The sequence below is a fragment of the Phocoena phocoena genome, chromosome 6 (assembly GCF_963924675.1).
Source record: "Phocoena phocoena chromosome 6, mPhoPho1.1, whole genome shotgun sequence".
In the NCBI taxonomy this organism is placed as follows: Eukaryota; Metazoa; Chordata; class Mammalia; order Artiodactyla; family Phocoenidae; genus Phocoena; species Phocoena phocoena.
In genome coordinates this window covers 78,046,428-78,118,516 of record NC_089224.1, presented here as the reverse complement: position 1 = coordinate 78,118,516, position 72,089 = coordinate 78,046,428, and the positions used below count along the sequence as shown (strand labels likewise).

Below are 72,089 nucleotides of genomic sequence, written 5' to 3'. Positions count from 1 at the left end.
TGTGGCTTCAGTAGTTGTGGCTTCTGGCTCTAAAGCGCAAGCTCAGTAGTTGTGGCGCACGGGCTTAGTTGCTCCGTGGCATGTGGGATCTTCCTGGACCAGGGCTCGAACCTGTGTCCCCTGCATTGGCAGGCGGACTCTGAACCACTACATCACCAGGGAAGCCCCTTCTTTATATATTCTGATACAAGTCCCCCTCTTTTTTTTCATGTTTATTGGAGTATAATTGCTTTACAATGTCGTGTTAGTTTCTGCTGTATAACAAAGTGAATCAGCTATATGCATACGTTATCCCCACATCCCCTCCCTCTTGCGTCTCCCTCCCACCCTCCTTATCCCACCCCTCTAGATGGTCGCAAAGCACAGAGCTGATCTCCCGGTGCTATGCAGCTGCTTCCCACTATTCCCACTAGCTAGCTATTTTACATTTGATAGTGTATGTATGTACATGCCACTCTCTCACTTCGTCCCAGCTTACCCTTCCGCCTCCCTGTGTCCTCAAGTCCATTCCCTACGTCTGTGTCTTTATTCCTGTCCTGCCACTAGGTTCATCAGAACCATTTTTTTTTTTTTAGATTCCATATATATGTGTTAGCATACAGTATTTGTTTTTCTCTTTCTGACTTACTTCACTCTGTATGACAGACTCTAGGTCCATCCACCTCACTACAAATAACTCAATTTCGTTTCTTTCTATGGCTGAGTAATATTCCATTGTATATATGTGCCACATCTTCTTTATCCATTCATCTGTCGATGGACACTTCGGTCGCTTCCATGTCCTGGCTATTGTAAATAGAGCTGCAGTGAACATTGCGGTACATGACTCTTTTTGAATTATAGTTTTCTCAGGGTATATGCCCAGTAGTGGGATTGATGAGTCATATGGTAGTTCTATTTGTAGTTTTTTAAGGAACCTCCATACTGTTCTCCAAAGTGGCTGTATCAATTTATATACCCACCAACAGTACAAGAGGGTTCCCTTTTCTCCACACTCTCTCCAGTGTTTATTGTTTCTAGATTTTTTGATGATGGCCATTCTGACTGGTATGAGGTGATACCTCATTGTAGTTTTTTTTTTTTTTTTTGCAAAGAACTCAGCTTTTTATTTACTACGTTTGTTAGTGTGTATATGTCCATGACTCTCTCTCGCCCTGTCAAAACTCACCCTTCCCCCTCCCCATATCCTCAAGTCCATTCTCCAGTAGGTCTGCGTCTTTATTCCTGTCTTACCCCTAGGTTCTTCATGACATTTTTTTCCCTTAAATTCCATATATATGTGTTAGCATATGGTATTTGTCTTTTTCTTTCTGACTTACTTCACTCTGTATGACAGACTCTAGGTCTATCCATCTCATTACAAATAGCTCAATTTCATTTCTTTTTAAGGCTGAGTAATATTCCATTGTATATATGTGCCACATCTTCTTTATCCATTCATCCGATGATGGGCGCTTAGGTTGTTTCCATGTCCTGGCTATTGTAAATAGAGCTGCAATGAACATTTTGGTACATGACTCTTTTTGAATTTTGGTTTTCTCAGGGTATATGCCCAGTAGTGGGATTGCTGGGTCATATGGTAATTCTATTTGTAGTTTTTTAAGGAACCTCCATACTGTTCTCCCTAGTGGCTGAACCAGTTCACATTCCCACCAGCAGTGCAAGAGTGTCCCCTTTTCTCCACACCCTCTCCAGCATTTATTGTTTCTAGATTTTTTGATGATGGCCATTCTGACTGGTGTGAGATGATATCTCATTGTAGTTTTGATTTGCATTTCTCTAATGATTAATGATGTTGAGCATTCTTTCATGTGTTTGTTGGCATTCTGTATATCTTCTTTGGAGAAATGTCTATTTAGGTCTTCTGCCCATTTTTGGATGGGTTTTTTTGTTTTTTTGTTATTGAGCTGCAGGAGCTGCTTGTAAATTTTGGAGATTAATCCTTTGTCAGTTGCTTAAATTGCAAATGTTTTCTCCCATTCTGAGGGTTGTCTTTTGGTCTTGATTATGGTTTCCTTTGCTGTGCAAAAGCTTTGAAGTTTCATTAGGTCCCATTTGTTTATTTTGGTTTTTATTTCCATTACTCTAGGAGGTGGGTCAGAAAGGATCTTGCTGTGATTTATGTCATAGAGTGTTCTTCCTATGTTTCTCATTGTAGTTTTGATTTGCATTTCTCTATTGATTAGTGATGTTGAGCATCCTTTCATGTGTTTTGGCAATCTGTATATCTTCTTTGGAGAAATGTCTATTTAGGTCTTCTGCCCATTTTTGGATTGGGTTTTTTTTTTTTTTTTTATTGAGCTGCATGAGCTGCTTGTTAATTTTGGAAATTAATTCTTTGTCAGTTGCTTCATTTGCAAATATTTTCTCCCATTCTGAGGGTTGTCTTTTCGTCTTGTTTATGGTTTCCTTTGCTGTGCAAAAGCTTTGAAGTTTCATTAGGTCCCATTTGTTTATTTTTGTGTTTATTTCCATTTCTCTAGGAGGTGGGTCAAAAAGGTTCTTGCTGTGATTTATGTCATAGAATGTTCTGCCTATGTTTTCCTTTGAGTTTGATAGTTTCTGGCCTTACATTTAGGTCTTCAATCCATTTTGAGCTTATTTTTGTGTATGGTGTTAGGGAGTGACCTAATCTCATACTTTTACATGTAGCTGTCCAGTTTTCCCAGCACCACTTATTGAAGAGGCTGTCCTTTCTCCACTGTACATTCCTACCTCCTTTATCAAAGATAAGGTGACGATATATGTGTAGGTTTATCTCTGGGCTTTCTATCCTGTTCCATTGATCTATCTTTTTGTTTTTGTGCCAGTACCATACTGTCTTGATTACTGTGGCTTCTTAGTATAGTCTGAAGTCAGGGAGCCTGATTCCTCCAGCTCCGTTTTTCTTTCTCAAGATTGCATTGGCTTTTCAGGGTCTTTTGTGTTTCCATACAAATTGTGAACTTTTTGGTTCTAGATCGGTGAAAAATTCCATTGGTAATTTGATAGGAATTGCATTGAATCTGTAGATTGCTTTGGGTAGTATAGTCATTTTCACAATGTTGATTCTTCCAATCCAAGAACATGGTCTGTCTCTCCATCTGCTTGTATCATCTTTAATTTCTTTCATCAGTGTCTTATAGTTTTCTGCATACAGGTCTTTTGTCTCCTTCGGTAGGTTTATTCCTAGGTATTTTATTATTTTTGTTGCAATGGTAATTGGAGTGTTTCCTTAATTTCACTTTCAGATTTTTCATCATTAGTGTATAGGAATGCAAGAGATTTCTGTGCATTAATTTTGTATCCTGCTACTTTACCAAATTCATTGATTAGCTCTAGTGGTTTTCTGGTAGCATCTTTAGGATTATGTATAGTATCATGTCATCTGCAAACAGTGACAGTTTTACTTCTTCTTTTCTGATATGGATTCCTTTTCTTTTTCTTCTCTGATTGCTGTGGCTAAAACTTCCAAAACTGTATCAAATAACAGTGGTGAGAGTGGGCAACCTTGTCTTGTTCCTGATCTTAGAGGAAATGGTTTCAGTTTTTCACCCTTGAGAACGATGTTGGCTGTGGGTTTGTCATATATGGCCTTTATTATGTTGAGGTAGGTTCCCTCTATGCCTACATTCTAGAGAGTGTTTATCATAAATGGGTGTTGAATTTTGTCGAAACCTTTTTCTGCATCTATTGAAATGATCATATGTTTTTTCTCCTTCAATTAGTTAATATGGTTTATCACATTGATTGATTTGTGTATATTGAAGAATCCTTCTGTTCCTGGGATAAACCCCACTTGATCATAGTGTATGATCCTTTTAATGTGCTGTTGGATTCTGTTTGCTAGTATTTTGTTGAGGATTTTTGCATCTATGTTCATCAGTGATGTTGGCCTGTAGTTTTCTTTCTTTGTGACATCTTTGTCTGGTTTTCCTATCAGGGTGACAGTGGCCTCGTAGAATGAGTTTGGGAGTGTTCCTCTGCTATATTTTGGAAGAGTTTGAGAAGGATAGGTGTTACCTCTTCTCTAAATGTTTGGTAGACTTCACCTGCGAAGCCATCTGGTCCTGGACTTTTGTTTGTTGGAAGGTTTTTAATCACAGTTTCAATTTCAGTGCTTGTGATTGGTCTGTTTATATTTTCTATTTCTTCCTGGTTCAGTCTCAGAAGGTTGTGTTTTTCTAAGAATTTGTCCATTTCTTCCAGGTTGTCTCTTTTATTAGCATATAGTTGCTTGTAGTAATCTCTCATGATCCTTTGTATTTCTGCAGTGTCAGTTGTTACTTCTCCTTTTTCATTTCTAATTCTATTGATTTGAGTCTTCTCCCTTTTTTTCTTGATGAGTGTGGCTAATGGTTTATCAATTTTGTTTGTCTTCTCAAGGAACCAGATTTTAGTTTTATTGATCTTTGCTATTGTTTCCTTCATTTCTTTTTCATTTATTTCTGATCTGATATTTCTGATTTCTTTCCTTCTGCTAACTTTGGGTTTTTTTTCTTGTTCTTTCTCTCATTGCTTCAGGTGTAAGAGTAGGTTGTTTGAGATGTTTCTTGTTTCTTGGGGTGAGATTGTATTGCTATAAACTTCCCTCTTAGAAGTGCTTTGCTGCATCCCATAGGTTTTGGGTCATCGTGTTTTCATTGTCATTTGTTTCTAGGTATTTTTTGATTTCCTCTTTGATTTCTTATTTGATCTCTTGGTTATTTAGTAGCATATTGTTTAGCCTCCATGTGTTTGTATTTTTTGCAGTGTATTCCTGTAATTGATGTCTAGTCTCCTAGCGCTGTGCTCGGAAAAGATACTTGATACGATTTCAATTTTCTTTTTTTTTTTTACATCTTTATTGGAGTATAATTGCTTTACAATGGTGTGTTAGTTTCTGCTTTATAACAAAATGAATCAGTTATACATATATATATGTTCCCAATATCTCCTCGCTCTTGCATCTCCCTCCCTCCCACCCTCTCTATCCCACCCATCCAGGTGGTCACAAAGCACCGAGCTGATCTCCCTATGCTATGTGGCTGCTGCCCACTAGCTATCTATTTTACGTTTGGTAGTGTATATATGTCCATGCCACTCTCTCACTTTATCACAGCTTACCCTTCCCCCTCCCCATATCCTCAAGTCCATTCTCTAGTAGGTCTGTGTCTTTATTCCTGTCTTACCCCTAGGTTCTTCATGACATTTTTTTTCTTAGATTCCATATATACATGTTAGCATACGGTATTTGTCTTTCTCTTTCTGACTTACTTCGCTCTGTATGACAGACTCTAGGTCCATGCACCTCACTACAAATAACACGATTTCGTTTCCTTTTATGGCTGGGTAATATTCCATTGTATATATGTGCCACATCTTCTTTGTCCATTCATCTGATGATGGACACTTAGGTTGTTTCCATCTCCTGGCTATTGTAAATAGAGCTGCGATGAACATTTTGGTACATGACTCTTTTTGAATTATGGTTTTCTCAGGGTATATGCCCAGTAGTGGGATTGCTGGGTCATATGGTAGTTCTATTTGTAGTTTTTTAAGGAACCTCCATACTGTTCTCCATAGTGGCTGTACCAATTCACATTCCCACCAGCAGTGCAAGAGTGTTCCCTTTTCTCCACACCCTCTCCAGTATTTATTGTTTCTAGATTTTTTAATCATGGCCATTCTGACTGGTGTGAGATGATATCTTATTGTAGTTTTGATTTGCATTTCTCTAATGATTAATGATGTTGAGCATTCTTTCATGTGTTTGTTGGCATTCTGTATATCTTCTTTGGAGAAATGTCTATTTAGGTCTTCTGCCCATTTTTGGATGGGTTTTTTTGTTATTGAGCTGCAGGAGCTGCTTGTAAATTTTGGAGATTAATCCTTTGTCAGTTGCTTCATTTGCAAATGTTTTCTCCCATTCTGAGGGTTGTCTTTTGGTCTTGATTATGGTTTCCTTTGCTGTGCAAAAGCTTTGAAGTTTCATTAGGTCCCATTTGTTTATTTTTGTGTTTATTTCCATTTCTCTAGGAGGTGGGTCAAAACGGAGCTTGCTGTGATTTACGTCATAGAGTGTTCTGCCTATGTTTTCCTCTAAAAGTTTGATAGTTTCTGGCCTTACATTTAGGTCTTTAATCCATTTTGAGCTTATTTTTGTGTATGGTTTTAGGGAGTGTTCTAATCTCGTTCTATTACATGTAGCTGTCCAGTTTTCCCAGCACCACTTATTGAAGAGGCTGTCCTTTCTCCACTCTACATTCCTGCCTCCTTTATCAAAGATAAGGTGACCATATGTGCATGGGTTTATCTCTGGGCGTTCTATCCTGTTCCATTGATCTATCTTTCTGTTTTCGTGCCAGTACCGTACTGTCTTGATTACTGTAGCTCTGTAGTATAGTCTGAAGTCAGGGAGCCTGATTCCTCCAGCTCTGTTTTTTGTTCTCAAGATTGCTTTGGCTATTCAGGGTCTTTTGTGTTTCCATACAAATTGTGAAATTTTTTTTTCTAGTTCTGTGAAAAATGCCAGTGGTAGTTTGTTAGGGATTGCATTGAATCTGTAGATTGCTTTGGGTAGTACAGTCATTTTCACAATATTGATTCTTCCAATCCAAGAACATGGTATATCTCTCCATCTATTTGTTTCATCTTTAATTTCTTTCATCAGTGTCTTATAATTTTCTGCATACAGGTCTTTTGTCTCCTTAAGTTGGTTTATTCCTAGATATTTTATTCTTTTTGTTGCAGTGGTAAATGGGAGTGTTTTCTTGATTTCACTTTCAGATTTTTCATCATTAGTGTATAGGAATGCAAGAGATTTCTGTGCATTACTTTTGTATCCTGCTACTATACCAGATTCATTGATTAGCTCTAGTAGTTTTGTGGTAGCATCTTTAGGATCCTCTATGTATAGTATCATGTCATCTGCAAACAATGACACCTTTACTTCTTCTTTTCTGATTTGGATTCCTTTTATTTCCTTTTCTTCTCTGACTGCTGTGGCTAAAACTTCCAAAACTGTGTTGAATAAGAGTGGTGAGAGTGGGCAACCTTGTCTTGTTCCTGATCTTAGTGGAAATGGTTTCAGTTTTTCACCACTGAGAACGATGTTGGCTGTGGATTTGTCATATATGGCTTTTATATGCTGAGGTAGGTTCCCTCTATGCCTACTTTTTGGAGAGTTTTTATCATAAATGGGTGTTGAATTTTGTCGAAAGCTTTTTCTGCATCTGTTGAGACAATCATATGGTTTTTCTCCTTCAATTTGTTAACATGGTTTATCACATTGATTGATTTGCGTATATTGAAGAATCCTTGCATCCTGGGATAGACCGCACTTGATCATGGTGTATGATCCTTTTAATGTGCTGTTGGATTCTGTTTGCTAGTATTTTGTTGAGGGTTTTTGCATCTATGTTCATCAGTGATATTGGCCTGTAGTTTTCTTTCTTTGTGACATCTTTGTCTGGTTTTGGTATCAGGGTGATTGTGGTCTCGTAGAATGAGTTTGGGAGTGTTCCTCCCTCTGCTATATTTTGGAAGAGTTTGAGAAGGATGGGTGTTAGCTCTTCTCTAAATGTTTGATATTATTCACCTGTTAAGCCATCTGGTCCTGGACTTTTGTTTGTTGGAAGATTTTTAATCACAGTTTCAATTTCAGTGCTTGTGATTGGTCTGTTCATATTCTCTATTTCTTCCTGATTCAGTCTTGGCAAGCTGTGCATTTCTAAGAATTTGTCCATTTCTTCCAGATTGTCCATTTTATTGGCATAGAGTTGCTTGTAGTAATCTCTCATGATCTTTTGTATTTCTGCAGTGTCAGTTGTTACTTCTCCTTTTTCATTTCTAATTCTATTGATTTGAGTCTTCTCCCTTTTTTTCTTGATGAGTGTGGCTAATGGTTTATCAATTTTGTTTATCTTCTCAAGGAACCAGCTTTTAGTTTTATTGATCTTTGCTATCGTTTCCTTAATTTCTTTTTCATTTATTTCTGATTTGATCTTTATGATTTCTTTCCTTCTGCTAATGTTGGGGGTTCTTTGTTCTTCTTTCTCTGATTGCTTTAGCTGTAAGGTTAGGTTGTTTATTTGAGGTGTTTTCTGTTTCTTAAGGTAGGATTGTATTGCTATAAACTTCCCTCTTAGAACTGCTTTTGCTGCATCCCATTGGTTTTGGTTCGTCGTGTCTCCATTGTCATTTGTTTCTAGGTATTTTTTTATTTCCTCTTTGATTTCTTCAGTGATCACTTCATTATTAAGTAGTGTATTGTTTAGCCTCCATGTGTTTGTATCTTTTACAGATCTTTTCCTGTATTTCATATCTAGTCTCATAGCGTTGTGGTCAGAAAAGATACTTGATACAATTTCAGTTTTCTTAAATTTACCAAGGCTTGATTTGTGACCCAAGATATGATCTATCCTGAAGAATGTTCCATGAGCACTTGAGAAAAATTGTATTCTGTTGTTTTTGAGTGGAATGTCATAAATATCAATTAAGTCCAGCTTGTTTAATATATCATTTAAAGCTTGTGTTTCCTTATTTAATTTCATTTTGGATGATCTGTCCACTGGTGAAAGTGGGGTGTTAAAGTCCCCTACTATGAATGTGTTACTGTCGATTTCCCCTTTTATAGCTGTTAGTATTTGCCTTATGTATTGAGGTGCTCCTATGTTGGGTGCATAAATATTTACAATTGTTATACCTTCTTTTTGGATCGATCTCTTGATCATTATGTAGTGTCCTTCCTTGTCTCTTCTAATAGTCTTTATTTTAAAGTCTATTTTGTCTGATATGAGAATTGCTACTCCAGCTTTCTTTTGGTTTCCATTTGCATGGAATATCTTTTTCTATCCCCTTACTTTCAGTCCGTATGTGTCTGTGGGTCTGAAGTGGGTCTCTTGTAGACAGCATATATATGGGTCTTGTTTTTGTATCCATTCAGCCAGTCTGTGACTTTTAGTGGCATATTTAATCCATTTACATTTAAGGTAATTATCGACATGTATGTTCCCATTCCCATTTTCTTAATTGTTTTGGATTTATTATTGTAGGTCTTTTCCTTCTCTTGTGTTTCTTGCCTAGAGAAGTTCCTTTAGCATTTGTTGTAAAGCTGGTTTGGTGGTGCTGAACTCTTTCAGCTTTTGCTTGTCTGTGAAGGTTTTAATTTCTTCATCAAATCTGAATGAGATCGTTGCTGGGTAGAGTAATCTTGGTTGTAGGTTTTTCTCCTTCATCACTTTAAATATGTCCTGCCAGTCCCTTCTGGCTTGCAGAGTTTCTGCTGAAAGATCAGCTGTTAACCTTATGGGGATTCCCTTGTGTGTTATTTGTTGTTTTTCCCTTGCTGCTTTTAATATGTTTCTTTGTATTTAGTTTTTGACAGTTTGATTAATATGTGTCTTGGCGTGTTTCTCCTTGGATTTATCCTGTATGGGACTCTCTGTGCTTCCTGGACTTGATTAACTATTTCCTTTCCCATATTAGGGAAGTTTACAACTATAATCTCTTCAAATATTTTCTCAGTCCCTTTCTTTTTCTCTTCTTCTTCTGCAACCCCTATAATTCGAATGTTGGTGTTTTCAATTTTGTCCCAGAGGTCTCTGAGACTGTCTTCAGTTCTTTTCATTCTTTTTTCTTTATTCTGCTCTGCCGTAGTTATTTCCACTATTTTATCTTCCAGGTCACTTATCCGTTCTTCTGCCTCAGTTATTCTGCTATTGTTCCCATCTAGAGTACTTTTAATTTCATTTATTGTGTTGTTCATCATTGCTTGTTTCATCTTTAGCTCTTCTAGGTCCTTGTTAAATGTTTCTTGCATTTTCTCTGTTCTAGTTCCAAGATTTTGGATCATCTTTACTATCATTATTCTGAATTCTTTTTCAGGTAGACTGCCTATTTCCTCTTCATTTGTTAGGTCTGGTGGGTTTTTATCTTGCTCCTTCATCTGCTGTGTGTTTTTCTGTCTTCTCATTTTGCTTATCTTACTGTTTGGGGTCTCCTTTTTGCAGGCTGCAGGTTCGTAGTTCCCGTTGTTTTTGATGTCTGTCCCCAGTGGCTAAAGTTGGTTCAGTGGGTTGTGTAGGCTTCCTGGTGGAAGGGACTCTTGCCTGTGTTCTGGTGGATGAGACTGGATCTTGTCTTTCTGGTGGGGAGGTCAACATCTGGTGGTGTGTTTTGGGGTGTCTGTGGACTTATTATGATTTTAGGCAGCCTCTCTGCTAATGGGTGGGGTCGTGTTCCTGTCTTGCTAGTTGTTTGGCATAGGGTGTCCAGCACTGTTGATTTCTGGTCGTTGAGTGGAGCTGGGTCTTAGCGTTGAGATAGATATCTCTGGAAGAGCTTTCACCATTTGATATTATGTGGAGCTAGTAGGTCTCTGGTGGACCAATGTCCTGAACTCGGCTCTCCCATCTCAGAGGCACAGGCCTGACACCTGGGGAGCACCAAGACCCTGTTAGCCACACGGCTTAGAAGGAAATGGAGGAAGGAAGGGAGGGAGGGAGGGAGGGAGTAAGGAAATAAAAAGAAAGTTATTAGAATAAAGAATAAAAATAATTATTAATAATAAACAATTTAAAACGTAGTAAAAAAATAAGAAAGAAAGAAGAGAGCAACCAAACCAAAAAACAAATCTACAAGTGATAACAAGCGCTAAAAACTGTACTAAAACAAACAAAAAAAACGGACAGACAGAACCCTAGGACAAATGGTAACAACTATACAGACAAAATCACAGAAAGAAGCATACACATACACACTCACAAAAAGAGAAAAAGGGAAAAAATATATATCTCTATATAAAAAGAAAAAGGAAGAGAGCAACCAAATCAGTAAACAAATCTACCAATGAAAATAAATGCTAAATACTAAACTAAGATAAAAATTCAAACCAGAAACCTGTCAGTCACATACAGCAAACCCCAAGTCTACAGTTGCTCCCAAAGTCCACCTTCTCAATTTGGGATGATTCGTTGTCTATTCAGGTATTCCAGTGATGCAGGGTACATCAAGTTGATTGTGGAGCTTTAATCCTCTGCTCCTGAGGCTGCTGGGAGAGATTTCCCTTTCTCTTCTTTGTTTGCGCAGCTCCTGGGGTTCAGCTTTGGATTTGGCCTCGCCTCTGCGTGTAGGTCACCTGAGGGCGTCTGTTCTTTGCTCAGACAGAAGGGGGTTAAAGGAGCCGCTGATTTGGGGGCTCTGGCTCACTCAGGCCGGGGGAGGGAGGGGTACAGAAAGTAGGGTGAGCCTGCGGCCGCAGAGGCCAGTGTGATGTTGCACCAGCCTGAGACGCGCCGTGCGTTCTCCCGGGGTAGTTGTCCCTGGATCACGGGACCCTGGCAGTGGCGGGCTGCACAGGCTCCCCGGGGAGGTGTGGATAGTGACCTGTGCTTACACACAGGTTTCTTGGTGGCAGCAGCAGCAGCCTTAGTGTCTCATGCCCGTCTCTGGTGTCCGCTCTGATAGCCGCGGCTCGCGCCCGTCTCTGGAGCTCGTTTAGGTGGTGCTCTGAATCCCCTCTCCCACTCCCGAAACAGTGGTCTCTTGCGTGTTAGGCAGTTCCAGACTTTTTCCCGGACTCCCTCCTGGCTAGCTGTGGTGCACTAGCCCACACAGCTGTGTTCGCTCAGCCAACCTCAGTCCTCTCCCTGGGATCCCGAGCCTCAGCTCCCAGCCCCCACTCGCCCCGGCGGGTAAGCAGACAAGCCTCTCGGGCTGGTGAGTGCCGGTCGGCACCCATCCTCTGTGTGGGAATCTCTCCGCTTTGCCCTCTGCACCCCTGTTGCTGTGCTCTCCTCCGTGGCTCCGAAGCTTCCCCTCTGCCACCCTCGTCTCTGCCAGTGAAGGGGCTTCTAGTGTGTGGAAACTTTTTCTCCTTCACAGCTCCCTCCGCGAGGTGCAGGTCCTGTTCCTATTCTTTTGTCTGTTTTTTCTTTTGCCCTACCCAGGTACTTGAGGGAGTTTCTTGCCTTTTGGGAAGTCTGAGGTCTTCTGCCAGCGTTCAGTAGGAGTTGTTCCACATGTAGATGTATTTCTGATGTATTTGTGGGGAGGAAGGTGAACCCCACATCTTACTCCTCTGCCATCTTGGAGGTCCGAGCTATAAAGAACTCTTAAAACTAAATAGTAAAAAAAAAAAAAAAAAGAAAGAAAGTGATGCCCAATGTTGAGTGAAGTAGAAATGCTTGAGCTGTCTTGGCAGATAGTAGAAGGCTGAGGAAAGTGGCCAAGGACGAATGACTATATTATGTGAGGATACAAAACATATCCATTGATTGTATTCCATGAGAGAGCTCAGGAAACACACCATTCACCAAGGCCATCAGGAAAGCACTGGTGAGAGTAGCACTAGCATCACAGTGGTGGCTCTTCTCTACAGGTCAGGGCTCATTGTAGGAGAGGTGGTCGCAGAGCTGAGTTCATACATATCCATGGGGATGAGGCGCTTCATTGTAATAGAGACCATAATAATTGAAATGACCTTCAGGGTCTGAGGGAACAGCCAAGGGACTTGAGCTGCATGGAGTTGCGGAGATGGTAATAGAGCATGATGTCCCCAGGAGAAAAATAGGTAGCAAAGCATGGCAGGTATATACTATGATGATTTCCCTAGTTCTTTTCCCAAAGGGACCTGTGGATGTTTACTTGGATGATTGTATATTGGGAAAGGTAAAATACCCAGACATTTTTAGACCTACAGTCTGAGTTGACATTGATACCTGGAGACCCAAAGCATCAGCATAGTTCTAATAGAGTGGACCTCTAATAGGCCTACAGGGACCACGTAATAAATGAAGTCCTTGCTCACATCTGGCTCCAAGTGGGCCTGCTGGGTTTGTGGATACACTCAGTGGTCATTTCTCCTGTTCCTGATTGCACTGATATAGTTGCATGTTAGGGTAGCCCTCATGTTGGGTTCTTAGTCTGTGGGGTAAAAGATATAATGAGGAAGGCCAAGTGGGAAGTTTTGAAATTGTTCCTTCCTCTCCCAGCCACGATAATAAATCGGAAACAATATCACATCCCTGGAGCACGACTGAAGACTATTGCAGGCTTAAACAAGCAATAGCCTTCATCATAGCTACTGTGCCAGATATGATGTAATTGCTAGAGTAGATCAGTAGGACTTCAGGTACATGGTATATGGCCATTGATCTGACAAAAGCATTCTTTTCAGTTCCAATCAGAAAAGAGGGTCATAACAGTTTGTATTCATGAGGGATGGCCAACAATATTCTTTACATTTTGGCCTCAGGGCTATGTCAGCTTTCCTGCCCAGTCATAATATAGCTTGATGAGATCTGGACAGCTTGGGCATTCCACAGACCATCACACTGATCCATTTCATTGATGGCATGCTGATGTGCTCTAGAGGATGGGAGAAAAACCCTACAAAGATTCAGGAACCTGCCATTTCAGTGAAGTTTTTAGGATTCCAATGGTCAGGAGTATGTTGGGATAGCTCTCCAAAGTAAAAACCAAATCACTGCATCTTGTGTCCCCTACCACAAAGATGGAAGCACAGCACCAGTAGTCCTCTTTGGGTTTGGAAAGCAATATTTTCTACAGCTAGGTTTATTGCTCTGGCTCACATAGAGTGACCGAAGGCTGCCAGCTTTGAGTGAGACCTAGAAAAGCAAAGTCTCTGCCAATAGGATCTGGAGGATCCTATGGTGTTGGAAGTGTCAGTGGTAGGAAATGATGCGGTATGGGCATATGTTAAGCTCCAGTGGGACAATCACTTTGCGGGCCCTTGGAATTCTGGCTCCTGCTGCCTCTGAATATTCAACCTGTCAGCAATAGAGACCAATGCTGAGCCCTTGATAGGGCACTTTTCCTTGAGGAGACTAACCAGCTACTTGGTGGCAAGTCAACTGCTTTGGGCCTCTCCCACGATGGCTGGGCCAGTGGTTCATCCTCACAGGAATATATGACTTATTTGGGGTATGGGTTTGCATTTCCTACCTGTAATGGCTCAGCCAGCATCACTATTTAGGGGCTTATGGAATCCCTGATCTACAGGCAGGGATTCTCACACAGCTTAGCATCCAAACATGGGAGCCTCTTCATAGTGAAGGAAGTGTGGAGTGGGCCCATGATCATAGGTCCACCGGTCATATCACATACTATACCAGCCAGGGGCAGCTGGTCTCAGAAAATGTTGAATAGCCTTTTAAAGGCACAGCTAAAGTGCCAGTGTGTGTATGGGAAGAATACATGGCTCTGGGAAGCAAGGGGTACAAGCAGAAGTAACCCCACTTACCATTACTCACAATGACCCAGTGGGGGATTTTGTACTTTCTATCCCTGCACCTCTGAGCTTTGTAGAGTTGGAGGTTCTGATCTCTAAAGAAGGTGTACTCTTGCCAGGGGACACAGCAAGGATCCTATTGAACTATAAGCGATGGCTGCCACCAGGGCATTTTGGACTCCTGTGTCCAGGGACCAGCCTGAGAGAAGAGCCACCGTATTGGCAGAAGTAATTGACCCTGATCAGCAGGAGAAGGTAAGGGTGTTTTTACCCAATGGGGACAGGGAGGGAATATGTGTGGAATCTCTGTGATGCAGTTGGGCATTTCCTGGTATTTCCTTGCCCTCTTGAATGGACACATGCAGCAACTCTAGTCTGAGAAGGATGTGGTTACCCACAGCATGATTACCTACTTCAGGAATGAAGGCTCAGGTCACACTACCAGGTGAATCAACAAGGCCAGCCAAGGTGACAGATGACAGTGAGGGGAATTTAGAAAGGAGGAGGCAGAGTATGAGTACCAGTTGCAGGCCTGAGATCAGCAGCAGTGATGAGGGCTGTAGTTTTTTCCACTCAGTGGGCCCTTGCTTAGGAAGAGAGGCCCCATGGAACCATGGAGGAGCTGCTCCCCAGTCCCCTGTGGAGAAGGAGATGTGTGCGACCATGGGAATGTGTCTCTCAGATCTCCTACTGTGGGCAGCGTAGTTGATGCCCCGCCTGCTCTGATCTACATACACCACCACATTTGCTCCGAGGCCACATTTCCTGTGGTCTTTTTCCAGACAGTGGTGGTATGCAGCAGGCCCATTCCTGTGAGACAGAGGACGCCTCTGACAGATGATTTTGGCCTGAGCATTCTACATCAGCTTTCAGATACTCTCTGAAAGCTTCATGGCATACTAAGGTCCCTCCTACCTTCCTTCTTTGCCTCGCTCCTTCTCACAGGTTAGATGTGTGTCACTGTCTGGCAGATCTCAGCCTTCTCTAGCTTTCTCCCCATTTTTTTCCACAGGCATTTCCCCCCGTTTCTTGCAAGTCTAGTCTGATCTTGGTGTCTACTTCTTGGACTTGAACTGACACAGGTAGGTAGAAATTTACTCACTTTATAGATGAAGAAACTGTGCTTCAGGGAGGTTGAGTAACCTGCTCAAGGTTATATAACCAATAAGTGGCAGAGCCATGATTTAAATCCAGAATCATCTGGCTTCAGAGCCCATGTGCCTAGATTTCATATTTCTGTTTTCTTGCTTCTGCAGTTTCTGTTAGCTTCATTCTCCCCCAGTCTCCTGGAAAGGCTTTTGAATGTTCTAGTCTGTCTCTACCCTGCAAAGGCAGGAGGACTTTTGAGTACCACACTTGTAACAGAATGTGAAAGAAAGAACATTGTACTCTTGGGGTCAGTTACAGTTCTTGGGTTTAAAGAACCCACCTGGGAAGGAGAAATTAAGGGGACAGGGTTGCTGAACTTCCCCTCCCTTCCTGGAGAGTCTTTCTGGAGAGTTAAACCATGGAAGTTCAGAGTTTTGTTTTATAAGAGAAACTGTATGCCTTTATACCCATGATCTTACTAGTACTTGTCCCTCCTTTATGCCCCTCATCTTCTATGAATTTGTGAGTTTTCCTCTTAATTAAATACGACACAAAATTTTTAAGGAGTGAAAATCAAGGGCTGTGTGGACTTTGTGGCTAGGCATCACCTGTGGAATTCATTCACCCTTTCCTGATCACAGTTTCCCTCACTGCCCTGGCTGGCCTCGAGGAGATTGTGCTCTTTTATCATGCAGATTCTCACGTGAACATACGGTTTTTGTGAGATTCTCTATCTGAAAGCTGGAATATCTGAATGAGATGTTAGTAAAGGATAACAAAAGGAAAACCAACCTAGGGAGTGCTGTTTGCCTATTGCAGGCAACATGGCTTTCAAGTCAGGTTTGTTTTCAGAGTCTGCAGGATGCTTTCCATCCCTGGACAGCTCAGCCAAGGTCTTCCCTTCCTGGCCCTTTCCATTAGGTGAAAACCACTACCTTTTACAGGAGTGAGGCCAGCTAGCTGTCTGCCTCAGGGCCCACCTTAACTGTTCTGTTTCAAATAAATTGTTCCCTTTCTTTTTTGAGGACCCTTGCTTACCCTAGATGTTTGACACAGGGAGTCTCTTCACCCAACTGCTGAAACTCTATCCCTTTCCAGTAAGGATGCAGTTGCCACAGCGTATCATAATTTAACCTCTTCTCCTTGCCCATCTTCATCATCATTCTCATCTCTACTGGTTCATTCCCATGTTCTCATCAGCACACAAGCATGCTGTGATATACCATCTTAACAAAAAACAAACCACAGAACTGCAAATCACAGAACTACAAACCACAAACAGTACAGAAATGTACTCTATTCTACAATCATTTTCAATTTATGGCTCTTTTCTCTGTTTTCCTTTCTAGCATAACTCTTATCTGTTTCCAGTGCCTCTCTCCCCATTTTTTCCTGAACCTACCACATCAATTAGACTTTCATTCCTACCATTCCACTGAGAATGCTCTTGTGAAGGCCACCAGTGGCCTGCAGTTTATGAAACTCAGCATTTAATTCTAAGTTCCCATCTTGCTTATCCACTAGGCAATATTAACATAGTCGATCACTCCTTGGGACCTTCAAAACGATGTTCACTTGACTTTGGAGACACCACACTCCCCTGGTTTCCTGCCTATATCATGAACTGCTCCTCCTCATATTTTTTATCTCATATTTCTTATCATCGGAGCGCCCTAGGACTCCGGCCTCAGACCTTTTCTCTACATATATTCATACCCTATTAAAGATTGACAAACCACTTTTATAAAGGACCAGATAGTAAATATTTTTGGTTTTGTGGGCCATATGGTCTTTTACAACTACTCAAGAAGCCATAGACAGTACAAACATGAATGTTGAATTGATCAGTGTCATGATTGCTATAGGTATTCAGTGTTTTTTGTGAGCCTTACATTGCTAAATAAACAATTTATCAACCTGGTATTTTAGCATAGTTACCTGAGCATTACTGGAACTCAGAGGGAGGAAAAGTTCCCTACCTGTGTAGGAGAGGAGGGGGAGTTCTATTTTGAAATGTCTGTATATTTCTCCAGGACCTTGTGCCCAATTTTGTTTAAAATTCAAGGGTTTTAAAAGGCTCAAGGCTCAATCTGAACTCTTTTTTCTTATTAATGTCAGCATTCAGCCTTTGCTCATCATGTGGGAGAAGGATGTGTGTAGGGGGTGGAGGGTGGCTTGGGCATGTCTGTGGGGAGGAATGAGGGACAGCTTCTTAGTAGGGTCTGAGAAAGAGGGAGGTTACTTTATTTGTTGAGATGGGGTGATTAAACTCCCAAAGTGAATTCTGAGAGACAGCTGCACACAGAAAAGAGATGGTGATTAGAACTAATTATTGTTGTTGTAGATGTTTTGCATTTCTATAGCACTTTGTATTTACAAAGAATTTTGTAATCACTTATTAACTTTCCCCCACCAGAACCTTGTGACATAGGCAACAGTACCACAGATGTTTGTATTTTGTCTTCTGGGAAGAAATTTGAGCTGCTTTGGCCATATACTAGAATTAAGGAATCAAAATCCTTATTGCACCTCTTTTACTTCCTTTGTGACTTTGAGAATCTGAATAAGAACTTGAACACTGTTTTATTCTATAATTTTATTATGAAGAGTAACTCATGAAGATGGTTTAGTACTTTGCTAAATTAAAAAAGATATTATATGTAGGTACATAATAATACTCAAAATTTGTTTTCTTCAGATTTTTAAAAAATAAAATTAATAATAGTGTCTATATCATATTTTTACATATCAAGTGTTTAGCATAGTGCCTAGCGTATTTACCTAATGAGTGCTTAATAAATGTTATCCATTGTTAATACTGTAACAAGACCCAAGTAACATAGGCATTCTTATTGCCTCCACTTGATTTCTTTCTTTAGTGTTCCTGTCTTTGGGTAAAGATGCATGCAGATGTACATTCACTTATTCAGCCATATTTATCGAGTGACTACTGTTTATCAAGCATTGTTCTTGGAGCTAGGTATAGAGCGGTGAACAAAAAAGGAGTACCTGCTCGCATGAAGCTTATATTCTGGCAGGATGGGGAGGACTCACATCATTGTGGAGGAGGGACTTACCTTCTAGTGGGAGTTAGGCTGGGATAGAGAGGATAGAAGCATGATTAGGGTATATTTAGAATATGTGTGGAAAACTTTTTCCTGAAATTTTTATATAAAAATAGTATTTTGTTATAGCAATAGGTTAAGTGTTTATGTTTAACCTATTCATTTTTATAAAAGTATTTAAATATATACTTGTTTATTTTATTTTAGAAAAAATATACTTAGGAATTTATAAAATATTTAAAGAAAATATTATTTTATTTATTATAATATAAATAATAATACCACCATACTGAAATTTTTTAAGATAGGAAAAGTATCTATAATTTCATTACAATATTATTCCTTTTAAGTCGCCTGCTTCAACGTAGGAAAAATGGGCTCAGTTTCCTGACACTTGGGCATGGCTTGTAGCAGCAGACAGCTCAGTGGTATGGCAGCCGTGGGAAAGGATATCACATAAAGCCATCCTGAACTCCCTTAGCCCAGAGCCTGCTTTGAAGGGATGAGGTAAAGGGAGAGGAATATTGGCCATGCTGAAAAAGATCAGGTAAAGATGAGTAGACTGGATCAGGATTAAATCTCTGGGACATGCCAGGTGCCAGAAGACCAGAGAGAAGGTTCTGGAGGTCAAGAGGAGCCCCAGGTTCTCACTGTTGCCTTCTCAACCTCAGGTGATTTCTGGGGAAACAGTTGCCCCTACCCCCGCAACGTAAAGACTTAACACTTTTCTTTCTGTTAGGCTGTTAGGGCTGTGGATTGACATGCAAGCCAGAGTCCTTGCTAAGATGACCCTGAAACAAGTTAATTTGGAGTTCCACAATCTGTGATTTTGGCCTCTTGCCCTCTTTTCCAGCTTCAACCAATGTCTTCTCAGTCTGGGTTCTTGCCTGGATACATCTAAATTGTGATGCAGTTTCCCAATTTATTCCTCACTCTTCGGACACTGAAATGAGTTGATGAACAACTTGTAGATTTTTAAGGTCAGAATTAGAGTTATGGAATTGAAAAATATGCCCAAAAAGGTCATCTGGGAAGTTTCTCTCCATGTTCCTGACCCTGTCTGAAAAGTTTCTTTGTTCTTTATCCTGCTTAAAACTTTAGTTCTCTGACAGCAAGATTTCATAAAATGAGACCAGCAGTCACACAAACAGTCACCAACAGTCATACCAGAAATCTTCATGAATATCAGGAGTAAATGCCCCGATCTTGATGGAAATGTGTTGGGGGCTCTTCTGCTTCTTCTAGGCCCCTTCCTGAGACACTCCCTGGATTCTGCTCTGGGTGTGAGCACTAGCTGCAAAGCCCTTAAGCTTTCTTTATTCTGGACACTAGGCCCACTGGCTTCCTGGCACCTCCTTTAATGGTGCAGCCTCCATGCTTTGTCATTTTGTTGGAAAATCCTATAAGGGTTAGGAACAAGAGATGTTGTTTTAGGAGAAAACTCCCATTTGGTGTCTCTGATCTCGGGTTCCTTCTGTTTTACCAAAGGAAAACTCAGCCAGGTCATCCGCTGACATGAAGAGACCCAGGCGGGAGTCCACAGCAGCACTTCAGTGCACTGAGAAACCTGCATAAACAGATGCTTTGTCCCAGGTGCTGAGAATTTAAACTTCAGGCTTGGATGAAGCCCCTAGATACGTTAGGGAGACAACCAGCAGTTTTTCTATTTTACATGGAAATGCTAATCTCACTTGCAGAAGAGAAGTACCAAAATAGTATTATGATTATAACAGTAGAAATGTAGGAGTGTGGAATTTGTAATGTTATAGACAAATTAAGCATGAAATGCAGATACCACATCAGAGTGGGCTGTGTATCCAGATCTCAGCTGAAATTCTCGGAAAGGGTTACAATGGCTAACTAGTGCAGCTGAATAAAGGGCTGCGGTGTGAGGAGATGGAGGGGGTAAAAATAGGTGATGTAGAAAGAGGAGGAGGCAGTCTTAGGTTTGTGACATCTCCTCAGCTCTTCTGGGGAAGTTGTTCATAGATTTGAATATCTACAGTAATGAATTCTCCCACTGAAATACGTATAACTTGAGAATTAATTTAATAACTGTTATTTGGGAGGATAAGACAGACTGCTGCTTATGATGACGTGACAACTTGAAGACTTAGTACATTTGGGCTGCTATAACAATACCATAGACTGGATGGCTTATAAATAGCAGGAATTATTTCTTTTGGCTGTGGAGGCTGGGAAGTCCAAATCAAGGTGCCAGTCAGTAGATTCAGTGTTTGGTGAGGACCCAGTTCCTGGTTCCTAGATGGCCATCTTTTTGTTGAAATCTCAGATGGTGGAAAACAGAGGGGGAAGCAAGCTCTATCATGACCCTTATAAGGGTACAATCCCATTCATGAGGGCTCCACCTCCATGACCTCATCTAATCCTAATTACCTCCCAAAGGCCCCACTTCCTAATACCATCGCATTGGGGTTAGGGTTTCAACATGTGAATTTGTAAGGGGGTCATAAACATTTAGTCCATACAGAGACATTTGATAACCTGCAAATCTGATTGTTTCAATCCTCTGCTCAGAGTGCTCCAATGGATCCTAGTGCCAGTAGCACAAGTCACTCATTATTTATTGGTTTGCTCATATTATTTTTTTCATTCTTTCCATAAATATTTGTTGAGTAGCAGTCTGTGCTAGGTGCTGGAGATGTAGCAGTAAAGAAGACAGATAAGGGAGACCCACCCCTCTTGGAGCTTGTATCTTGTGGAGACAGACAATAAACAAATCATTTAAATGGAGGTGGTATTTTAATAATAAACTAATGTGGATTTGTTTCACAGACATCCTAACCCCAATCATGTTTCCCAAGTCCAATCGTATTCCCTTGTAGCCATCCCACCAGTATGTTCTCCACCATAAAGAAGAACCATATGATAGAGGGGAAACTCCCTCCAGAGAAAATGATGAAGTAAAAGAAAGCACTTTCATTGAGAGTAGGGGTATGGAGGTGGGAGGATGTTACAGAAATATTCAGATAGTGCGAAGGTGATCTGAGACCCTTTGAGCCTGATGGCAGGTACAAACCTTGGAGAAGCTCTGTGTTTGATGTGGAGGTGCGGAAGGGGAGAGTAGGCAACGAAGGAACGTCTGTGAAGGCAAGCGTCTGGGTAAAACTCCTCCCAAAATGCTGCTCGTTCTCAGTGGTCTGTATTTAGAATGCAGAGATTCAACAGTCCCTGTGTAGCCCTAGAGTACTGTGAGGACAGCAAGACCAAGGGACACCGGAGCCACTGAGATGATGGCCGTAATGGAGGTTGGTGGTGGTGCTTGTTGATCCCGAGTGGATTCCAGAAAGACAGAAACTAACAGTCAGGGGTGGATTAGAGATAAACAGGGTGAAACAGCTCAATTGAAGACCAGCAGAAAAAGAGTACGGAGGGCTTCCCTGCTGGCGCAGTGGTTGAGAGTCCACCTGCCGATGCAGGGGACACGGGTTCGTGCCCCGGTCCGGGAAGATCCCACATGCCGTGGAACGGCTGGGCCCGTGAGCCATGGCTGCTGAGCCTGCGCGTCCGGAGCATGTGCTCCGCAGCGGGAGAGGCCACAACAATCAGAGTCCTGCATACTGCAGGAAAACACACACACACAAAAAAAAACAAAGAAAAGAAACAAAAAAAGAGTACGGAGACCAGCTGTACTCCCATGTTTCCAGGGAAGAGTAGTAGACACTGTGTTTGAGAAGCGGGAGGGGGAAGGGAAGAACACTCCTATGAGGGCTGAACTTCGAATTGGCTTAATACTTACCAGAAAGTGACTATCACATGTGAAAAGATCAAGGGGCAAAGGAGAGAATGAAAAGAAGCCTGGACTGATAGGAAAAGTTTAGCTCATGAGAGTCTTTTTTTTTTTTCTTTTTGCCACAAAGCAGAAGCATAATATTTGTCAGTTGATTAATGTTTTAAAACACAAGGTTCATGATGCCACGCCCCTACTTAAAATCCTTCAATAATTTTCCATTACATTTAGAATGAATCCTAAATCTTTAATAGGGCCTAAAAACCTCTATGATATTGTGGCCCTCCAACATCTTGTAGTACCGCTTCATTTTAATCTCACCAGTCAGAATAATAATAAGCTAATATTTACTGAATAATTACAGACACCCTATGGGGTAGGTATAAATGAGGAAACCAAGGTCCAGAGAGGTTATGTAACTTTTCCAAGGTCACACAGCAAGTTGGGGGCATAGCTGGGATTCAAACCCAGGCCATTTGACTTTGGAACCTGGGCACTTCATCACTACACTGTACTGTCTGTTTCAGTTCCTCATAGTGCAAGTGCTTTCCCACTTCAACCCCCTTGTGTACATTATTCCCTGTCTAAAACGTTCTTCTTCAAATAAACTCACTCTTTCAGTTTCACCCTAAATGTCACTTCCTCTGCAAAGCTTTCCCTGATAGCCATATCCCAAAGGTTAGGTTACATGTCAGTCCTATATACAATCAGGATACCCTTCTTATTCCTAAGTAGCACTTTTTGTAATTTTATATTTATTTTGTGTGATAATATAGTGCTGGTGGGAGGTTGGGTCAAAAATTTTAAACTTGAACACATACACCAAAAAAAGTAGCTTTAAAAAAAAAACCTGACCTGAATTCCCTGGTGGTCCAGTGGTTAGGACTCTGCACTTTCATTGCTGAGGGCCCGGGTTCCATCCCTAGTCGGGGAACTAAGATTCCACAGGCTGCGGTGCTGCCAAAAAAAAAAAAAAAAGCTGATCTAATCTTACTTTTGAGCCCCAGCCCCCTTGTTTGTATTTCTGACTTGTTTTGAAGAGCATTAGGAAAGTCCTTATATGTATAGATAAGTGGTTGTAAAATGTAACAATTTATTTTTACGTACTGTCTTTCAGTCTCAGGATTTTCTTCAGTTAAACAGAGCCATTAGAGAAGTTTTATTCCAATTTTTGTAAGACTTCATAGTTTGGTATAGTTTCCAGTGTGTTAAAAATTAGTAGAGGGCTTCCCTGGTGGCGCAGTGGTTGAGAGTCCCCCTGCCAATGCAGGGGACACGGGTTTGTGCCCCAGTCCGGGAAGATCCCACATGCTGCAGAGCGGCTGGGCCTGTGAGCCATGGCCGCTGAGCCTGCGCGTCCGGAGCCTGTGCTCCACAATGGGATAGGCCACAACAGTGAGAGGCCTGCGTATCGAAAAATAAATAAAAAATTAGTAGAGGGCCCATTAGAGAGTGCATGCTATTGTGTATTTATTTTAAAAAAGTAAAATGTTTATGGATAAAACAGGGCAATGGGCTTGCATGACATCATGCTTATAATTGAAACTAGTAGTCCCAGGTAGAGTATTTGCTGGTGCTAGGGGTTAGGTTCCAGGGGCTGATGCTAAGATGTGTAACTTACTGAAGCAGCAAAGAACAGGATGATTAGGAAGAGTTATAAAGAAAGTTTGTAAGAAAAACTGAGAGTCAAGCTGAGAAGCCAAAAGCAGTTGAGACATCTGGTGGCAGGATCAAGGCTGAAAATGAGAGAAAAATGAGAAAAATGCACATACAGGTTTTTGTGTCATCAGAGGCTTTCATTTCACTTAGGTAAATACCTGGGACTGGGATAACTGGGCTGTATGGTAAGTCTGTTAAATTTATAAGAAACTGCTAAAATATTTTCCAAAGTAGCTATACCATTTTGCATTTCCACCAGCAATGTATGAGAATGAGAGTTCCAATTGTTCTACATCCTCATTGGCACTTGATAACATCAGTTTTTTGTTGTTGTTTTGGTTTGGATTTTAGGCATTCTATTAGGTTTATAATAGTATCTCATTGTGGCTTTAATTTGCATTTCCCTAATGACTAATAATATTGAACGTCTTTTTACGTGCTGATTTGTCATCTGTGTATCTTTCTTTGGTTAACTGTCTGTTCAAGGCTTTTGTCCATTACAAAACATTACAGATTATTTCCTGTTCCTCTACATCCTTGCTAGCATTTGGTGTTGTCAGTGTTCTGGATTTTGGCCATTTTAATAGGTGTTTAGTGGTATCTCATTGTTTTTTGTTTTTGTTTTTAAATTTAACATCTTTATTGGAGTATAATTGCTTTACAGTGTTGTGTTAGTTTCTGCTGTATAACAAAGTAAATCAGCTATATGTACACATATATCCCCATATCCCCTCCCTCTTGTGTCTCCCTCCCACCCTCCCTATCCCACCTCTCTAGGTGGACACAAAGCACCGAGCTGATCTCCCTGGGCTATGCAGCTGCTTCCCACTAGCTATCTATTTTACATTTGGTAGTGTATATATATCAACGCTATTCTCTCACTTCGTCTCAATTTACCCTTCCCCCTCCCCGTGTCCTCAAGTCCATTCTCTACATCTTCATCTTCATTCCTGTCCTGCCCCTAGGTTCATCAGAACCATTTTTTTTTTTTAGATTCCATATATATGTGTTAGCATATGGTATTTGTTTTTCTCTTTCTGACTTACTTCACCATGTATGACAGACTCTAGGTCCATCCTCATTGTTTTATTTCCTTGATGACATGTGATGTGGGGCATCTTTCATGTGCTTATTTGCCATCTGTATATCTTCTTTTGCCCATTTTAAAATTGGGTTGTTTGTTTTATTACTGTGGAGTTTTGAGAGTTTTTAATATATTTTGGATAAAGTCCTTTGTCAAATACCTGATTTGCAAATATTTTTTCCCAATTTGTGGCTTGTCTTTTCATTCTCTTAACAGTATCTTCCAAAGAGCAGAAGTTCAGAATTTTGATGAAGTACAATTTATCAGTGTGATCTTTTATGAATCTTGCTTGGATAGTATATTTAAAAACTCTGTTCCTAGCTCAAAATCACAAAGGTTCTCTTGTGTTTTCTTCTAAGAGTTTTAGTATTATACATTGCCTTTAGGTCTGTGATCAATCTTGAGTTAATTTGGAGTGTGTGAGGTATAAGTCGAGAATCAGTTGGTCTTTACTGTGAGGGGGGGTGCAAATGGATGCACAATTATTCTGGCACCATTTGTTGAAAAGACTTATCATTTCTCCATTGATTTGGCTTTTCACTTTGATCAAAAATCATTTGTCCATTTATGTGTTGGATCTATTTCTGGGCTCCCTGTTTTAGGAATTGACTATTATTTTTTCCCTAAAGGGCCAGATATTAAATAGTTTAGGCTTTGCAGGTCAGATGGTCTCTGTTGCAACTACTCAACTCAGTTATTGTAGCATGAAAGCAACTATAGACAACCTGTAAACGAATGAGCATGACTATGTTCCATAAAACTTTATTTTCAAAATAGGCTGTCGGTCACATTTGGCCCACAGGCCACAGTTTGCCAATCCCTGCTCTATTCTGTTCCATTGACTTTTGTGTCTCTTTTCTCTAGTACCACACTGTGTTGGTTACTGTAGTAAGCCTTGAAATCAGGTAATGGGAGTCCTCCACTTTACTTTTCTTTTCTTCAATTTTTTTGGGTATTCTTCTTTCTTTGCTTTTCCGTATAAATCTATAAGAAATCCTGCTGGGAATGTACAGATCAGTTTGGGGAAAGTTGAACCGTTAACTAAATTAAATTTTCCAGTCTTTAAACTTAATATGTCCCTTTGTTTATTTGGGTCTTCTCTGATTTTTTTCATCAGCAATTTTTTTCCATCAGCATTTTGTAATTTCCAAATATTTGGGGATTTTGCAGAAATCTTTCTAGTCATTAAATAATGATTTGCAGTTTAATTATTTTATGATCAGACAATATACTTTGTACAATTTTAGTTTTTAAAAAATTGTTAAGGTTTGTTTTACGGCCCAGAATATGGCTTATCTTGATGAATACTCCACGTGCGCTTGAAATGAATGTGTATTCTGCTCCTGTTGGGTGCCGCGCTCTATAAATGTCAATATGGTCAAGTTGGTTGATAGTATTGTTCAGGTCTTCTATATCCTTGCGAATTTTTGGTCAACCTGTTACAGAGAGAAGGGTATTTAAATGTCCAGGTATACTTGTGGATTTGTCTCTATCTCTTTTCTATCAGTTTTTGCTTCATGTATTCTGGAGCTCTGGGTTCTTAGGAGCATATACATTTAAAATTGTTCTCTTCTTGGGTAGTTGTCCAATTCTTCACTATAAAAGTTTCCTCTTTACTGCTGGTAATTTTCCTTGTTCTGAGGTCTGCTTTTTCTGACATTGAAAGAGCCAATCCAGCTTTCTTTTTGATTAGTGTTTGCATTATCTATCTATCTATCTATCTATCTATCTAGTAGGTTTCTTGAAAGCAGCATATTGTTATATAGTTTGGTCTTTTAAAAATTGAATGTGAGAATTTGTTTGTTTTAATTGGTATGTATAGACCATTTATAGTTACTGTGATAATTGAAATGGTTAGACTTAGTGGTACATTTTATTATTTTCCTGTTTGTCTTCTTTGTTTCTTGCTCCTCTTTCCTGGCTTCTATTGGAATTTTTTGCGTATTTACTAATATTCTATTTTAACTTATTTACTGGCTGTTGGCCATGTAGCTTTGCATCATTTTTAGTGGTCGCTCCAGTGATTATAATATATAATACATACCCAGCTCTCACAGTCTATTTAAATTGAATATCACTTCGAGTGAAACACAGGAGCCTTACAGCCACAAAGCTCCCTTTATCGTGTCCCTTTATCAGTGTCTTATGTATTACATCTATAAATACAATGTTGTAATTGTTGGTTTCAACATTCATACATATATTAAAGTACTTAAGAGTAGAAAAATAGTCTGTTTATCCTGATATTTACACTTTATTTTGTTCTTCCTTAATTCCTGAAGTTTCAACTTTCCTTCTGGGATCATGTCTCTTAGGCCTGAAGAACTTCCTTTAGAATATCTTTTAGAGCAGGTCTACTGGTGACAGATTCTGTTAGTTTTCTTTCTTATGAGAATGTTTCTAGTTCATCTTAATTTTAAAAAACTTCTAAAATTAAGACATAGTTGAGGTACAATATTATATAAGTTACAGGTGTACAACATAGTGATTTATAATTTTTTTTAGTGATTTACAGTTTTTTAAGGTTATACTCCATTTATAGTTATTGTAAAATATTAGCTATATTCCCTCTGTGTTTGTATAATATATCCTTGTAGCTTATTTATTTTATTTTATTTTAATTTTTTTTAAACTTTATTTATTTTTGGCTGCGTTGGGTCTTCGTTGCTGCGCGCGGGCTTTCTCTAGTTGTGGTGAGCGGGGGCTACTCTTCGTTACAGTGCACGGGCTTCTAATTGCGGTGGCTTCTCTTTGTTGTGGAGCACGGGCTCTAGGTGTGCGGCTTCAGAAGTTGTGGCACGTGGGCTTTAGAGTGCAGGCTCAGTAGTTGTGGTGCATGGGCTTAGTTGCTCCGTAACATGTGCGATCTTCCCGGACCAGGGCTCAAACCCATGTCGCCTGCATTGGCATGCAGATTCTTAACCACTGCATCACCAGGGAAGTCCCTGTTTTGATACATAATAGTTTGTACTTCTTAATCTGCTATCCCTATCTTGCCCCTCCCCACTTCCCTCTCCCCACTGGTAACCACTAGTTTGCTCTCTATATTGTGAGTCTCTTTCCTTTTTGTTATATTCACTGGTTTGTTTTATTTTTTAGATTCCACATATAAGTGATACCATACAGTATTTGCCTTTCTCTGTCTGACTTATTTCACTTAGCATAAGTACCCTCTAAGTCCATCCATGTTGCAAATGGCAAAATTTCATTCTTTTTTATGGCTGAGTAGTATTCCATTGTATATATATACCACATCTTTATCTAGTCATCTGTTGATTGACACGTTGCTTCCATATCTTGGCAGTTTGAACACTTGGGTGCATGTTAGTTCATCTTCATTTTTGAAGGACATTTTAGCTGGCTATAACATTGTGGAATTTCAGCACTTTAAAGAGGTTGTTACACTGTCTTCTGGCATATATATATATATATATATATATATATATATATATGTATTTTTTTTTTGTGGTACTTGGGCCTTTCACTGTTGTGGCCTCTCCCCTTGCGGAGCACAGGCTCCGGACGCGCAGGCTCAGTGGCCATGGCTCACGGGCCTAGCCGCTCTGCGGCATGTGGGATCTTCCCGGACTTGGGCATGAACCCGTGTCCCCTGCGTCAGCAGGTGGACTTTCAACCACTGCGCCACCAGGGAAGCCCCCTATATGGTTTTTGATGAGAAATTCAGTCATTCAAACTGTAACGTAGTATTTTTCTTTTTTTTTTTTTAGTTAATTTTTATTGGAGTATAGCTGTTTTGCAATGTTTTGTTAGCTTCTGTTGCACAGCAAAATGAATCAGCCATACATGTACATATATCCCCTCCCTTTTGGATTTCCCTCCCATTTAAGACACCACAGTGCATTAAGTAGAGTTCCCTGTGCTATACAGTATGTTCCCCTCAGTTGTCTATTTTATGCATAGTATCAATAGTGTATATGTGTCAATCCCAATCTCCCAATTCCTCCCACCCCACCCCTTTCCCCCTTGATATCCATACATTTGTCTGTATGTCTGTGTCTCTATTTCTGCATTGTAAATAAGGTCATCTGTACCATTTTTCTAGATTCCACATATACATGTGACTATATGATATTTGTTTTTCTCTTTCTGACTTACTTCACTCTGTATGACTCTGTAGGTCCATCCACGTCTCTACAAATGACAATTTTGTTCCTTTTTATGGCTGAGTAATATTCCATTGTATATATGTACCACATCTTCTTTATCCATTCATCTGTTGATGGACATTTAGGTTGCTTCCATTACCTGGCTATTGTAAATGGTGCTGCAATGAACACTGGGGTGCATGTGTCTTTTTGAATTATGGTTTTCTCAGGGTATATGCCCAGTAGTGGGATTGCTGGGTCATATGGTAGTTCTACTTTTCGTTTTATAAGGAACCTCCATACTGTTTTCCATAGTGGCTGTATCAGTTTACATTCCCACCAACAGTGTAAGAGGGTTCCCTTTTCTCCACACCCTCTCCAGCATTTATTGTTTCTAGATTTTTTGGTGATGGCCATTCTGACCAGGGTGAGGTGATATCTCATTGTAGTTTTGATTTGCATTTCTCTAATAATTAGTGATGTTGAGCATCCTTTCATATTTTTGTTGGCCATCTATATGTCTTCTTTGGAGAAATGTCTATTTAGGTCTTCTGCCCATTTTTGGATTGGGTTGTTTGTTTTTTTGATATTGAGCTGCATGAGCTGCTTGTATATTTTGGAGATTAATCCTTTGTCAGTTGCTTCATTTGCGAATACTTTCTCCCATTCTGAGGGTTGTCTTTTTGTCTTGTTTATGGTTTCCTTTGCTGTGCAAAAGCTCTTAAGTTTCATTAGGTCCCATTTGTTTATTTTTGTTTTAATTTTCATTATTCTAGGAGGTGGGTCAGAAAAGATCTTGCTGTGATTTATGTCAGAGTGTTCTATGTTTTCCTCTTAAGAGTTTTATAGTGTTTGGTCTTAAATTTAGGTCTTTAATCCATTTTGAGTTTATTTTTCTGTCTGGTATTAGGGAGTGTTCTAATTTCATTCTTTTACCTATAGGTGTCCAGTTTTCCCAGCACCCCTTATTGAAGAGGCTGTCTTTTCTCCATTGTATATTCTTTCCTCCTTTATCAAAACTAAGGTGACCATATGTGTGTGGGTTTATCTCTGGGCTTTCTATCCTGTTCCATTGGTCTATATTTCTGTTTTTATGCCAGTACCATACTGTTTTGATTACTGTGGCTTTGTAGTATAGTCTGAAGTCAGGGAGCCTGATTCCTCTAGTTCTGTTTTTCTTTCTCAAGATCGCTTTGGCTATTTGGGTTCTTTTGTATTTCCATATAAATTGTAAAAATTTCTGATCTAGTTCTGTGAAAAATGCCATTGGTAATTTGATAGGGATTGCACTGAATCTGTAGATTGCTTTGGGTAGTATAGTCATTTTCACAGTATTGATTCTTCCAATCCAAGAACATGGTATGTCTCTCCATCTGTTTGTGTCATCTTTGATTTCTTTCATAAGTATCTTATAGTTTTCTGTGTACAGGTCTTTTGCCTCCTTAGGTAGGTTTATTCCTAGGTATTTTATCTTTTTTTGTTGCAGTGGTAAATGGGATTGTTTCCTTAATTTCGCTTTCTAATCTTTCGTTGTTAGTGTATAGGAACACAAGAGATTTCTCTGTATTAATTTTGTATCCTGCAACTTTACTTAATTCATTGATTAGTTCTAGTAGTTTTCTGGTGGCATCTTCAGGATTTTCTTTTTTTTTTTTAACTTATTTTTTGGCTGCATTGGGTCTTCATTTCTGTGCGCAGGTTTTGTCTAGTTGCTGCGAGCAGGGGCTACTCTTTTTTTTTTTTTAAAGAAGATGTTGGGCGTAGGAGCTTATTAATTAATTAATTTATTTTTGCTGTGTTGGGTCTTCGTTTCTGTGCGAGGGCTTTCTCTAGTTGTGGCAAGCGGGGGCCACTCTTCATCGCAGTGCACGGGCCTCTCACTATCGCGGCCTCTCTTTTTGCGGAGCACAGGCTCCAGACGCACAGGCTGAGTAGTTGCGGCTCGTGGGCCTAGTTGCTCCGCGGCATGTGGGATCCTCCCAGACCATGGCTTGAACCCGTGTCCCCTGCATTAGCAGGCAGATTTTAAACCACTGCGCCACCAGGGAAGCCCAGGGGCTACTCTTCATTGCAATGAGCAGGCTTATCACCATGGTGGCTTCTCTTGTTGCGGAGCATAGGCTCTGGGTGCTCAGGCTTCAGTAGTTGCAGCATGCGGGCCCTAGAGCACACAGGCCTCAGTAGTTGTGGCATGTAGGCTTCAGTAGTTGTGACACGGGCACAGTAGTTGTGGCTTGTGGGCTCTAGAGCTCAGGCTCAGTAGTTGTGGCACACGGGCTTTGTTGCTCCGTGGCATGTGGGATCTTCCCGGACCAGGGTTCGAACCCATGTCCCCTGCATTGGCAGGTGGGTTCTTAACCACTGTGCTGCCAGGGAAGTCCCTTTAGGATTTTCTTTGTATAGTATCATGTCATCTGCAAACAGTGACAGTTTTACTTCTTTTTTTCCAATTTATATTCCTTTTATTTCATTTTCTTCTCTGATCGCCATGGCTAGGACTTCCAAAACTATGTTGCATAATAGTGGCGAGAGTGGACACCCTTGTCTTCTTCCTCATCTTAGAGGAAATACTTTCAGTTTTTCACCATTGAGAATAATGTTTCCCATGGGTTTGTCGTATATGGCCTTTATTATGTTGAGGTAGTTTTCCCTCTATGCCCACTTTCTGGAGAGTTTTTATCATAAACGGGTGTTGAATTTTGTCAAAAGCTTTTTCTGCATCTATTGAGATGATCATATGGTTTTTATTCTTCAGTTTGTTCATATGGTGTATCACACTGATTGATTTGCATATACTGAAGAATACTTGCATCCCTGGGATAAATCCCACTTGATCATAGTGCATGATCCTTTTAATGTACTGTTGGATTCGGTTTGCTAGTATTTTGTTGAGGATTTTTGCGTCTATGTTCATCAGTGGTATTGGCCTGTAATTTTCTTTCTTTGTGATATCTTTGTCTGGTTTTGGTATCGGGGTGATGGTGGCCTCCTAGAATCAGTTTGGGAGTATTCAATCCTCTGATTTTTTGGAAGAGTTTGAGAAGGATAGGTGTTAGCTCCTCCCTAATCTTTGATACAATTCACCTGTGAAGACATCTGGTCCTGGATTTTTGTTTGTTGGAAGATTTTTAATCACAGTTTCAATTTCATTACTTGTGATTTGTCTGTTCATATTTTCTGTTTCTTCCTGGTTCAGTCTTGGAAGGTTGTACTTTTCTAAGAATTTGTCCATTTCTTTCAGGTTGTCCATTTTATTGGCATATTGGCTTGTAGTACTCTCTTATGATCCTTTGTATTTCTGTGATGTCAGTTGTAACTTCTCCTTTTTTATTTCTAATTTTATTGATTTGAGTCCTCTGTGTAATGTAGTATTTTTCTCTTGTTGTTTTCAAGATTTCTTTATCTTTGGTTTTAAGAAACTTGATTATGATGTGTCTGGGCATGGTTTTCTTTTAATTTGCCCTGTTTGGAGCTCACTGAACATTTTGAATTTGTAAATTTATGACTTTTATTAAGTTTGAGCAATTTTCAAGTCATTTTTCTGAAATTATTATGAAATCCTTACAATTCTAGAACTCATAAGGATATATTAGCTAAAATTATATTTCCAGATCTTTAACCTTAAGAGCTTAATCATTAAACAAATGATTAAGTTAGTTAAAAAACCATCTTTGGATGCCTGAACTATTTCTAAGAAACAGATGCAAAAATACTGCTCACTAAATATAATTTTGATTTACTCTCATTTCTTGGAATGGCAGTATATTAACAAATATGTAAAAATATGCAAATTCACTGGATGATTATTTGCTACCTCAGTTTTCTTAAGATGATATGTAGTAGATGCCCATGGAAATACTAGCTAAATCACTCTTGCTTTTCTGTCTTCTAGTTTTCTTCTATGTCTGGAGAAAAGAAAAGCTTGTTACTTTAGTTAAAGATGATCATTAATATAATTGGTTGACTATTATAGGCATTTTTCTCTGTTTCTTCAGTAACTAGAACAATGCCTTTAACATACACCAAAGCACCCAATTAAAATCTGTTGAATCTACCATGGCAGTGAAGATAAACGCCTAAGATTGAGCCTAAAATATCTTTACAACAAGAAGTACCCCTTTCGCAATTTAAAAACATTTGTTTTCTGGGGTATGGGTGGGGTATGGTATTAGCTCCATAAGTGAGAAGGGAAAGGAAAAACTTACAGAAAGACAAAATTCCAATAAAGAAATTAATAGGTCTGGGAGGATAAGAAAATAAGACACCAAACGAAAAAAAAAAATCCAAAAAGAGGACTAAATTGGGTGAAAGGAAGGACAAATGAAAAGACATAGAATGTGATGGATAAAACATAGCAGTTTGAAACACTAGCCTTTTACCAATGAATGTTTTATTATTAGAAAAAGAACTTCCAAGGTCAATAGGACAATCAGTTATCAACTACTTAAAATACTAATGATATGTAGGAGTTTCACTTTTGGGCTTTGGACAGAGGTCAGCTCAACAGCTTCTCACTCCCTTTCCTCTCTTTCTTCTCCTTCTCACCTCTACTCCTTCCTCTCTCTTTCCTTCCCATTCCCTCAGGACTGCATGTGCACACACCCACAAAGATCAAAAAGTCTGTAGAGAAATGCACCCATGCAGAATTTATACCTAGAAACACATATGGTCAGATTCAGGAGACCCATCTACACAGTTCATGTCCACATGATGCAGAAAAACACATCCACAAGGAGATATCTACTACCTCAGTTTTCACACAAAGACCAAAAGAAATCTAAACCTCACTTCATTGAGATCGAATATATACAAAATAAAATGTACCCATAGTAAAATAAATATTTCAGGAATCCTTCTGTTATTTCCACATATCATTACACAGAGGCACCAGCCGCTTTATCCATGCTGACTCCTGCATGTGGATCACTCTCTTCCAATTCCACGTATTAAAATCCTCTGTCTGCTTCAAGCACCAGTTTAAATGCCATTTTCTACAACATGGAGCTTTCCCAGATCACTTCAGCCAAAAATAACCTCTCTCCTCTTTAGAGGAGATTTATGTAGTAGTTTACTGTACCAGGCACATTCTGAGATATTTTGAATGTTTCTGTATAACTAACTGTTATTTCCTACTTTTAAGTTATCGGGATTCACTTATGGATAACATTTATTACTCTCCCCCCCCACCCAAATGCTTTATTCAATAAATAGCCTTTGATAGATACTACTCTGTACTAATGGGAAAAAACTGAGGCACACAGAGGAAGGTAGCTCAGACTGAGAAGTAGTGGTGCTGCTCTCCTCTGCGGGAGGCCGGGGATTGTGGGCTTTGCAGCAGCCTCGTGTTTAGAATTGCCCTCCCTGCCTCTGCAACTGGTCAGGAGAGTGGAGACTAACTAGGAGGAACGGAAAGGAGGGAGAACTAGGAGTCAGTGTTCCTCAGCTGTGCAAGTAGAAAGACTACATGTTGTCAAGGTTCTCTGAGCCAGTTGGTTTCCTGAAGAACCAACTGTATTTAAACTGAATTACCAACTGAAATTAAACTGAAAGGAGGCTGAGTCATAAAATCATCATGCTAATTTACGAATTTATATTGAGAAATACAATCCCGAGGGACCTGGAATACTCCTACATGCTAGTCAGGTCATTCTCTTCGTATAGGTCAGGTTCATTTACACTGTAAGTTACATTCTAGTCAGAAGGCACTTGATGAGCCTGTAATCAAGCCAGGCGTGTGAATGGGATAGTCTCAGATGCTAATGTCACTGGGCTGTTGCCCCTGGGGGACATACCTGATGAGAAAGTAGGTATGACCTGGACGACATTGGACACCTTTGGACCCAGCCTTGCTCTTTCGCTCCTGTTTTAGAGTCCTTTTATTACTGTGGCCCTTCTTTTCAAAAACAACTGGACATGTGAGTAGTCTGCAGTTTCAAACATCTTATAATCATATGTTATGTCCATTTCCTCTCAACTTGATTGAATTGAAGGTTGCAAGGCTTAGTGGAGTTTAGAAACAAACTTTTTATCCATCACTAAGTTGCTACGTGACCTCAGACTAGTGTTACTTTACTTACAGGTGATTCAGTTTCCTCCTGTATAACATGGGATAACAGTACCTGGGTCTGGTTGAGGGTAAGGACTGAATGAGGTGATGTGTGTAAAGGGCCTGGCACATAGTACTTTTTCTCAGTCAGGGTCAATTCTCCTTTCTTCCGTGTGTTCCTGAATTCTTAACTTGCATTTACAGATCACTGTCTAAGTTAGGTCATTGCCAGAGATGGCCAAGCTTACCTATTATAGGAGAATTTTTTTTTTATAACATCACCCACAGATAGTTGTTTCAAATTTCATCCAGCAATCCCACTTCTGGTTATATATCTGAAGGAAGTGATATCACTATCTCCAAGAGATAGCTGTACACTCATGCTCATTGCAGCATTATTTATAATAGGTAAGACATGGAAACAACCTAAGCGTCCATTGACAGATGAATGGATAAAGAAGATGATATCATGGAATATTTTTCAGCCATAAAAAAGAAGGAAATCCTGCCATTTGCAACAACACGGATGGCCCTTGACAGCATATGCTAAGTGAAGTAAGTCAGACAGAGAAAGACAAATGTTATGTGATCTCACTTATATATGGAATCTAAAAAAAACACCAAACTCATTCAGACAGAGAACAGATTGGTGGTTGCCAGTGTCAGGGAGTGGGGATGGGAGAAATGGATGAAGGTGATCAAAAGGGACAAAATGCCAGTTATAAGATTAATAAGTTCTGGGGGTCTAATGTATAGCCTGGTGACTGTAGTTAATATATTTGAAAGTTGCTGAAAGAGTAGATCTTAAAAGTTCTTATTATAAGAAAAAAATTATAACTCTAAGGTGATGGATGTTAACTAAACTTATTGTGGTAACCATTTCACAATACCTACATACATCAAATTATTATGTTGTTTCCCTTAAACTAATACAATGTTATGTGCCAGTTATATCTCAGTAAAACTTGGGTGGGAGGAAGAATTGTTGCTCTTTGGAGGCCATTTGCTCCCCAATACACACCCCAAAGCCCAGTGCTCTATTGCTTGAGGATTATTTTTGACACTTATTTAATACATAGATTGAAAGACTGTGCCCCTAGAGATTCTGATTCATTAAGTCTGGGGTGAGGCCAGGAAATGTATATTTTCACAAGCTTCCCAGTGATTCTGATGTAAGGCCAGGATTGAGAGCCACTGGAACAGATGGCCTTTTAAAGTTCCTGAAACGGAGTCCTCGGGACTCATTGGGTGGGCAAGTGCTGCCCTCTAGTGCCTCTAGATGCTTGCTACACTTCTGTGTAGCGTAGTAACCTGCTGTGAAGCGCTGGTGGTCTTGCAGATACTACTCTGGGGTGTGTCCAACTCTTCCTGTCCAACTCTTGGGCATTAATAAAAATGCTAGCATATAAAAAATGTTGCTTCTGAATGGAAGCAGCTATACCTCTGTCCCCTCTGTCCCTGAGACATCTAAGGTATTCACTAGTGTTTTCTGAGAATGAGACACAGCAAAACTCCTAAGTAAGGCTTGTGTGGAGGGACAAAATCACATCAGTGTCCTGTCAGGATTTTTCTTTATCGGGCTGTGATATGACCCATGGTGCATATGAATCAGTAATCATGAACAGTTTCCTGAAGAAATTCTACTATTACAGTAATTGTGGCACTGTAGCATTATCATGCAAGCAGGGTCCAGCTTTAGCAAGTTTTCTAGAAACAGACGAATCTGAATCCTTTACAGTTGTGTAGCCCTCCAGAGTCCACAGAGACCTTTGATGTACTTCATCTCCCTTGTTTGCCGTTCACGATAAACCATGAGGCAGGAAGGGCAAAGCTGAAGGTCCATGCCCACATCATTAAAAGCAACAGTGGCCATCATCAAAAAATCTACAAACAGTTGATGCTGGAGAGGGTGTGGAGAAAAGGGAACCCTCTTGCACTGTTGGTGGGAATGTAAATTGATACAGCCACTATGGAGAACAGTATGGAGGTTCCTTAAAAAACTAAAAATAGAACTACCATATGACCCAGCAATCCCACTACTGGGCATATACCCTGAGAAAACCATAATTCAAAAAGAGTCATGTACCACAATGTTTACTGCAGCTCTGTTTACAATAGCCAGGACATGGAAGCAACCTAAAGTGTCTATCAACAGATGAATGGATAAAGAAGATGTGGCACATATATACAATGGAATATTACTCATCCATAAAAAGAAACTAAATTGAGTTATTTGTAGTGAGGTGGATGGACCTAGAGTCTGTCATACAGAGTGAAGTAAGTCAGAAAGAGAAAAACAAATACCGTGTGCTAACACATATATATGGAATCTAAAAAAAAAAAACAAAACAAAACTGGTTCTGAAGAACCTAGGGGCAGGACAGGAATAAAGATGCAGACATAGAGAATGGACTTGAGGACACGGGGAGAGGGAAGGGTAAGCTGGGACGAAGTGAGAGAGCGGCATGGACATATATATACACTACCAAATGTAAAATAGCTAGTGGGAAGCAGCCGCATAGCACAGGGAGATCAGCTCGGTGCTTTGTGTCCACCTAGAGGGGAGGGATAAGGAGGGTGGGAGGGAGATGCAAGAGGGAGGGGATATGGGGATATATGTATACGTATAGCTGATTCACTTTGTTATACAGCAGAAACTAACACACCATTGTAAAGCAATTATACTCCAATAAAGATGTTTAAAAAAAAAAAAAAAGTGTGTGGACTTCCCTGGTGGTGTAGTGGTTAAGAATCCACCTGCCAATGCAGGGGACACAGGTTCGATCCCTGGTCCGGGAAGATCCCACATGCCACAGAGCAACTAAGCCCGTGTGCAACAGCTACTGAGACTGTGCTCTAGAGCCCACGAGCCACAACTACTGAGCCCGTGTGCCACAACTACTGAAGCCCGTGCGTCTAGAGCCCGTGCTCCGCAACAAGAGAAGCCACCGCAATGAGGGGCCTGCTCACCGCAACGAAGACCCAACGCAGCCAAAAATAAATAGATTAAATAAATAAAGAAAAAAGAAATGATCCATTAAAAAAAGAAAAACGATAGTGTGTTCATTACATGAATGTGCCCTTGTTTAGGAAGACGCTGATCCCACTGTTGTATCCACACAAGCACCCTCCGTCAGTGGGTACCAAGTCAATAAGTAAACCAGTACTAAAAGTCTGCTCTGCAGAAAGGCATAAGATTGTCATTTGACTCTACCTCGGCTCTGAGACAGAGGAGCAAGGGTGGGTAAGTTGCTATAGAGCATTTTGCAGCATATGGTTTTAACAGTTTAGTGGGATGACAGTGGCTGTGGATTATCTGTTAAGTAAATAGTATACTCGTTGGAGCTGGTGCCAATGTTGCCAAATTTGGTGATTTTGTCTGGGGCAAAGAGGTCAGGCAAATGGGAGACTAAGCAGTGTTGCAGCAGTAGCTGCAGGAAGCAGGAGCTGGTTGTGTAGGACATATAGAGTCCTATGCACCTCCTCTTCATCCCATTGGTAACCCTGGGGTTCTGGGGATGGCCGAACGAGCACTGGACCTATAAGACTGAATGAAGTTTATTAATTACCTACATTCATAGTCCAGGGAAGGAGGACCCCAAGTACCACGCAGTGCCATACCGGGTCAGATTAACGGGAGACTGAGAACCTTTGCAGCAGCATAGAGGCCGGCAGCAGCTGCAGGAAGCCAGAGCTTGGTTTGGTAGGAATAACACCAGTAATAAAAGATTCAAGCCACTTTGTATGTATCTTGATCTACTGCTAAAAAGCTGATGCAAGATGCTTTTTCACTGATTATTGTTAACCTGTCATTCAGTGCTCTTTAGTTGGAAAAGTCTTCTCATTCCTGTATTATGGAATTTACAAGTTCAGGAAAGATGTTGAAATGGCTCAAATTCATCCCGTCTTCACGGTGAGACTCTTCTTAAATTATCTTAAATGTAAGAATCTATTTTGTATTTATTTTGTTCTGTAAAAAAGGACATTTAAGAAAAACATTCACTAATCCATTATTTTGCCAAATTATTTTCAGAATATTCTTCCTTATAGGTAGCAAAAAACCCCCTCATGCTAACAATTGGGTTTTCTTGGCCTTTTGTTTTTTAAATTGTGGTAAAATATACTCAATATAAACTACTATTTTAACCACTTTTAAGTGTACTTGTCACTGACATTAAGGACATTCACAGTGCTGTGCAGCCATCACCACCATCCATTTTCAGAACTTTTTCATCATCCCATACAGAAACTTTGTACCCATTAAATAACTCCCTACATCTCTCTTTCCCAACCCCTAGTAAGGCTGGTTCTTGATTCAACTCTTAATAAGGTGGGTTCTTGATTGTGAATTAATCTTGTCTTTGAAACTAGGTTTTTAAGTGTCTTGAGAGCAGACAGGTAACATAACTCAAATGTTTTTGTACCTTTGACACTGTCCAGCTTAGGGATGAGACTGGGAGGACTCCTTCTTTAACTCTTCAGTAAGTTATTTAAAACAGAAGCTATGTCCTTTCTTTGTCACATTAATCACTGTTCTTTTCCTGAACCTCTTGATACTGACTACCTATTGCCTGTGGCATCAAAACCTTCACTGTCCAAGACTTAACAAGACAATGTGTGCACTGTCCTCTTGTGTGTTTTCTAGTTATCTTCCCAGCACAGGTGATATAGTTCATGGAGTTCCTTTGTAGTAGGAGGAAGAGAGACAGTAGCCACTGTCTCTGTTTTAGGGCATGCAGTGTACATAAAGACTCAGTTACCTGGGGATAGATGCCAGACTATTATCTGAAAGAAGAAGACTGAGCCAACAGGATATAGAGAATAGAGCATGAAAGAGTATTTGCTTCCTGTGACTTGGCACTTTTAGGCTCAGGCTCTGCACTGTGTCACATGAGTTTCTCCTAGACAAATAAAGGTCTGTGATGCTATGCATGATGGGAAACAGGAGGGCTTTGTGATGCAGTCTACTGGTCTGGTTCTGTGCTCTGTGGGGCAGAGATGATAGGTCTAGAATTTGGAGGCATTAGGTTCTAAGACCCTGAAAGCCTAGGAAGCCTAGAAAGGGGGATGGCTAGTGAGGTTTAGATTATGTTGAGGCCTACCTTTATTCTGTGGGATGTTGGATATCCTCTTTACACTTATGGTTCCATCATCATTATTGCATTAATTATTTAGCAAGTGAGAAAGAATCACCAAGATTTAAGATTGGGACCTAACAGGAGCTGCTGCTGGGTAGGGAAACACTATGACCACAACTGAACCAATTAAGCCTTAAACAAGGTTTTATCCCCTCACTCTCTCTTGTTACCCTTAACCCCTTACTCCTGTTTTTTTTTAATGGTATAAGTTTCCTCACTGGATCCCAGAACAGCTTCATATTTGGGTGATTCCTCTGGTTGGTGGACATTTAGGGCCTTGGATGGCTAAGGTCCTTTGGCTACTGTACCACCATTCCTCCCTTTCTCTTGTCTTATCCTGATCTCTCCACAGAACTTGTTCAGGGAATGGGGGTGGAGGTATGGTGTATGATGATCCTAAAAATGAATCAGAAATAAGAGAAAGGAAATGATGGTGTGAAAAAGGTAGAGTAGCAAAAAGAAAGGTAGGAGAATGTGTAAAATTGGAACACAGAAAAAGCTTGGGAAATATTTGCAGGTTTTGTCTCAGTTTAGACATGAAAAGAAGAGAGCACCCCAGCTTCACACTGTCTTTTGCCTTTAAGCATCACCAGAGAGTCAAACAAAGGGCTAAAGATAAAACTTCAAGAGGTAACGTCGCAGTCTCTGCTCTGACTTCTCTCCACTGTGGATGAGGCTCCCATGAACCCTGTCCCTCAATGACCCCTGGTGCCAGGCACCAGGTGCTCTAACCACTGAAGGCCCAATTCCCCAAGTTGACAGATTCTCCCAGAAGACTTTTTTGGGTGGGAAATCAGAGCCTGGGAATGTTCCAGAATTCTCCACCTTACCCCTGGGAGTGAAGAGGAAGTAGGGGAGTGAGGAAGTAAGGGCTCTGTCCTTAACTGTGTCATTTACTAGTTTTATGACCCAGTGGACGTCACTTCAGCTCTCAGTCTTGTTATCCATAAAATGGGCATGATGATGCTGTCTCACTCACAGTGTGGTTGTGAAGGTCAAAGGAGATTAGGTCCAGGAGAGCACATCATACCTGGTTAAGTTGTAGTCAGACGTGCCTCAGAGCACTGGCTGTTGGGGTTTGCCGTCTCCTGTCATTCAGAGGTCTCCAGCTTCCTGTAGGATGTCCCTGAATCCTCTCCCATTCCATGTAACACTGTCTGCTGGTTTCTCAGCTAGGAGACTTTCCCGGGAAGAAGCTGAGAAGCCGTGGGAGCTGCTCTCTGTCATGAGAAGGTGATCTCTTGCTCTTTGCAGTCTCCCAACTCCCAGCCTGGCCTGTGATCATTTGTCCGCTTGGCCTGGGGCAGGGTTGGGGTGGAGCATAATGGCTGGGACGTAGCCAGACACAGTGGAGCCTGGACACTGGTTGGGGGTTCCCAGAGGAGAGGGTGGGATTAGACGTCTCAGGAGACAGGAGTCCTGCAGTTCTGCTCTGGGCTAGGCTCACAAAGGTCCTGGAATTCAGGATTTGACTAGTGCAGGATTTAAAACTACATGGGTTTTCACTCAACCACAAGACAAGGATAGATAATTAATTAAGTGCATAGATCAGTCATCATTTTCATATTCTCTTTACAGCTAGACCCTTTCAAGGGCAGACCCCTGGACCCTGCTGACGTACCTCCTCTGGTTTTGTCTTCAGGGAGGCCAGTTCCTGGGACAGCCCTCAGGCAGGAGCTTGTCATATTGTCCCCCTCTTAAGATCTCTAGAGAATAGGGATTGTCTTCCAAGAGATGTTGTGTATGCCCTGTAATCCCCAGAATGCAGAGTTCCCACAAGGACCTCTGTAGCCCCAAACGAGGCTGACTCCAGGTTCTATCTGGTGATGTTCCTGGTGCTGCGCCATCAGCTAACCATTGGCTCCCCCATCTGCCTGGTTGCCTTCTCCTAGTTCAGCTACTCAGCACAGGTCAGCAGAGAACTCACCCACCTCCCAGGCTCTCAAGGCCCTGCGTTCCTTTCAGTTGTCTGAGACTTTGCCCAACAAGCCCCAGGCTCTCAGTCCAGCACACCATAACTTGCCAAGTGACATTTCCCTGGGAAGAAAAGTAGATGAGTAAACACCCAGTGGGTGCAGGCCTCAGAGTTTACAGGGCTAAGGGGAGCAGTGTCAATCTCCAGGCCACACCCTTGAAAAGAGGCAGATGTCATTCCATCAGTAACAAACGGTTGCCATGTTTCCCTTCCCAGCCAGGGCTGGCTTCCTCAGGAGGGGAGCGTGCGGCAGATCCTGTGTACAGGTCCCTGCTGCCAAACCTGCAACGCTGTGGCTGTGGAGATTCAGCAATTGCTATCGGGTGAGAACACCCTGACCACCACTACTTCTTTGGGGACATCGCAGGGCTCCTCTTGCCTAGAGGTTTTGTCCACGTCCAGTCTCTCTTTTGAGCAGAGTCAGGATTCCCTGCACTCCAAAGAGCTTTCGCTTCCATCAGCAACCCGCATAGTGTCATCACTAACAAGTCAGAAATCCTTAACCCAGTTAGTTGCCAGGTCAGCCACTAAGTCAACCACCAAGTCTGCCAGTGCAGTCAGCATCCACGAATACTGGGCGGACGACCAGCAGCTAAGGCAGGAATGTCAAGGGCCAGAGGTACCCTGGGACGTGGGAGCTCTGTCTTCTTCAAGCCTTGAAGAGCCTAGGATTCCTGTGAACCAGCAAGACAAGAAGAAGAGCAACTCTGAATGTGTTCCAGAGAAATAAGGCCAGCAGCCCTTGAATATCTGATTCCCTTTCTTTCCCTGAACCCAAAGCTCACAAACGTAAAATACCCCATGACCTTTCATTCCCTTCATCTCATGTTCCTTTGTCCCCAAATCCCTGATGTATCTTTAAGTATGTGTATATAAATACATGCATTTCTACACCTGAGGGCTCCCAGGATCTGTGGAAGATTCCTGTGGCAACTTACGTCACACGGCCCCCAAATTTTCCAAGCCTGGGGGAAAACACTACCATTTCTTTCATCATGAATGCTACCTCTAAGGCCTCTGTTGAAAAGATGGGCTTTTATCTCCCTGACCTGGGGTTCATGGGAGGTAAGCAAGTCCACCCAAACTTTCTGTTTTTCACGGATACACTATGGATCCAGTGCAGATGTCACTGCAAACAAATCCCAAACTCTGTGACTCTGGCTCTACCCTCTATCATCTTTCAGTTTATAAGTGGTCTCTGTCCATTGCTTGGGGGTCATGCTGAGGCCTCAGTGTCCTGTCTGCAGCAGAACACAGCTACCTTTCTATGGTTCCTCTTTTATGCACATTGAGTCCCTGGTCCACCCCTAGACATCTTTGCCACAAAAGTGGAGCCTGGTTTCTTTTTCTTCAATGATTTGTTAATCTCCAAACTGTCTAAAATTTCCTCTTACCTCAGTTAGACCCACCTTCTTCCCACATACCTGAATTTCGGCTTCTTTATCTTTCTATCAACAAGCCTATGTCAATGTCCCATTTCTGACTCTGGCCAAGTGTGAAGCCTTGCAGTGGCACCTTCACTTCAAAGGCAGCTCCAGCTTCTGTGGGGCTTGCCAGCTGTTGCCCAGAGATCTCTGTAGATGCATAGAACCATACAGCATAAGCCCTGAGACATGCTGAAGCCTGTCTCCTGAGACTTAGGGGCCTACCTGTTTGGGGAAGCCCATTTCAGTCCTCAAGAGCAAGGTAGTATTTTCCTGGAGCATGCCCTGAGCTGGTGGAGTTCCACCTTCAGAAGTGGTTGATTTGGCCGTTTGATTTACCATTGCTGGGGTCTGCCCCAGAAGATCCAGCAGTCCATCCAGTTGCTTCTATCCCCTGCTGACCAGCAGCCCCTGCCCCAGTGCAGCACACTGACCAGGGTGAGTGTCCCCTAGCCTGCAGACCCAGAGGCCAGGGGGGATAGTGGCCTCTTCTGATCTATTGTGGCCAGTAGTGCCAGCCCACAGTTGCTTCCCAGGCCATGGTGATGTTGTAGAGCCATATTGGCTAAAAATATGAGAGGATCTGCTAGGGGATTGTCCCTGCCCACATCTGCAGCGGTTGGGACTCAAATCACTGGGTTTGCAGAATTCCAGGGGCCCTGGCAGCAACTCGGCTCTCTTGCACCCCGGAAAGTAAGCCCTTAGACATAGAGGCAGCAATCAGTCCCTACATGGACTAGGAAGTGACACCCTGAATACTGGCAGGCCTTAACTAGCAGCAGTAAGCCTCACCAGATGGTGTTACTGATCACCTTGATTAGCACCTACCTAGGTGCCCTCCCAGGGAGCCTTTGAGAAACTGGAGACAAGTTTTGGCCTTCCTGTCAGAACTGTGGGCTCTTTGTACTGTGGCACTCTCCAAGGCTATGGCCCTGGCAATGGCTAGCCAATCTCCAATCACAAAGATGGTGCCTGGGCCTGTTGGGGGCCCAGCAGAGTCTCTGGCTCAATCTCATGTAGGCAGCAGTGTATAAATCCTGTGCAGTGCAGCAGAACCAAAAGCAAGCTAGTTCCAGAGCAGTCCTAATGGTTCTTCCCATGGGCCTCCAAGATCTCACAGCCCAGTGGGGACATAACAGAGGCCCGGGTGCTTGTGTTCAGCTGGAGGCCAGTGTGAACAACCCCTGCCTGGAAGATCCCTGAGCCCCAGGCCTCTGCAAAGGTGAGAATAACTCCCTGCACCAGCAGGGAGAACAGAGGACCCAGGGAAACTCAAAGCATCAGAGAATCACAGAGAAGGGGGTGCAGCGCCGAGTCTCTCTCCAACCAGAGAGAACATCTACCCTGCCAAGGTTCCAGTAGGGACACTTCTAAGTAGAACCCCCAGAGCCCCTGACTTCCCAAATGTATCTCCAGGATCTTTCTCAGGTAAAATTTTAGTTTGGCCAGGATGGTTGTGTTGAGTGAGTAGGGACTAGCAAGGATCTGTCTGGATCTTTAGAGCCACCATCTCCATCCTGTCAGCTTAGTGCCCCCTGTCAGTACCTTCACCAGCTTCTCCCTTTACCTTGAGTTCCTAGAGCATCCTCCAGGATTCCTTGGGACAAAAGGACCAGATAAGAATAGTCTGTAAGGCTGTTAGGGCAAGTTGAATGACCTCACCCAAACAAGGATTCCTGAGAATGTCAGATCTGGAGTGTTCAGGGCTTAAAGGGCCAGATCTTACAGGACCAACTTACTGGCCCACATTTTGCAAGTCCAGCATTTAAAGGAGCCACATTTTTCAGATCCAAGCTTTGCAGGGCCAAAATTTGTAGGGCCACACTTTGTAGGGCCAAGAGCAGGGTCTGTGAGTCCATACTCACAAGTGCCCTACCCTTACAGAAGCTGCAGAAGCTGGACTGGGAAATAAGATGAAGCACTTTACACACTGGATTAACCCCAAGGTGAAAGGTCAAGGGCATAAGGAATCCATTCTCCTCTCTAAGGATGAGAAGGTAGCCAAAACCAAGACAGAAAATGTTGAGAAGAGACCACCTCCCACCAAATGCCCTGTGAGGGGAGCTCAGTCTGAGAAGGAGGAGAAAGGCGTGGCCTTCTTTGATGCCCTCCAGTGCCTAGACAATGAGTTCCAGTGACACTCCCTTCAGTCCAGCCAATCCTGGTTCCTGCGCCTTTCCTGCAACAGCTCCAAGCACTGTCCTCAGCTGACTTGTGCCACTCAGCCAGAAAATCCATCCCATGTCTCAACTCTCACCTCAGCAGAAGGTACTTGTCTATACAAGGAGAATACCCAGTCCAGGAAAAAGGAGTTCATAGGTTCCCAAACTTCTGCATCCTCCTGAAGAAGGCTGTCATCATCATTGCCATTAATATGCAGGTGAGGCAGGGCCCTCTCCAAATGTACTGTGTACCTCTAAGCAAAGAACCACCTGTTTGTGCCTCTTTGTTTTTAATGTGATATGTGATGGAGAGAGTAGAGGAGGTAGATTGTACTTCCCATATGGTATGGGAGCTTAAACCCATTTTACAAATGGGCCAGCATTCCACACAACTCTTTCAGCTCCACCCTGGACTGTGGATAAAGGGACTTGAGCAGAGAAGGGAGACCCTCGTCTAAGGTGCGCTGAAGGTAAAGATCAGGCTTGACTTCTGTCATGGCTTCCCGTGTTGTCTTTGGGCCCCAGAGGAGCAAAGTGTGCATGATGTAGTACAAGAAGTAGTAGCCAAGAATCCAGTGCACTTTTGGCCCACAGGCACAATTCATTGATAACTTTTATATATTCCCACAATCCAGAGGGAAGGTTTTTAGAGGAGTGTTAACAGTGCTTCATTCTTGAGGAGGTGCTTTGTGTTTATCAAAGGCACATAGCTAATATGATAGATGTCAGAAGCAATTGATAGAATCTCCCCTCTCTGCACCCTGTTGTTATTGATTAGATTTTAAGGGGTAACCCATCTGGGAGCTTGCTGTAGCCCTATTACCTGTTTGACCCCCCACTGCCTTTCAGCTGCATGGAATAAATGCCTCCTAGAACGAAAATCAGTTGATGATAATGTCTCCAAAGAGTCACAATAAAAATGACTTCGAGAGGCATCTTGCATTCAACAATTAAAATGTTTGAGTACTTACTGTGTGCCAGGAACTATGCCAGACACAACAGTCACCTAGACACAGGCCTTGCCTCCATACAGATCATTATCTTATGGGGTAGACAGTCTCATATGCCCAAATTGTCTAATCAAAAGTGTATATACTCGGATGTCCAGTATTTGTTTCAAAAGTGAACTGACTCCCCAGACCACCACCACTACCCAATCACACATACCAAACCTGCTCCCACATCAGTTAATGGCACCTTTCTCTTGCCAGTTGTTCAGACTAGAAATATTGGTGTCAGCCATGACTTTTGCTTCTAACAATCTGCTTCTGGTCTATTAGTAAATCCTGTTGTCTCTACCTTCAAAATTCAGAAAATGACCTTGTCTTACCTCCTCTGCTGCTACTAATACTACAATAGTTTCACAATCTCCTGCTTCTTCCTGAGACCATATCTCCAACAGTCTGTTCTCAACCCAGAAGCCTTATAGTGCTCAGGGAGCATCCTGGCTGGAGAGAGAGAGAAAGAGATGGAGAGATGGATGTATAATTGTGGGACCAGATAAGGTTACTAAAGGAATGAGTATCAGTGAAGGAGAGATCTAGGGACTTGGCTCTGGGACATTCCAACCTTAAGAAATTGGGAAGAAAAAGAGGAACAAGTAAGCAGAGGAGACTGAAAAGCAGGAGCCAGGGAGGAAGGAGGAAATCCAGAAAAGTGTGGCATCCTGGCATATTGCAAGGAGAAAATGATCAATTGCATGAAAAGTTGTGAATTGGCCAAGTAAGATGAGGGTGTGGAGTTGACCACTAGATTTAGCAGCACAGAGATCACTCATGGCCTTGAGAAGAACAGACTCGCGTGTGATGGAGGTGAAGTGGAGTGGATTCAAGAGAGAATGAGAGGAGAGCAATTGGTGATAGCAAGTGTGATAGCAAGTGTGATAGCAAGTGTAATCAATTCCTTCAAAGGAGGTTTGTTCCACAGAGGTGCAGAAGAAGGGCTGGAGCTGTAGGAGGAAGTGGAACCCAGAGAGGGTTTTTTTTTTTTTTTTTTTTTTTTTAAAGATGAGAGACATAAGATGTTGGATGTTGACAGAAATGATGCAGTCGAGGAGGGGTCAACTGATGATGCAGGGAGAACTGCTGGAGCCATGTAGTGGTGTAGAGGGGAGGGGATGGGAGTGCATGTCCAAGTTCATGAGATGGCCTTGGAAAAAGCACAGACACTTTGCTGGTGGTTAGTAGAAGGAAGGAGGCATTAATGAGGTAAGACTTCGTGTATAGAAGAAGGGTTGTGCTCACATGTAACAGAATTTGGGCAAAGACTCAAAAGGGTAAGTGAGGATCTGGGAAGGTACCATGGCTATGGGGTGGAAGGAGTAGTATGGAGAACCAAAGCTGAAGGCAGAAGTAGAGGTAGATTCTGGAAGTTACCATGGCAAGTTTCTATTAGGGCCTAGGAGTTGGTGGCCAACTGAGGGCCCATGTGGGTATAAAAGGGTGGTTGAATGTGCCCTTGGACCACTGGATCAGCAAGAGAGATCACAGAGAAACTCTAGGTGCACAGAACATGAGGAAGAGGATGGGACTAGGGACACAGAAAGGGGGCAGGTGTGGCATCCTAGTGTTCAGACACCAGGCATGTTTGGGGGTGGGAGGAGAGACTGGGACGCAGAAAGACAAAGAGGCTGCCCTGAGTGTTTGGGAGGGAACTCTGTTTTGGACACCTCATTTCTCTCAGAAGGTGGCACCTCTCTGCATTCCCACCATCTGACCTACCACAGAGGAGAGTAAGGGCAGGAAGTGCTGTGGCTTCCTCATGGTGTGGTATGGGGGACTGTGGGATGCCCTGCCTCACTGTTTCCTAAGGAAATCCAGGATGGCTCAACATACCATCAAACCAGGAGGCAGGGGCAGGAATCTCTTCCTCTGATAGGACTCAGCACTTAGCAAAGTGTATCCACTGCTAGCAGGATGCAGAAAAGCCAGATGGAAAGAAGCATGAATGTATCCCTCCTCTGAATGGTGATTCTTTTTTTTTTTTTTTTTTTTTTAACAATTTCTGTTTATTTATTTTGGCTGCGTTGGGTCTTCGTTGCTGCATATGGGCTTTCTCTAGTTGCGTCAAGTGGGGGCTACTCTTCGTTGCAGTGCACGGGCTTCTCGTTGCGGTGGCTTCTCTTGTTGCGGAGCACGGGCTCTAGGCACGTAAGCTCAGTAGTTGTGGCGCATGGGCTTAGTTGCTCCATGGCATGTGGGATCTTCCTGGACCAGGGCTTGAACCTGTGTCTCCTGCATTGGCAGGCGGATTCTTAACTACTACGCCACCAGGGAAGTCCCTGAATGGTGATTCTGTGCCTAAGGGTGGGGGGCCCAGCCCCTATTGTGGCCCCCAGGGTGAGGGGCACAGGGCCCAGGCTGACTGAACCACACTCTTCGGTGTTTTCCTAAAACATCCCCAAAAATCATAGGAAGTCTTGTGACAGGCACATCCTCCCTGCCTGGTGGGAGTTGGGCTGAGAGCCACGCAGGAGGATGCCCAGGCGAAGGAATGTGACTCAGAAGGGTCACAGCAGCGTCAGGTGGGAAGCCAAGGTTAATGTGCACACATCCTGGCTTAAGTGGACCAGCCTTCCCATGGTCCCTCACAGGCTCCCACGTGCCTCAGCAGATTCCTGTTAGGAAATTTCAGACAACTGACCATCATGATTGCTTGTCTTTTGTACATGCTCACTCCACCCTAGCAGGAAGGTTGTTGCTGAGCTCAGGAGTGACTTGCTCAATCCTGTCATGCCAGCCTCGTGCCAGCAGGGGACTGGGACTCCCTGAGCATGAACTGAAATTCCCTGCCCTGCTCGAATTCCCAGCTTGCTGGAGATGCTCAGACTCAAGGGCTCAGTTAGTCTGTTGGTTCACTCAAATTCTAGTCCCTCTCCTCTGTGGGTCTTTTGAATAAAACATCCCCTGCCCCTAAATTCCCACATCCTCTGAATCATCCTCCTTCCACAGCCTCATTTCTATCCTTGACTAACTTTCCCATCGCCACCCTGTCCAGGCTGAATCCCTGGAAATATGCTAATAATATATATGAACATAGTAGTGGAAAAAAGCAAGTTACAAAAATATCCATGTTATAGTCTCATATAAAAGATATTAACAGACTTAAAAAAATTTTTTTTACTGTGGTAAAAGCCACATAATGTAAAACATACTACTTTAACCATATTTAACTGTACAGTTCAGTGGCACTAAGTACATTGACATTGTTATGCAACTCTCACCATCATCCATTTCCCGAATTTTTCACCTTCCTAAACTGAAACTCTATCCCCATTAAACACTAACTCCCCATTCCCACTTCCCACCTCCACACCCCCAGCCCCTGGCATCTACCAATGTACTTTCTGACACTATGAATTTGACTATTCTAGGTACCTTGTATGAGTGGAATCAAACGGTATTTGTCTGCACCTAATGTAAAAAATATTAATAGACTTTTAGAGAGCGGTTTTAGGTTTGCAGAAATATTAGGCAGCATGTACAGAGTTCCCATATACTTCCTCATCCTTGGTCACATACACAGTTTTCCCTATTACTAACATTGTGCATTTAGTGTGGTACATTTGTTAAAACTGATAAGACAATACTGATAAATTATTATTAACTAACATCCATAGCTTATGTTAGGGTTCACTATTTGTGTTATACATGGGTTTTATGACATATATCCACCATTACAGTATCAGAAGAGTTTCATTGCCCTAAAAATCCCCTTTGTTCCACCTATTCATCCCTTTCTCCCTTCCCCCAAAGCCCTGGCAACCATTGATCTTTTTCTTTTTAATTTTTATTTTATATTGGAGTATAGTTAACAATGTTGTGTTAGTTTCAGGTGTACCACAAAGTGATTCAGTTACGCATGTATCTATTATTTTTCAAATTCTTCTCCCATTTAGGTTATTGTGGAGTATTGAGTGGAGTTCCCTGTGCTATGCAGTAGGTCCTTGTTGGTTATCTATTTTAAATGTAGCAGTATGTACCTGTCAATCCCAAACTACCAATCTATCCCTTCCCCCACCCTGGTAACCATAAGTTTGTTTTCTAAGTCTGTGAGTCTGTTTCTGTTTTGTAAATACGTTCATTTGTGTAATTTTTTTTAAGATTCCACATATAAGCGATATCATGTGATATTTGTTTTTCTCTGTCTGACTTACTTCACTTAGTATGATAATCTCCAGCTCCGTCCATGTTGCTGCAAACTGCATTGTTTCATTCTTTTCAATGGCTGAGTAATATTCCATTGTATATATTGGATTGGCCAAAAAGTTCATTTGGGTTTTTCCATATGATGTTACAGAAAAGCCTGAACGAACTTTTTGGCCAACCCAATATGTACCACATCTTCTGTATCCCTTCATCTGTCGATGGATATTTAGGTTGCCTCCATGTCTTGGCTATTGTAAACAGCACTGCAGTGAACACTGGGGTGCATGTATCCTTTCAAATCTTGTTTTTCTCCAGATATATGCCCAGGAGTAGGATTGCTGGATGATATGGTAGCTCTATTTTTAGTCTCTTAAAGAACCTCCATACTGTTCTCCATAGTGGCTATACCAATTTACATTCCTACCAACAGTGTAGGAGGGTTCCCTTTTTCTCTACAGCCGCTCCAGCATTTATTGTTTGTAGACTTTTTGATGATGGCCATTTTGACTGGTATGAGGTGGTATCTCGTAGTTTTGATTTGCATTTTTCTAATAATTAGTGATGTTGAGCATCTTTTCATGTGCCTCTTGGCCATCTGTATTTCTTTGGAGAAATGTCTGTTGAGGTCTTCTGCCCATTTTTTGATTGGGTTGTTTGTTTTTTTGCTATTGAGCTGCATGAGCTGTTTGTAAATTTTGGAGGTTAATCCCTTGTTGGTCATATCATTCGCAGATATTTCCCCCCATTCTGTGGGTTGTCTTTTCGTGTTGTTTATGGTTTCTTTTGCTGTGCAAAAACTTTTGAGTTTAATGAGGTCCCATTTGTTAATATTTGCCCTTCTGTGTCTGGCTTATTTTGCTTAGCATAGTGCCTTCAAGGTTCATCCATGTTGTAGCAAGTATCGGAATTCAGTTACTTTTTAGGCTAGATAATAGTCTATTGTATGTATATATTGCATTTTGTTTATCTGTTTATCCATTGATGGACACTTGTGTTGGTTCCACCTTTTGGCTGTTGCAAGAAATGCTGCTGTTGAACATTGGTGACCAGGTGTCTGAGCCCATTTTCAATTCCTTTAGGTATATGCCTAGGAGTGGAATTGCTGGATCATATGGTAATTCTATGTTTAACTTTCAGAGGAACTGCTGCCAAATTATTTTCCACAGCAGCTGCACCATTTTACATTCCCACCTGCAGTACACAGGGGTTCCAGATTTTCCACATCCTCACCAACAGTTATTTTCTGTTTTTGTTTTTTTTTGATAGTAGCCATCATCATGGATTTGGAATGGTATCTCATTGTGGTTTGGATTTGCATTTCTGTAATGACTAATGATGTTGAGCATCTTTTCATGTGCTTAATATCTATTTGCATATCTTCTTTGGAGAATTGTCTATTCAAGTCCATTGCCCATTTTTGAATTTTTGTTTGTTGACCACTGATATTTTTATTGTCTCCATAGTTTTGCCTTTTCCAGACATTATATAGTTGTAATCATAGTATGTAGCCTTTTCATTTTGCTTCTTTCACTTAGCGATATGTATTTCCTCCACGTCTTAAATGGCTTGATAGTTCATTTCTTTTTAAGGCTGAGTAATATTTCATTGTATAGATTTACCACAGTTTGATTAGCCATTCACCTATTGAAGGATATATTGGTTGCTTCTAAGTTTGTGTTGTAAAGCTGTTATAAATATTTGTGTGTAGGTTTTTGTATGCACATAAGTTTTCAATTAATTTGGGTAAATAGCAAGAAACACAATTACTGGATCATATAGTAAGAGTATGTTTAGTTTTGCAGGAAACCACCAAACCGTCTTCCAAACTGGCAGTACCATTTTGCATTCCTACCAGCAATGAACGAGAGTTCCTGTTGCTCTACATCCTCACCAGCATTTGGTGTTGTCAGTGTTCTGGAATTTGGATATTCTAATAGGTGTATAGTGGTATCTTACAGCTGTTTTTTCAGTTCTCTAATGACATATGATATTGAACATTTTTTGATATGCTTACTTGCCATCTGTATATCTTCTTTGGTGAGGTGTTCAGGTCTTGCCTGTTTTAAAATTGGGTTGTTCATTTTCTTTTTTAAATTTATTTATTTTTGACTGTAGTGGGTCTTTGTTGCTGCATGTGGGCTTTCTCTAGTTGCAGTGAGCAGGGGCTACTCCTTGTTGCGGTGCGCAGGCTTCTCACTGTGGTGGCTTCTCTTGTTGCAGAGCACGGGCTCCAGGTGCATGGGCTTCAGTAGTTGCAGCATGCAGGCTCAGTAGTTGTGGCTTGTGGGCTCTAGAGCACAGGCTTAGCAGTTGTGGCACACCGGCTTAGTTGCTCCGCGGTATGTGGGATCTTCCCAGACCAGGGAAGTGTCCCCTGCATTGGCAGGGGGATTCTCAACCACTGCGCCGCCAGGGAAGCCTGGGTTGTTCATTTTCTTATTGTTGAGTTTTAAGAGTTCTTTGTGTATTTTGGATACCAATCCTTTACCAGAATACGTGTTTTGCAAAGATTTTCTTCAACTGTGACCTGTATTTTCATTCTGTTAACAGTGTCTTCTGGAGAGCAAATATTTTTAATTTTAATGAAGCCTAACTTATTTATTTATTTATTTTTTCATGGATTGTGCTTTTGTTGGTGTATCTAAAAAGTCACTACCAAGCCCAAAGTCATACAAATTTTCTCATAATCTCATTTTTGAAAGAATAAAATGCATATATGTTTTTCATCTTTTTAGTAATCTGTACTTTCTAATTTACCTATATTGCAAATTAATTATATACTTCCCAGGGTTGGCAACATAGTGGCTTCTTTTAGTTTTACATGTAACATTCTGTGACTCAGAAAACACAGCTTTTATTGCTCTGGGTTCAGTTTTCCTGTCTATCAATGAGTATTGGAACAGAGAGTCACTGAGTTCCCTTTCTGTCATAAACATCTAGGATGATCATGTTTGTTTTCAAATTCTTTTAAACATCCATGGACCTAATTGCAGCATCTAGTCATGGGGTATCCAGCCATGGGGCAGGGAAGGAGTCTGTGTGTATGTGTAAACATTTTTTAGCCTATTCACCTAGGAATTTCTTGAAGCGAGAGGCTGGGCCTGTAGTCTGCAGACACTGCCCACATGCCTTATGCACACTGGCTGTGAAAGCCCCCAACTTACAGCGAGAGGAACAGGCACACCACAGCAAGAAAGAGAATGCAAAACTAACACCCAGCCCTTCACTGCAAACCTTCCTCAAGATCAGTTACTATTTCCAAGGTCACAGCGTTTTCCTCAGAAACCTTCTGAGGTATATTTTTCACATTTTTTTGACTGCGACCCGTAGTAAGAAATGTAGTTTATTGGGCTTCCCTGGTGGTGCAGTGGTTGAGAGTCCGCCTGCCGATGCAGGGGACACGGGTTTGTGCCCCGGTCTGGGAAGATCCCACATGCCGCGGAGCGGCTGGACCCGTGAGCCATGGCTGCTGAGCCTGCGCGTACCACAAAAAAAAAAAGAAATGTAGTTTATGATGTGATCCTATACACACATAAACACATGTTCATAGATCTATAACTGACCCAAATTTTATGAAACAATCCTAATTTTACTACACATGATTCTCCCTGATATTTTCTATCCTCTCTAACCTAGTTCATTAAAACAATCCTGATAGTGACTCTCTAAAATGATTTCATGACTTCCTCATGGGTCTGGACTTGCAATTTGAAAAACATAGCCTTAGGATCATTATATATTTTTGATTAGTGAGCTACGCTTTTGACTTTTGATTTAAACATGGTTGTGTCTAAAAGACAAGGGCAACATTGTGGGGTATAAGGTAAGCTTTCCCCTTGACTGGAGTGATGCAAGAATAGAATTCTCAAGCTTGTCTTTAGAGTCTGTGTGGTTGGACGGTCTAGCAGATCTGAACTGATACTGGTATACCTTTGACTGAAGAAAACTACTGTATACGAGAGACTGATCCTGTGACCTGTGGACATATGTAAAGGAATACTTATTGGAGCATAGTTTATGGTGATTTAAAGGTAGAAACAACCTCAACAGGAATAGGAAGTGTAGAGCTAAGCTTATTAAATGGTGAACTGGCTGGATCCTAGGCAAGTGGGAAGGGTATGTAAGAAACTCTAGGAAGAGAGCGGGAAATGAGTGGACTGAAAAAGCATATCCATTATAATATACATATTTATGTTTGGAAAACAAATATTAAAAAGCCATTACCTGCCTTTTTTTTTTTTTTTTTTTTTTGGTAACAGACTACAAAACAGCAAAGGTTTACAGTATCTTCTTGGTATTCAGGGCTACATAGAAGGTACTAGCTCTCTAAATAGTTTGGGAAAGCTCCTTCCCAGAGTTATATCAAATGCTTTAGGGAGCAGCCAAAAGATTTTTATGTTGAAAAACTGAGAAACACTGTTCAAAGACCTGGAATAAACATACTTGGAAAATTAATTTTTTAAGAATGATTCCTTAGAGGAAAATCAATATAATATGCATTTGGTCCTTATTGACTTTTTCAGGCAAGACAGTAAGAGTTATTGAACAGCATCCAACTGATTAGGAGGGTTACTCTATAAGTGAACTGACTCATTAATAGTGTATCAGCAAACTAACCACAGGCACCCCGTAATACACCGCAGTCTTGCTACAACAGTTATTCTCTAAGGATAACAAGAATCACTATTAAGCTACTCAGTTGTTAATTGGTGGCTTCAGGAGTCTGTCTTTAGAGGAATTTCAGTGAACTAAAGCTGACATCCACTAGTAAAATAAACTACCCTCACACACACACACACACACACACACACCCAAAAAAAACACCCCAACACTTTCCAGCCTTGACCACAGGCTCTAAGAATACTTCTGTTCCTTTTACTTAAGATGGCTCCATTTTCTTGGCCAATTTTTTTTCCCTCTAAAGGCAGAAAATGTAAAATAGAACCTTAAAAAGAGTACATCAAAATCCAAATAAGAATCCCAAGTCATTTTAAATTGACGTGGCTTTGATTTTGAGAGTAAACTGTGAGGGCACAACAGAATTAGGCTTAATGAATGAGGCCAAAGACTTTAGTGGTTAATGGAGGAGACAAACCTATGTACAAAAAACACCTTGATTAAAGTGTGTGTTCCCAGATATCAGTGCGCATGGAGTGTTTGAGAAATTGACAGAATCAGCTCTAATTTCCAGAGAAACAAGTGGTAGTGGTAACGGGTAAAAACAAGTGTCTGGGAAGTCCGAGCTAGTGTAATGAGGCACAAAAAGGAAATAAGAGGTATAAAGACTGGGAAAGAAGATATCAAACTGTCTTTGTTCACAGATGACATGGTTGTCTATGTAGAAAATCCAAAATGGTTGACAAACTGGAACCAATAAGTGATTATAGCAAGATAGCAGGATATAAGGTTAATATACAAAAGTTCATTGTTCTCCTGTATACCAGTAATGAACAAGTGGAATTTGAAATTAAAACTCATTCGCATTTACATTAGCACCTCCCCAAATTACTTAGATATAAATCTAACAGAATATGTATAAGATATATATGAGGAAAACGACAAAACTCTGATGAACGATACCAAAGAAAAACCAAATAAATGGAGAGCTATTTCATATTCAAGGAAAGGAAGACTCAATATTATCAAGATGTCAGTTCTTGCCAGTTATATAGATTCAATGCAGTCCCAATCAAAATCCCAGCAAGTTATTTGGTAGAGATGAACAAACTGATTCTAAAGTTTATATGGAGAAACAGAAGACCTAGAATAGCTAACTCAATTTTGAAGAACAAAGTCCGAGAGGCAAAAAGTGGGACAAAAGGTATAATAGGGCCATCTATCTGGCTGTTATGACCTAGAGGAAATTAGATGACTGGCTGTCTAGATGTGTTTGTAAGGTAGTAATATATATATGTGGCAACTTGGGCTGTGTGTCTATGTGTGTAAAAAACATGTATTCTCTGCAGAGAACTTGCTTATTTATAAGGGCAAATTGCGGGGTAGGGGGCGGTACTCTGCAGCAGGAAAGGGAAGGAGGGAATCAGAATGCAGTTTAGGAACAGCTCTCTGTAAGGAAAAATTGCTGAGAAAGTCTGAGGAGCAGTCTCCTAAGCAACCAAAGGTGTCTCATCCTATGTTAAATGTAGTTGTAAAAGATGAGCTTTTGCTTACATTTGATTCTTGGCATGAGAGTGACAACTGTTTGGAAAAGACTCAAAAGTAAGTAACAGTGATCTCCTGAAACATGAGAAGGCTTCATTAGGCAAAAACAAAGCAAAAGAAACCTCTGAAAGGGAAGATGGTTGGAAGCAACCGAAGAGTGTTCCAAAGGTGGGAAAAGAAGCCCTAACTTTTCATTGAGGTCAGGAGGGAGGAAAACAGATCTAGACAGCTCTCACTGCCTTCTACAGAGCACGTGTTCTGTATACCTTTGTTGAATGAATGCTGCATCAATGACTTGGCAACAGAAAAGTTTGAGATCATGGTATCAGTACCTTTTCTTTTCCTCAAAAATGGGCCAGAAAGACTGATCAGACCAAGTCTTCAAAACTCACTTCTAGAAGTTACACAGTCACCAGCTCATCACAGCCACTTTACTTCCCCAGAGGTAGAGCCTGAATGGTGAGTCAGGCTAGCAGAGAAGGGGCAACACATACAGTAGCTACAGGTGATTTCTCTCACCACAGGGGAGAGCTACAAAATTCTGGAATTTAGCCAGTTTCCACAAACCACAATGATAAGAAAAGACCAAAATTACCAAAGTCAGAAGTTTCCTGCATTTATCTGGGGCATTGTGGCCTGGCCCCCAGGAGGGCAGCTTCCCTAAAGGCATGTGCAGGAAGCTTAAAAAATGCATCTCCTCTGTCCTGGGGAAATTGAGCATGAGCAGCATCTGCACATAAGGGTGAAAAATTTCAAGGTCGTTGATAATTGGCTCCTGGAAGCATGTGCCTGAAAGATTGTGTGAGAGCCTCAGGGAAAGCCACATACCTAACACAGAGAGTGGAAAACCAGCAGAACTAGGATCTGTAAGAAATGCAGAATGCACATACCAACACCGCTGCACATCTGGGTGTTATCAACCCACAGGAGACTAAGCAAAACCAAAGGAACAAAAGTCGTTTTAACCCTCGATGAGACTCCAGCTCTTTGAGGAAATCCAAGCCCTAAGTGATGTGCCTGTTCTCTAGTGACTGTTGTTTTAGGAATTGAGTGCCTCACCACAGTGCTTTTGGAGCCTATTTCTAGCCAGAGTCATTTGGCAGTAGCCTATGTGCTGCTTTTAGTTTCCACCTCTGTAGGTACAGTGTCTCTCCATTCACTCCTGTTTACATAGTCCAGCAGAGCTGGCTTCAGTCAGCCCAGGAAAACATGGCCACCCTAAATTAACTGAATTGTTTTGGGGTTTCCAAGGACTGAAACTGAGTCTTCCTGGACTCAGCTCAAGAGAATGAGGCGTGAGGGAGGTGCTGCTGTTGTTTAATATTAACTGAAATTTCCAAAAGCCCTAATAAACATGAGGACAAAATTATGGCATGATCTTTAGCCCCTGGAGGCCTGGGAGGAGCTTCATGAAAAGCTGTAGGGCTGGCTTCCCACAAAAGCAGAGTAACGGTTAAGGAACATCACACTATCGATGACTGACTGCTATGATTGCACTTAGCAAGCAGAACTTCTCAGCAAGATGGAGAGACACTCCTTGTTCTCTGGTCTGGTCCCCTGAAGCACAGATTCAGCCCCATTTAAGGCACTCATTACACCCCGTTTATCACCATTCACTAGTTTGTTGGTTCTACAGATACTTGCTGAGTGCAGACTAGTATGTGACAGGCACAGATTAGCCTCTTAATAAATGTTGGTAAAAGGAAAAATGGAACCTCACTCAGCCTGTAGAATGCAGTGTTGAGTATGTGTGTGTAGGGGGCATTAGTGGAGGATTTTTTTAAAAGGTATTGTTGCATAAGTTAAATCTTAAAAGTCAATTAAGAGTTCCTACAATGTATAAAGGAAGAGTTATTCCAGAAGGAGGTAAAAGCACAGACAAAGGCAGGCACATAGATCTACAGAGACCCTATTGTGACTCAGAATGAAACCAGACTGAGTGCTGGGTAGGAATAGGCAAGGAAACCTCATTCCACATAGAATTATCAGTCCAAAGAATTGATTGGAAATAATATGCTTAAAGTGAGTAGAAGGAAATATGTCCTTGAATTTCAGGAATTAAAAATAAACTGACCCGGACCTCACGAAGGACGGCAGGAGCGCCACAGGTATGGCGTCGCTGGCGCCGTCCTGGAGCCGTCTGGACCGAAGGCAAGAACGCAACGTGCGCGAGCTCGTCCGCCTTGTGGCCGGCGTCCAGTACGAGGCGGACCCCAACTTCTGGCTCGCCTTGCACTTCGGCTGGTCCAACTTCAGATTTCATCATTTCTTAGATGTCAACAACCACAAAATAGGAAAGACAATAGAAAGGATTTATGAAAAATTCGTCATTCATTCTGATCTCAGCAAAGCTGCTAGTTGGAAGAGATTAACTGAGGAATTTCTAAATGCATCAGTTCCAAGCATAAAGGAAATCAAGTACTGTCCACTGACTAGAACCAGAATCTCCTGGAAATTGACTTGTGTTGCCATCAAATCCAATGTGTCTAAAGCTTGTGATGAAAGAAGTATGTTCTTGTTTAATCATCATAGCCCCAATCTATTATGGAAATTGAGATCAGAGATTGGCAGAAATAATAGCACTGTCTTGCTATCCTTAAACCTTTAAATGACTTCTCTGCACTTGGTAATAATAATTATCCATATATTGCTCACTAGATGCCAGGTGCTGTTCTAAGGACTTCCATATTCCATCACAGGTCCCCAAGACCACCCTTAGGCTCAGTGATTCACTGGAAGGATTCACAGAACTCCAAAAAAGAAAAAAGTGCTATTCTTACTGTTATGGTTTATTACAGTGAAAGGATACAGATTTTAAATGAGCAAAGGGAAAAGGTATGGGGTGAAGTCCAGGAGAAACCAGGCACAAGCTTCCAGATGTCCCTTCCCAGCGAAGTTGCATGGGGATGCACTTAACTCTCCCAGTGACAAAATGTTGCAAACCAGGGAAACTCCTGAGTCTTGGTGTCCAGGGTTTTCTTGGGGGTCAGTCACATGGATATGCAGTGTCCATGTGGCTGGCTGCTCTTAGCTACTCAATCTCCAGCACTCCCAGAGGTCAAACCAAGGACTTCAGGCCTACAGAATCATTCACTGTAAGTCACGTTGTTAGCATCATCTGTCTGGTCAGGCTGATACAGTGTGGCCCAAAGAATGGCATACAAATATGCTGTACTAGCAGGATATTCCAAGGGCTCAGAGGATATCTCAGGAGCCAGTCAAGGGCCAGTCCTGAAGATCTTTGAGATGTTCAGGGTTTGGGCAACCCAGGCCTCCTGAGTTAACCCTTTAGTGCATACATATATTAACTCAATCTTCACAATAACCTCTGTGGAGTATTCTGTTACTGATGGACTTTCCCTTTGTCTGCACTGAGTTGGTGGCCTAAGAAAGAAAGCTTTAGGTAATTTTTAAAACTGTCCATAAATTCAAGGAAGGGCTATAAAGGTATTTCTGGAAGAGAGAACTGCAGTGCTATGAACCCATGCCCTAAGGATTAGAAATACACTTCTGTGTATTGTTCCTGCAAGGATCGTTTTGAAAGAGAAGGAGGCAAATCTTTTTTTATATCTCTTCTTGATTCATTTTGTATAGCTTTCTGGGTAGACTATAGAATTTAATAATTTAGGCACTATGACACCATAATATTAATAATAAACATAATGGCAAGCATTTTTAGAGCATTTACTACATGCCAGGCACTGTTAGTCCAATAAAGACCATCTTCAGTACATACTGTTGCTATCATTTTGCCAGGCAAATGCCCTAATCTCAGTTTCATCTGTACCAATGAAAATACCTATGTGGTGCAGAATAATTAAATGAAAGTGACCGTCACTTTTGATTCCTACTTTGACCTTTTTGTTGCCATCTTTGGTTATTTTTCTGTACACCCCCAGTCATAGGGCTCACTGAACGCAGTGGAACCACATACCCTAGTTCTTCTGTGGCACATCCTACGTCCTGTACCTGCCCTTCCCCTTGTGCCTGAGGAATCTCATCATTTAATATTAAATTCAAATATTGTCTATACATACTATGCATTTAACTTGTTTATTATATTTGTTATTGTTTATTTCCTATCTCTCCTTTAGCATAGGAGTTTTACAGGTGTAGGCTTTGCTCCTGATTTGTTCTCAGGCACCTAGAACAGAGTAGACAATAGATATTTGTTGAGGAAATAAATGTGTATTCCTTTCTGCCTTGCTGTCCCTCTCTGTCCTTGGCTTCTGCCCCACTTACACAGGCAAAGTTGGTTGGTTGCCCTTTTCTCCTTTGCTGTGGCGTCCTCGACACATCTGTTGTAGTGCAGCAGTAACTTCACATTTTTTTCAGCTTTATTGATATATAACTTAACATAAAATTCCTCCATTCTGAATGTACATACAGTTCACTGATTTTTAGTAGATATGTAGTTATGCAACCACAGTCCAGTTTTAAAACATTTCTGTCACCCCAGAAGTTCTCCTCAAGCCCAGTTTTTTTGTTCCCACCCCAACCCCAGACAACTACTGATCTACTTACTGTATGTATAAATTTGCCTTTCTGTACATTTCATATAAATGAGATTATACAATAAAAATAAATAAATAAATAAACTGACCCAGAGAACTGCATTTTCTGAGGCCAGTGTGGTGGGCAGCCTCTGAGATGACTCCCATTGAGCTCTGCCTCCTGATTCTCATGGCATTGTATAACCTCCTCCTCTGCAGTACCTTGCTTTTGGCCAATAGATTATGGCAACACTGAGGGGTATCACCTTCCATGATTAGGTTACTTCTGTCTTGTTAGCCAACTCTCTATTGCCTTCTTGGTGTGCATGCTTTTATGAAGTAAGCTGCCATGTTGGAGAGGCCCACATGGCAAGGCACTGAGGATGGCTGTGACAAACAACCAGTGAGGAAAAGAAGCTCTCAGTCCAGAAGAGTCTGAGGAGCTGAATTATGCCAACAACCACTGAGTGAACTTGGAAGCAGATCCCCACTTGAAACTTTGGATGAGATTGCAGAACCTGGGCTGACACTTTGATTTTGGCCATGAGGCAGAAGATCCAGGTAAGCTGTGTCTGGATTCTTGACCCACAGATACCATGAGATGATAAATATGTATTATTGTAACTGGCTAAGTTTTGGGTTAATTTGTTATGAAGCAACTTAATAGAGACAGGAAGTGGGGAAGCTCTGATAAATTCCAGGGCTCTTGATGTATGTATGCACTGCAGTTATGGCAAAGGCCTTGGACACAGCATTCCTGTGCCTTACCAATTCTGTGGTGAAGTGTGTTAAAAGTTTTTCCTCTTTTTAAAATTGGGTTGTTTGCTTTCTTATTGTTGAGTCTTGAGAGTTCTTTATATATTCTGGATATGAGTCATTTCCCAGGTATATGATATGCAAATATTTTTCTCCCACTATATAACTTATTCTCATTCTCTTAACATTATCTTTCAGAGGGCAGCCATTTTAAATTTTTGATAAAGTACAATTTATTATCCATTTTGTCTTGAATGGGTCATACTTTTGGAGTTATGTCTAAGAAATCTTTGCTTAACTCATGTTCATGGGTTTTCTTATATAAATTTTATACTTTTAGGCTTTGCATTCAATCTATGATCCATTTTTTTTTTTTTTTTTTTTTTTTGCGGTATGCAGGCCTCTCACTGTTGTGGCCTCTCGTGTTGCAGAGCACAGGCTCCGGACGCGCAGGCTCAGCGGCCATGGCTCACGGGACCAGCCGCTCCGCGGCATGTGGGATCTTCCCGGACTGGGGCACGAATCCGTGTCCCCTGCATAGGCAGGCGGACTCTCAACCACTGAGCCACCAGGGAAGCCCTATGATCCATTTTGAATACGTTTTTGTATATATTGTGAAGTGAGGATTGAAATTCATTTTCTTGGATATTGATAACCAATTATTCCAGCACCATTTGTTGAAAAGACTTTACTCCTTTGTTGAAAATCATTTGTCTGTATGTGAGTTAGTCTATGTTTAGATTCTCTATTCTGTTCCATTGATCCGTTTGTCTATTTTTATGCCAATACCACACTGTCTTGATTGCTGTAGCTTTATAATAGGTGACTTAGTATATAACACTTAGTATTAATCCTCAAACTTTGTTCTTTTGTAAAGTTGTTTTGACTATTCTGAGTTCTGTGTATTTCCACATGAATTTTAGAATGAGCTTGTCAATTTCTCAAAAAATTGTGGGATTTTTTTTTTTTTTTAAATTGCTGGGATTTTTATTGGGACTGACTTTTATATTTAAATCAATTAGAGAGAGGTGACATCATAATAATATTGAGTCTTCTGACTCATGGACAAGTTATATCTATTTTTTGAGTTCTTTAATTTCTCTCAGCAGTGTTTTAAAGATGCAGTGCATTGTTCTTACATTTTTGCTAGATTTATCCCTATTTCATGTCTTTATGATATTTTCAATGGTATTGATTTTTTTCAAATTTCAATTTCTATCTGTTCGTTACCAGTATACAGAAATACAGTTGTATCTGTATATCAGCTTTATATCATACAACCTTGCTAAATTCACTTATAGTTCTAATAGCTTTTTTTTTTTTTCAGATTCCACAGGATTTTCTATGTAGACGATCATGTCATTTGTGAATAAAGGCAGTTTTCCTTCTTTCTTTCCAACCTGGATGCCTTTCATTTCTTTTCCTTACTTCATAGCGTTTGCTAGGACCTTCAGTACAATGTTGAATAGAAGTTCTAAAAGTAGATATCCTTGTATTGTTACTAATCTTAGAGGATAAGCATCTAGTCCAGGGGAACTGGGAACTGGGCAGCACAGCAGGAGGCGAGCGGTGGGCGAGTGAGCGAAGCTTCATCTGCCGCTCTCCATCGCTCCACATTGCTCTCATCACCACGTGAACCATCCCCCCCACCCCATCCGTGGAAAAATTATCTTCCACGAAACCAGTCCCTGCTGCCCAAAAGGTTGGGGACCACTGATCTAGTCTGTCACCATTAAGTATATGACCTTAGCAGTGGGATTTTCTTAGATTTGCTTTATCAGGTGGAGGAATTCCTTTCCTAGTTTGCTGAGATGTAAAAAATTAGGAATGCATGTTGGATTTTGTCAAACGTTTTTTCTACACTGTTGAAATGATCATATTGTTTCTTTTTAGTTTGTTAATATGATGAATTATATCAGTATGATGATTTTCAAATGTTAAACCAATCTTGCTTTCCTGTGATAACCCCACATGGTCATGGTTTATTATCCTCTTCATAATTTTTTGTTTCAATTTGTAAAATTTTGCTTAGATTTGCATCTATGCTTATGAGGAATATTTGTACTTTTTTTTTTTTCCCCTTGTAATGTCTCTGTCTGGTTTTGGCATCAGGGTAGTGCTGGCCTTATGGAACAGGTTGGGAAATAGTCCCTCCTCTTCAATTTTACAAAAGAGTTTGTGGAGAATTGGTATTATTTCTTCCAATGTTTGGTAGAAATAACCAATAAAGACACCTGTGGGGACTCCTCTAGGGGTGCAGTGGTTGAGAATCCGCCTGCCAAAGCAGGGGACATGGGTTCGAGCCCTGGTCCGGGAAGATCCCACATGCTGCGGAGCAGCTAAGCCTGTGCGCCACAACTACTGAGCCTGTGCTCCAGAGCCCATGAGCCACAACTCCTGAAGCCCAGGCACCTAGAGCCCGTGCTTGGCAACAAGAGAAACCACCACAGTGCGAAGCCCACGCACCACAACGAAGAGGAGCCCCTGCTCACCGTAACTAGAGAAAAGCCCACATGCAGCAACGAAGACCCAACATAGCCAAAAATAAATATAACTAAATAAATTTAAAAAAAAAGAATCTGCTGTAAAAATAAATAAATAAATAAAATTCAAAAAAAAAAAATAAATAAAAGCCTAAGGAAAAAAAAGAGCTCTGTAAGGAAGTCTCATTAGTGAGTCTCAATGGAAGGCAGTGTTTACAGTCTCTTCTCACTCATCTGCAAGCTTGAGGCCACACAGTCTGGGAGGCATTCCTTTCTGACTCCCACAACGTCATTTAAAGATGCTACCACCATGGCCTTGCCGTGGTCCCTTCATGCACCTCTGATTTCCCATCATCCACTGCCTGTAACATCAAAGCTCTCCATTTCCACGCCATAACCAGACTCTGGCCATCAGGCTGGTGGAGGGTGTGGAGAGTGGAGACAAAGTGGGAGAACAGACAGTGACTGTGAGAGGCACCTTCAGTCCTTGCAGACAACCAGACACCCTCATCTGCAAATGGGATCACCACATTCACTTCTCTAGACAGGTAGAGGTCTTTGACACCACAGCTGCCTTGTGAAACAGACCTTTGTGATGCAGTCTGGTGGCCTGGTTCCGTCGTCTGTGAGGCGGAGATGACAAAGTGTAGCATTGGAAGTCACTAGGCGCCGGGACTCTGAATGCCTACATATAGGGATGGTTGGTCTCCTTGTGCTAATGAGGTTTAGATCATGTTGAGCCCGACTTTTGTTCTGTGGGATTTGGGGTTTCCCTTATACACCTATGGCTCCATCTTCATTATTATCCTAATTGTCTGGCAAGTGAAAAAGCGTTACCATGGACTAACATCGGAACGTAAAAGGAGCTGCTGCCAGGTAGGGAAACACTGTGACCATGACTGAACTAATTAAGCCTCAGATAAGAAGCTTTTAAGCTCTCAGTGTCTCTCCTTTTATCCTTCCTTTTCCCCTCCCTCCCCTTGATTTTTTTTTTTTTACCATCCGTTAGTTACTCTTATAAGGTATTTCCCTTCTCAGAGCCTACAAATAATTTCTTACCAGGCTATCCCTGCAATGTATTCTAATTGAAAACTCAAGAACGTCTCTCTCTGACTTGGGTTGAGACTTGGATGAAATGGAATGTGCTTCACTGGATCTTAGAAGACCTCCCATTATGGGAGATTTTTCTAGTTTGTGGTCCATTAAGGCATTTGTAAATTGAAGTTCTTTGATTATTAGACCTACACACCTTTTATTCTGTTCCACCTTTTCTCTTGTTTCATCATAAGCATGATACACAACTTCTCTTAGGAAAAAAATGGGAGGTATTGAGGATGAAAGAACCTCAAAATGAAACAGAAGTAAGAAGAGAAGGGAAATATTAGGGTGAAAAAATAGAGTATGGAAAGTTAGGAAAGTTAATAAAATACAGATAAATTACAAGGGATTGGGAACTGTATATTAGCTTTGTCTCAGTTTGGACATGAAAAAGAAAATGGTGTCCCAACTTCATACTCTAACTCTTTTGTCTTTAAGCATCACCGAAAAGTCAGACAAAAGGCTAGAGATGCAGCATCAAGAGGTAATGTCCCAGTCTCTGCTCTGACTTCTCTCTACTGCGGGTGAAGCTCCCATGAACCCTGTCCCTCAATGACCCCTGGTGCCAGGCACCAGGTGCTCTAACCACTGAAGGCCCAATTTCCCCAAGTTGACAGATACTCCCAGAAGACTTTTTTGGGTGGGAAATCAGAGCCTGGGAATGTTCCAGAATTCTCCACCTTACCCCTGGGAGTGAAGAGGAAGTAGGGGATTGAGGAAGTAAGGGCTCTGTCCTTAACTGTGTCATTTACTAGTTTTATGACCCAGTGGACGTCACTTCAGCTCTCAGTCTTGTTATCCATAAAATGGGCATGATGATGCTGTCTCACTCACAGTGTGGTTGTGAAGGTCAAAGGAGATTAGGTCCAGGAGAGCACATCATACCTGGTTAAGTTGTAGTCAGACATGCCTCGGAGCACTGGCTGTTGGGGTTTGCCGTCTCCTGTCATTCAAAGGTCTCCAGCTTCCTGTAGGATGTCCCTGAATCCTCTCCCGTTCCATGTAACACTGTCTCCTGGTTTCTCAGCTAGGAGACTTTCCCGGGAAGAAGCTGAGAAGCCGTGGGAGCTGCTCTCTGTCATGAGAAGGTGATCTCTTGCTCTTTGCAGTCTCCCAACTCCCAGCCTGGCCTGTGATCATTTGTCCGCTTGGCCTGGGGCAGGGTTGGGGTGGAGCATAATGGCTGGGACGTAGCCAGACACAGTGGAGCCTGGACACTGGTTGGGGGTTCCCAGAGGAGAGGGTGGGATCAGACATCTCAGGAGACAGGAGTCCTGCAGTTCTGCTCTGGGCTAGGCTCACAAAGGTCCTGGAATTAAGGATTTGACTAGTGCAGGATTTAAAACTACATGGGTTTTCACTCAACCACAAGACAAGGATAGATAATTAATTAAGTGCATAGATCAGTCATCATTTTCATATTCTCTTTACAGCTAGACCCTTTCAAGGGCAGACCCCTGGACCCTGCTGACGTACCTCCTCTGGTTTTGTCTTCAGGGAGGCCAGTTCCTGGGACAGCCCTCAGGCAGGAGCTTGTCATATTGTCCCCCTCTTAAGATCTCTAGAGAATAGGGATTGTCTTCCAAGAGATGTTGTGTATGCCCTGTAATCCCCAGAATGCAGAGTTCCCACAAGGACCTCTGTAGCCCCAAACGAGGCTGACTCCAGGTTCTATCTGGTGATGTTCCTGGTGCTGCGCCATCAGCTAACCATTGGCTCCCCCATCTGCCTGGTTGCCTTCTCCTAGTTCAGCTACTCAGCACAGGTCAGCAGAGAACTCACCCACCTCCCAGGCTCTCAAGGCCCTGCGTTCCTTTCAGTTGTCTGAGACTTTGCCCAACAAGCCCCAGGCTCTCAGTCCAGCACACCATAACTTGCCAAGTGACATTTCCCTGGGAAGAAAAGTAGATGAGTAAACACCCAGTGGGTGCAGGCCTCAGAGTTTACAGGGCTAAGGGGAGCAGTGTCAATCTCCAGGCCACACCCTTGAAAAGAGGCAGATGTCATTCCATCAGTAACAAACGGTTGCCATGTTTCCCTTCCCAGCCAGGGCTGGCTTCCTCAGGAGGGGAGCGTGCGGCGGATCCTGTGTGCAGATCCCTGCTGCCAAACCTGCAATGCTGTGGCTCTGGAGATTCAGCAGCTGGTGGTGGGTGAGAACACTCTGATCTCCCCCACTTCAGGGGGCCCATCGCAGGGCTCCTCTTGCCTAGAGGTTTTGTCCACGTCTAATGTGTCTTTTGAACAGAGTCTGGAGCATGGCCCACACTCCAAAGACCTTTCACTTCCATCTGCAACCCTCACAGTGTCACAGAAATCCTTAACCCAGTCAGCTGCCCAGTCAACTGGTGCAGCCAGCATCCATGATTTCTGGGCTGAATACCTCATGCTAAGGCAGGGATTTCAAGTGCCAGAGGTGCCCAGGGGCCCAGAGACTATGTTTTCTTCAAGGATTGAGGAACCTGGGGTTTCAGTAAAGCTGCAGGAGATGATACAGAGCAACCTCAACCTTGTCTGTGGGAACCAAGGCCATCAGCCCTTAAATTCCCAGGTGTCTCTGCTGACTCTGAACCGAGCAGTTACTACCCTGACACATCCTGTGGCCTTGCAGATGGTCACTGTCCTCCCTGCCCACCTGCCATTCCTGAGTCCTGAAGTTCTGAGGCGGCTTGAGCTACATGTAAAAAAATGGATGCATTTCCAGAGGTGGGGTCTCCCCAGACGTGTGGAAGAGTCTCTGAGGCAGCTTATGCCAAATCCACCATTATTTTACCAACCTGTTTATAAGCAACCAGTTTCTTTCATTCAGAATGATACTTCTCAGTTCTCTGTTGAGAGATTTGGGACCATTTCATACCAGAACTTGGGTCCATGTATGGCTGGCCAGCCTACCCAGGCCTTCTGGGTTTCTGAATGGTCCATTATGGACCCAGAACAAATACACTGCTACCAGCAAATCCCAAACCATATGGCTCTTGCCTTGCCCTCTTCAGCCCTTAAAGAATTAAGTGGCCTTTATCTAATGCCTGGGCAGCAGGCTAACGACTCAGTGGGCCATGTGCAGCCGTAATATAGCCAGCTATTCTGTGGCCTCCTTCTCTGCACAGTGAGTCCCTGGTTGACACCTTCTTGGGTTCTCAAGGCCTCTCCATGAATGAGCGCATGCCCAAGCCCCGCTCGAAGGATCCTTTTCTCTTCAAGGAACTCTCCTTCCTCCCTCTGCTGCCTAAAGCTCCACCCCAGTCAGCTCCACCCTCTTTTCTGTCTTCTCAAAATTGGGTTGCTCCATCTGACAACCAACCAGCTCAGATCAGTGTCCCATTTCTGACCCTGGATGAGTGTGAAGCCTTGGAGTGGCACCTGCTGCAGAGGCAGCTCCAGCTTCAGTGGGACTGGCCAGATGTTTCCCAGAGAGATCAGCACACCCAGAGCCCTGTGTAGTATAAGCCCTGTGACAAAGCCCAGTCTTCTGAGACTGTGAAAACTTCCTGGCCAGGGCATCCCATCTCAGTCCTCACACGAGAACTACTCTTCCCACAGCAGCATGCCAGGAGACAGCTGGAATTCCGCCTCCAGAGACAGTTGATTCACCACTGCTGGGGCCTGCTGCAGAAGATCCAACAGTCCATTCAATTGCTCCTGTCCCCCACTAATCAGCAGACTCTGTCCCGGAGAAGCATATCCCTAGACAGTGTGAATGGCCCCCGGCCTACATCTCTAGAGGCCGCTGGGGCTGATGACCCACTCTCACCCATTGTGGACCCAGTGACAGTCCCCATGCCACACTTGTTTGACCAGGCCAAGGCAATATTGCATAGCCATATCAACTCCAAATGTGGGCAGATTCACCAGGGCAACGTCCCTGCCTGTGTATATAGCTCTTGGGAGTGCATAATTCCTGGGGGCCTGGAAGTGGCTCCCTTCACCTGCATCCCAGAAAGCAAGCCCCTGGAACTACAGGCAGCAAGTGACTCGGACCTACAACAGAAAATTATACCCTGGATGCCGACGGCCCTCGATCAGCAGCAACAAACCTCACCAGATGCTGTCACTGAACATCCTAAGCTGCCCCGATCCCTGTCTGAGGGAGCCATTGAGAAACTGGAGACAACTTTACGGCACAAGTATCTGGCCTTCTTGTCAGGGCTGCCGGCTCTTTATTATGTGGCTCTCTCTAGGGTCATGGCCCCAGCAATCACTTCCCAAGCTATGATCACAGAGATGGTACCTGGGCCTATCGAATTCCCAACAGAACCTCTGACTCAGATGACCTCACCTGAAGAGCAGGGTCTAAGTCCTGGGTCAGTCTTTCAAGATGCCAACAAGGCTTGTGCAGACATTGCAGATGAATTCCAGGCTGAAGTGCAGGTGGAAGAAGTAATTGAGATGGTGCCTCTAGAAAGTCAGACAGAGCCTGCGCGGCCCTCCTCACTTGGAGAACACAAATTGGCCGAACTAAATTTCCATCTGAGAAAGAAGATGCTAGAGATACAACTGGGAATTCCCATAACGGCAAGGAAGTCCAGGAAACAAATTGTAGCAGCCTCAGAGAACATATGCACACAGGAGTCTCTTGGGAGTCTAAACAACCAAGGAAACACACTGCTCCAGGAGCTCCCCATCCCACGAGATATGCCACATTCCCCAGATCCAGAATGCCTCTATTCCAAAGAACAGCTGGCCACTGGGTTGAAGGCAGTGTATCAGAAACAGAAGCAACCCAGTTCCAGTGCAGTATCCCACGGTTCTGTCCACTGGGCCACCAATATCTCGCAACCCAGTGGGGACCTGACAGAGGCCCAGGTGCTTCGTGGTCAGCTGGAGGCCAGTGTGAACAACCACAACCTGAAGGAGCCCTGGAGCCCTGAGCCCCAAAGTCCTGACAAGAGCAAGGACTCAGCCCAAGTACCCACACTGGCAGAAAAGAGAGAGGAGCCAGGCAAACCCAAATCGGCCGGGGACCACAGAAAAGGGGATGCCGGGTTTGCAGTCTCCTCCACAAGAGAGAAAAGCCACTCTGCTGAAGCCCAGAGGCCAGAAGGGATGCTTCTGAATGGGAAACCCTGCAGCCCCTGGCGACGGAGACATCGCTTTCACCCTGATGTCCCCTGTCAACACAGTCCCCAGCATCGCCCTCAGCTTAAACCCCCAGAGCTACCTCCTGGAGTCCCTGGGAGGAAAGACTCTGAGAAGAATGACCTGCAAGAGAGTCAAGCCAAGCTCAATGTCATCCTCAAACCAGCAAGGGTTCCTGAGAATGCCCAGCCTGTGGTGCCCCAGGTGTCACAGGGCCAGCCTTTCCTAGGCCAACTCACTCCGGGTAAGCCGTTGCAGGGCCAAACTTTACAAGGTCAGGTTTTTCAGGGGCAGGTGATGCAAGGCCGTACTCACAAGAGGCCCAGCTTTCCAGAATCTGGCTGGAGAAATAAGATAAAATCTTTTCTGCACTTTATTAACCCCAAGACAAAAGGCAAAGGGCGTGAGGAATCCGTGTCCTCCACATCTGAGAAAGTGGCCAACACCAGAAAAGAAAATGTGGGAAAGAGCCTGGCTTCAGCCAAAAGTCCCAAGGGGCAAACTAAGATGGAGAAGACAAGAGGGGACCCTAAGGCCCAATTTCCGCCCACTGGGAAGCAGGTGGGCTTCGCTGTGCCCCGCTCCCCAGACAGTAAGCTCCGGCACCGCCCCCGCTCCCATCAACTCCACTCTGCCTCAGTCCCGGGCATCCCCTGCCGCCACCCTCGGCACTGTCCTTGAGTGGCTTGTGTCACCCAACCAGGGAACCCACCCTAATTCCCAACTCTCACCTCGGAGGGAAGCACTGGTCTGCTCAAGAAGACCCAGCTCAGTCAAGAGACTTTGTAGTCTCTCCAACGTCAGCATTCCTTGAAGAGGACTGCTACTGTCATTTTCATTATACAAAAATACACTGTATATCTCTAAGTAAAGTGGTGTGCGTCTGCTCCTTCTCTCCACTGCGGTGTGTTCAGGGAAGGCATAAGGGAGGTAAATGTCCTTCCTATCTAGGGAAGGGGCTTTAACCCACACTTAAGCTGGGTAGCATTCCACCCCACCCCCACCCCAGACTACGGATAAAGGGACTTGAACAGAGAAGGAAGGCCCTTGTCTAAGGTACATTGAAGGTAAAGGTCAGGCTTGAATTTTATCATGGTGTCCTTTGGCCCAGAGGAGCAATGTGGACATAAGGCTAGAATTGTCAAGGAGGAGCGGCCAGGAAT

General features: G+C 42.2%; 2 protein-coding genes across 2 annotated transcripts; both read left to right on the top strand.

Moving 5' to 3' along the window:
• Positions 1-40,100: 40,100 nt before the first annotated feature.
• Positions 40,101-45,894, top strand: SPATA31F3 (SPATA31 subfamily F member 3). Its single transcript, XM_065879663.1, is given in 5 exon segments — positions 40,101-40,244; positions 40,735-40,780; positions 41,323-41,383; positions 42,342-42,856; positions 45,434-45,894. Coding segments are annotated over 5 exon segments (1,227 nt in total).
• A 19,590-nt stretch (positions 45,895-65,484) lies between these two features.
• Positions 65,485-71,607, top strand: LOC136125078 (protein SPATA31F1-like). The gene is given in 5 exon segments (XM_065879905.1): positions 65,485-65,628; positions 66,289-66,334; positions 66,878-66,938; positions 67,897-68,939; positions 68,942-71,607. Coding segments are annotated over 5 exon segments (3,960 nt in total).
• Positions 71,608-72,089: the final 482 nt, after the last annotated feature.